A 64,012-nucleotide genomic window follows, 5' to 3' on the forward strand; every position below is an offset into this window, starting at 1 on the left:
CTCTAAAAAGTGGTAGTGCAGCCAAAGGGAGGCTGTGAAGTATTTGCCAAGATGTAACTCTGTAAGAACAATTAAAGTTGAGACAACCTGGTAATTGTTATTTCTGAAAACGTTTGATGGATGGCTTTCTAGTCATACACCATTGGCATCCTAAAGAACACCACTGATATGACCCTAAGAAATGTCAGGCATTTAGCAAAATATTTGATACAGACTTTAAAAAGTATTTCCAACAAATGACAGGACACAGAAAAGCATAGCAACCATATATAATCAAAGCAGTAGGTAGTACCTAAAGTCTGATCTTTATCATAGATGTGCTAGAAATGCAAAATGTAGGAAATGCCAGAGGAAAGGTCATTTTTCAGTTGTGTGCCAAACAAAAGGCACTAAGGAGGAGCATGCAGAACATTTTTCTTAGGGTCTATTACTTGTGTTAGTAGCTGATGAAGCCTGGAAAGTGGACTTCCAGATCCATGGTAAGTATATGAGCTTTAAACAGTTAAAATTAGTTTCTGTTGCCAGAGCTAGTATACAAGGATCTTCATTACTATCCAAGCTAAAATTCACCAGCATTGCCCTAGATAGGTAGGGGGGGAACCAGCCTTGAACAGGCACTTTAGAGGGGACAAGGCACATCCTGTTCATTAGGATCCATCATATGGGAAGGCCACAGGGTAACAATTAGTTGAGCTGCGCCGTCATGACAATACAACTGCTACAGAAGTTCAAAGGGAGCGTGTGTCTTTCAAAACATGAGGCAAGGACAAAATGCTCTAGAGGTATCAATGCTCTGGCAGCTGCAATGCAAAGCACCAGACATTATTTATTGACAATGTCTGGAAGAACTAGCCCAGAGATCCCGGCGTCACAGTAACAGCTCCTGCAGAATGAAGCAACACAGCATACAGGTAGACCAAAGTCAAACTGGCAAAATCCTGGAAGGAATGCAGTGCATTCAGGTAACCACCCTCCCAAAGCCATCATGCAGATAGATATGTTTCCCCAAGATACGGTATCACAAGTGGACTTGGGTAGGCCTTCCTGCTTGCAAATTCTCAAAATTATTTTCCTACTTCTCCATTTGGCCAATATTTTAAATTTTGAAGTTAATCTTTGGTACTGGCATTATTTCCCCACTTTTTGGCACAAGAAGCTAATTTGGGAAGTCCTGAGCCCTTTGTACTTCTGTACTGAGTACCAATCTGAAATGCGTGATTAAAGGAGGTCATGAAGGTTTGAGTGTTTCCTTAAGGTTAGTAAGTGCAAAAGTGTTTCCTTGAACAAGGGCCTACATCACCATTACTAATTCAGAGAGAGCAGGAGATAACTGCAAGGGGAGAATATCTTCCGCCTGCAAAAGGAAGTAGCTAGTGCATTTCATGCTGCTCTCCTGTGAAATGAGACCAGATGAAGACACATATTCTACAAATGAATCTCTTGTGAGTTTCACTGTTGTCTACAGCAACCCTGAGGTCATTCTCTGCAGTCAGCTCATCTATATCAAATAGAAAAGGAACACAGAGTGATGGGTCTTTTCCAACACCCTATGAGAGAATGGTGTTTCTGTAACCAAATGCCTTAAAGATATTTCCTGTAAAACAAAAAGTATTCTTGGTGTTGCTCTTTTCCACGTAAGAGTAGAACAGTCCTCTTTTCTTCCTCTTTGATATGAAATCATGTAAAGTTTCCATGACTAGTTCCTTACACAACATTTCCACCAGTAAGCTATTGGAGTAATATACTCCAAAGTCAGGCATGGCATTGTCCTACAAAAAGTGTTCATAATAATGGATATTCCAGCATGTCACCCAGTTACAGAAACAAAAATCTAAATATATTTATTCTGTGGAAGAAAGTAAGGCCACCACAAGGTCAGGGAAATCTACAGGCCATTGTTCTTTGGGAAAGTCAAAACAAACAAAACTACATTTGCCTGACCAAAACCCAATGAAGTAGAGAACAAAATCTCAAAATACCATGCCTTCTTGAACAGTAGTGAGTCACAAATTACAAGGAAAATTTGTATTCCTCTATAGGGTAAGGGTAATCCCTAAAACCTGGAGAGGAAACTGAGAACAGAAGACAGGAAGGCCCTGAGGCTTTTAGAACCTGATGGGAAAAAAAAAAAAAAAAAAAAAAAAAAAAACACCACTATTTCCATAGTAGACTGGAACACGTAAAAAAAATGCCAGAGACTCTCTGAATTCTGACATATGAGTAAGGCGGTACAGAAAGGGTGATTTTCTGATAATGCCAGCTTTGTCTGAGGAAGGCCAGAACAGTGGATGTCAATCATTCTGCACTAGAGAGAGAGAAATAGCCAGTTGGGCTAGAATATTAGCCAAAATACTTATGAACTGTGTGATTGCCAAGTACAACTAAAATGTCACTGGAAAGGTTAAGAGTATGTTTTCTTACTGGGGAATTCCAGAGGAACTATTATAAAAAAAAAAAAGAAAAAAGAAAAAAAAAGAAAAAAAAATGACCATGGTTTATAGGGCAAGGTTTCAAAGCTTTTTTGGCAAGATATAATTTCCACCGCTTTATCACCAGCCTTCAATATCCTCAAGCAAAGGCAGAGACTGGAAGAAATGTGCAGACAAGATGATCCTTCCTTGGCACAGTTACGTACAGATCAGCTCCTGTTATGTCAGCTAAATAAAACAGACTTCACAGGGAAGCACTTGCCTTCTCAGTGATGGACGCTTGAAAAAACTCTCATCTGTCTGTTCATCCATCTATTTGTACAAGACAGAGGTTGTACAGACTATATTATGACAATGTCCAGTTGTCTCGGAACCATTTAGATTTAGATGGGAATTTAAGATGAGGAGCAAAGGTGAACAGTATCTGCAAAATCACATGAAAATTTGTCTCAGCAAAATCATCAGCCTGTTTCCACAGAAAATGCTGAGGTATTATCAGGAGCGTCTGCAATTGCACATTTAAACAGAAACAGCAACATTGCAAGGCCCAAAGATATCTGAAGTCAAAAAATCACATGATTTTCCAACAGAAGGAACCTCTAGTAGTACAAAATGTAAAAATACATGTAATATGTATCTACTTCAGTTGAATGTTTTTATCCCTCACAGCTGCACAATCAAAGGAACCTGTGAAGTATGAACTGGTATGAGATTTCTGCCAATGTTTAAAACATCCTTACAGCAGCTTTAAGCAGTGAAATCAGCTCAGAACACTTATTTGACCAAGCCTGAAAACTATGGACTGACCATTTAAACATTGTCATTGTTTACTACTTCATCATTTACATTCAAAATGTTTCTTGGTTCTGTCCAGATTCCTCCAGAGGCACATTTCTTCTGAGCCAGGGTAAATGCCTTCAGCTTCATTCTGGATCTCTGGAAGATGCTGGTACCAGAGGAGAGAATGTGTGTGTTTCTGTGTGTGTGTATGTATGTTAGCCTACCACACTGAAATTTAGGACATCTGAGGTTAATTCCTGCCTCTTCCTGTATAATCATACAGTTATAACATGCCTTTCAAGAAGTCATTTGTCATGGGTCTATAGTGGCACTTAGTTGGTGTGTTGCCACAGCTGATTTCTGGTACCTCACCCTAACAGCCATCCTACTATCCAGTTTTATTTGTGCAGAGTGTGGGGGTATAAGCAGACATTGGGCTCTTCATTGAGTTAAAGCAGCATCTGACAAGTTATAGATCAATAAGGAGGGATGCTTTACTTATTCATATGCACCTCCCAGCAATTTAGCTGGTGCCTTAATTGTCTCGTTTAAGAAAAGTGAGTTGCCTCTACTTGCCGTATTTCTACCCACTAAGCACTAAGGATCCACCTCATTTTAGCATTGTCAGAGCTACAAAAGGTTTTGCCTCCTTTCTTCCTCCTTTTATTTTCCACAGCAATTGCACCCAGTGCAAGGCTGCCTTCTCATAGTGACCAGTTTAAAAAGAATCAGATTCTCAAGAAGATGGAATTGTAATGTTTGCTTATGTAAAGTAGGTGTGTTAAAAAAATTGCGCTGCAGAGGAACTACCGTCATCCTGTCCTTCTCACTGAAAAGGGGAATATCCCTGAAAACTGCATTGTACCTGAAACTGGAATTTTAGTGAGAGTTCCACGTGAAAACATACAGACAGGCAAGACACTAAAAAATAATATATGATTGAAAGTGAACAAAAAATGAACTCAGCACAATGAAGTTAGTACACTCATGCTTTATTCTTAATGAACAAAGTAGTAAATATTTTATTACAGACTTAAGACTAATAGGTGACTAAGTAAAGGAAATTTTTTTCCAATAATAATGTTGCATGACAACTCCCTTAGCCAGTTCTCACAGGAAGAAAAGGAAAAAATATCCACCTTTGACCTAAATGTATGGACCAGAAAAGCTGTATATGGCTATATCTGATCTTTATCTAGCAGTCATATCCCCATCAAACTGAAGTCCAAACAATTGCACCCAAAGCAAGTTCACCTCCGAGAAGTTAAGCACTCTCAATGCTCAGTTTCTGTAGCATCTCCAAAAATAACCGAGAAATCAGAACCCAACTGCTGACCTTGTGGTACAACAGGCAGATGATGGTCCAGCTCCCTCTTCACAGCTCTTTGTGCTTGACAGTGCTGACAACACTAGAGCTTGTTTTCGTCAATATACTATCCAGATATGACTCAGAAGACATATGGAGAATAGATATGTGTACTAGCAAGATTCAATTTTTAAAGTCACTTTTCTGTTCAGAACCACACTAAAAAAAAAAAAAAAAAAAAAAAAAAGAACACAAAACCAAACAACAAAAATGTGCAAAACTGACAAAAACTGTCACTAATACTGTCTAAATAAGCTGGTCATCTCCTGGCATTTAACTTCAGTGAGGGGTGAGGGTTAGAAAGGGGAAGAGTGCTTAATGTGTGATTCTGGAAAACATCTATTCAGGGAAAACTCTTAGATTAAAAATAATAATAATAAAATAAAATCACTACTTTACAAAAATAAAAAACTGGAAGATTATGACAGTTGAACACGTAACCCAAATGTATTGGTTACCACTAAATAAATAGATAAATAGATAAATAAGTAATTCAGTTTGCTATGGAGACTTTTGCATCACAATACTTCTGGAAAATAATAGGAAAATAATAGCTGCATATACACAGGAGAATATGCTTTCCACTTGTGCAGCACACTTTTGAAGCTGTATGCAAAATGTGGACATGTACTGGGCGATCTATAATACATACTAGAAAGCAACAGTAGATGGCCTACTTTTCACAAAAAGTGAGAGCTAGAGAAAACCACATTGTGCCATAGGGAGGGGAAGCACACGCATAGCCTTCATTATTAATTGGCATACACAGAAAGAGCAAGCAGAAACAAGACTAGTAAAAGAAAGAAGGGAATTCTCCCCGGAAACATATGGGAAGCACAACACAAAAGTAATAAAACATTAAAGAATAGAGATACAAACACCAGTGTGTCCAGAAAGTGCAATCATTAGTAATGAACGTAATGAAAGCACTGGAAGTGTGACTGCAAAACTTAATGGCTTCTCTTACACGTGTGAAAGAGTGCACAGCAAGAGACTAGGGTATCTAAATAAGAAGTGTATGAAAGAGTCTTCCAAGTATCGTTTTCTATATAACTCACCACCCTTCACCGAAGGGAGAAGTAAAGGAAAGCACAGAAAATTCCATTTTGACACCTGTCTTCTAAAGCTGTTTTCATTTTCACAATTTATCTTTGTAGTTCCTGCACAACGGAGCTACAAAAAGCAAACACTTGCAGCAAGTCAGTCCTGCAGTAGACCTGCTTTTCCTTTCACTTATGCCACTGGTTTACTGGAACAACTCTTCAAAATCGGCACTAAGGCTCAAATCCCTAAAGAAAAACAAGCACCCAGCTTCTGTTTAGGTGCTCTCTGTTCAGGAAGCTGAGCATACTGCCTGTTCAATGCTTTTGACTATCCTTTTCCTATCTGGTTGAGCTCTCAAACCACAAGTTTCCGAGTGCTGTCGATGAACACTTACAGGGTACATCAGGAAATATTTTTGCAGGTCCCCAAACCATTTGCAACACTGGAAAACCAGTGCATGTGAATGAATGCAGATGCAATGGTGCTCCCAGTTGGAAAAGTTATTGCTAAAAAGCACTTTGTGAATGTGCTTCGAAGCAGAATACACACAAAGTTTGTTGGCCACGAGTACTCAATAAGAACACAGTGATTGCTTCAGAACAATAGCAATCACCTCTTTAACCACTTCACCTTACTACTAGTTAGGATCCAGCACTTCTTTCAGAACTAATGGTGTGATGCAGGAGAAGTTTAATTGAATGAAATGGAAGCAGTTACGGGCACAAGGAAGTCAGGAAGGAGCACGGTGCTATTTGGATACACAGTGTTACTGCAAACATAATTTGACTAGCTCTTAAACAGCAGTGGGTAACAAGGGTTGCGAGGTATAAAATGGAGGTAATTAATTTCGCCTTGACCTGAAATGATTACTTTTCTTGCCAATCTTTTGGCACCTCCTACTGACTAATACAGAAAGGAGTGACATTGGGCCTGAGGATGTAAAACAAACACAGTGCGAAAGGAGAAGCTTTACCATGCAGCCTACATTAGGCTACCACAGCAACAGGGCAAGTGTGAAGGAAAATTAAAAGAAAAAAAAAAGGGGGGGGGGGGTTGTTTGATTCTACTTCATGATACCCAGTTAGTGCAACGCTGACAGAAAGGTTGAGAGAGGGAAGGGTATAAGCATCTAAAATACTGGATTTTTATAAGAGGATAATGGACTAAGTGGAAAACAGGGTTTCGTAAGTGTCCATGACAGTTCTACAAGACGGGGTTAGTAACGAGTCAGCCTATTAAAGAAAACCTCTAAGAAAACACACCAACCAGTGAGTTAGGACCATAGGAGACACATCTCCTTTACGTATCTTCCAGTACAAATTTTTTTGATTTTATGATTTTGTTTTTACTGGACTTTATAGCCAATGGGCCTGACAAGACAAGAGGCAGTCCACACTGTTATTTAAACCAGTGTAAATGCAACGTATTTCCTTACAATGTATCACAGTCAATAGGACAAGATGATAAAAAGACTGCTGCTGTAAGGGGAGGATCATGCCTTCCACGCCAGTGGTGTGACATGGAAACCTTAAGCAGTGGGCGTCTGAGACATTGCTGAGTTCTGCATTGCACAAGTGGCTAAACTTATTTGCACGTGCTTACCTTCAGCAGCACTATTATGGTTTACAGATTAAGCTTGGCTTTCAGTTACAGCAGGGCAAGACTAGAGTACCTCAAAAAAACATCAGAGGAGTCAATTTACATTTACAAGAGCAAAATTGAGAGAAAAGCAGCAGGCTGGATCCTCTGTTAAAGCAGTGCAAAGGTACACTTCAGAGGACACATTTAAAAGCAGCTACAGAACAAAAGCCACTCTCCTTGCCAGCCGGGCATACATTATAGTAACCACACCCTTCTAGGTAAACTGTACATAGAGCAAATCACTTCTTTTGTGAATAGGGTTTACTTTATCATTTTGAAAGGCATATTGCTATTTCTTGACATATTAGAATGCTTAAATGAATCACTTAAGAAAATAAACTTATTTGCCTATGTTTACATTTATTTGTCCTACCCTCTATTATTCACCAAATTTGTCTAATATTTTTATCACATCTTGTTTTAAATAAATAAATAAATAAACACTGCAGTTGCCTTTGCAATACTTGTTGCTAGCAGTAAAATAAAGGCAAGAATACACATAGTCTCCTGTGTGGCAAGAGTAGGTGGAAAGGATGTATTGCTCCGGGTGCGCTGATAACATTCAATGTCAGCACCCCACCACATTGTTAATTTTCTATTGCTTTGAATGTTAGTGACCCGCTAGAGGTTAAAAAAAGATGGAGCTGTAGGTGCAACAAGTGCTTCTTCGTGTTAGCGCTGTGTTTTGACAAGAAAAAAACTAATGAAATCGTTCTGTGTGGTACGTTTCCACACAGCGGGCTGCCCTCGCAGCACCACCAGGCCCGCCCTGCTCGGGCAGCCTGCTCCGCGCGCGGTTCTGCTGATGCCTAAGGAACTGGTGCCACTTGCCCCGAGCCTCGTTTTGCACCTACTATACTGTGCCGTTTCAGAACAAATGAAATAACAGCTTCTGTACAACATATGTTCAGTTCCTATAGTACTCTATTTTTGCAGTTGGAAGGCCTCAGGCATTGCTCTCCTTCCAAGCCGTACACAAACAAAGAGGGTTTACCACAAAAAAAGAACCTCTGCTGAAGTGTGGAAGGTTTACCTTCACTCCCTCACTCAAGATCCTAATTTCACCAAGTTGTGTCCCTTCCTTTCACTCTGGTACTGTGCAGCTTGAACCTACAGTTGTCTTCCAGCAGCAGGTCCATCTTGTTTTCCCCTTACCTTTTAAACCAACATGATCACCCAAGACTTAGCCATCAGGAGAACATAGATCTTATACCTGAAAGAGAACAGTGCTCCTATTCTGTTGGGAGTCCTTTTCATACAAAATTTCAGTTGATTCAGTCTAACCTTATCACTGAATACTTACTGCTACCTGACCTGGGCTAAGGCCAATGTTCACTTTAAAAATGAATGAAGAAATAAGGCAGTTGGCTGGGATCAGCCTACATCGTTGCTCTCTTATTCTAGTTCTGTATGAGAATGCAAGGCAGATTTGCAGTGTAGGTGCTCTGGTATAACCTGTGGCTCACGCAGTGGTGTAGCAGGCTCTAAAAATGCATGTGCTGAAACCATGTGTGAATGTTAAAGATCTAGGCTATGCCATCCACACAGCTGGAGCATGAGAGTCAGCAGAGCTCCTCCTTTCTCTGAAGACAAGGACATGCTGCAAAGTGTGATGGGGAACAGAAGCCCAGTACTGCAGGAGAGATCGTGGCCCCAGGCTCTGCACAGACAGCATTTTCCAGCTGCTGATCTGGTGGCATGGAGATGGCCACATCTCCTGAGGCCCGTCAGTTCACCACACATTTTGGCCCTGATCCGGCCTGCACAACGTCAGCCTCCAGCCATTCCCACTGAGGTGCTTGCTGCCCTCAGGGTCCCCATGGACACACAAATCAGTGCGGTGACACCTCCAGCTGCCTTTGAGGTAGGAACCCTCCATGACACCAGGGGAGCCAGGCATGTGCTCACAACCAAAACATTTTACTGGAAGGAAGATGTTAATGAACATTGTTGGATATAATCATCTGTGAGTAAGGGAACCTGGCTACACAGACACCTTTAAGTGATTGGGTGCTTGACACAACCAGCATTAAACTGGTGTTAAACCAGAGTAAATCCCCTGCCTCTCTCCCCAGAGTTTTTAATCTACCCTCATCTTATTTTAAGAGCCACTGTGTTAGGAAGTCTACATTAAGGGGAAACACACTTCTAAAATTTTGCTTCAAATGTGTTAACAATAATTATTGAAAATATTTCTGGCCAGAATATCAGAAAAAAAATGATTTTCAATGATAAAAATACCACAACTGCATTTGAAACTTTACAGTAACTACAGTCTAAAAGTGAAACTAAAAAAAAAGTGAAAGTTGCTTATTGTTTTTCGCTGCACAATCTGAGAGAAATGCAGAAAGTAAACAAAAAGTAGATATTAACATGCATTTATAAAAATGCTTCTGGCACTCCAAGATGCCTTCGGACCAGACGGAAAGAAAGGTGAGCATTTCTAACACTCCTGGTAGAAAGAAATGTTTGTGTGATCACATAAATTGTTAGACACTGATTTCGCAATATTCCTTTCAGATTCTTTGACAAACATAGAAAAATTAGGAATAACACATAGGTAGAGATAGCTGTTGGGATTTTCCAAAGTCTGAAAGAGTTTTTGCAGCTACCTCTGATCCATCTGGAAAATCCCAGTGTAGTGGCTTACTACTCTTCTTCTCCCAGAAAAACTTCCTTTAAAGTTCCTTTTCTATTTGGCTATGCCTAGTTAGCGTTGGCAATACTCAGCCCAGGTCATGCCAGCTAAACAGCAGATCACTACAGGAAGATACTAAGGATGAACACAACACATTGTGGGTTTGATGTTTAACTAGGATTCTCTAAATTTTCTTAACATGCTTTCAACTCCACTTTGAGGTTTTTGTTTGCAGCGGAGGTGCTGGAAATCAGGTAATTCAATGTGTATTTACCATTTATATAATTACTTTTATTAAATTACTTGTATAATTTGTGTAAGTAAAAGATCACCAGAACACACAGTTATACTGTTTACAATTGCTCCGTCAGTTGATGCAATTACTATAAATAGGCTCAGAGACATCACTAATTAATGAAGTTGGAAGGGTAATGTAAGAAGCCTACTACTGCACATCTAGGGCATATGATCTTTAAGTTCAGATGCAGAAGGGTGATTTCTTTTTCTTCAGGGCTTTGGCGAGGATTTACTAAAAAGAACCCTCACACCCCAAATTGCCTCGGGATACGCATGCTCAGGAAAGAAAATAAAATAGTAGAGTCATGGCTCATTTTTAGCTAAACTTTAGAAATTAAAAATGAAGCAACATCAGTGAAGTGTATGTACATGCCTTACTGATTTTAGTGGTTTTTATATATGCTGACTTGGAGAAGACTGATCTTTAAACCTGGAGTGATGTTGTTATTTCCCTCTTTATTTTGAACACAATAAAAATATGTTTTATTTGCAATTTTAAGTATTTTTATAAACCAAATGTATTTTTTTTTAATCTGGGAAGAAAAAAAAAGTATTTATTCATAGTCACTGGAGAAAAAAATGTCGTCTTACAGAAAACCTTCAGAAGAAAATTGTGCATATTAACAGCTCTCTTGAGAGCAATAATAGACATTCTTTGCATTTATTCAGCAAATTTACATCCAAATCGGGAAGATGTTGGATTTGTCTCAGCTCACATTGAAATATTGCAAAAATCAACAGGGGAAAATGCTTCCCACAGAAGCAGGAAGAAATAAGCTTGCACAGTTCAGTTTGTACCTCTGTGGGAAACTGTAGGCAACATGACCACACCATTTCACTGAAATGCACATTTTCAGACACAGAATAAATAGTACCTACTAACTGCAGATCTAATGCATCCTGCTACAGCCTTGTAGCTGTACTGACTACAGGCCTAGTATCAGGCCTCCTATGTACGTAAGCAATACACCCCTGCAGAGCTGCACTCAGAAGTCTCTCTTTAAATAGCTGTCTGTGAAGGATTCGGGATTAGATCCTAGCAGAGCTGTAGAAGTGTCATCCCCATTAACTATAATGAAAGCAACATTTTGCACACCAAAAATATATATACTCTTGTGGATTATTATCGGCTTTGATTCTGTATCATTTACTTTTTTTTTTTTTTTTTTTTTTTCCCCCAGTGGAACGAAAGACAATATTCCCAACACTCAGCTATGGTGTGGACACTGAGGTGTCTTTTTGAAGGAGCCCATATAGCTTTTATATTTTCTCTCTGATTTCCTCCATCCCCAAATAATTTACCCAATACTCCCCAAATCTTTAACCCCAAACCACCTCCAAAATAGAGGGATCTGAGTGCCCAACTTCTCTGCTGATACCAGTACACACTTTACAAAGTTATCTGAGTCACAGAGTCATGGAATATCCCAAGTGGGAAGGGACCCACAGGGATCATCGAGCCCAACTCCTGAATCTGGGTTCAAAACAGAGCTGAATTAGTTTCCCAGGTCTCCCGGTGCCATTGGCGTTAAAGCACCCGCTTCCTGGCAGAGAAACGCTGTGCAAAGACGGAGCGATTTCACCGCACGGAGCACCTTCCCCCCGCACTGAGTCCCCTGGCGCAGCAGACCCATTTCACAGCTAGGCAAATGGAGGCCGGCAGGGCGGGCAGCTCCCGTCGGAGGTGTGAGCAGGGCGAAGCAGGGACGACGCGCACATCCCTCGGGACAACCGGCGATCCCGTGAAGGCAGCTCGGGGAGACGGGCGGGCAGGGCAAAGCCCTCCCGCTGCAGGACGACACGGGGAGCCCGCAGTGACCCGACGGGGCGGTCGCCGCCCCCGGCCACCCCCCGGGGCTCGCCCGCGGTCCCGCGGCGGGAGGCGCGGCCCCGCCCCGGCCCGGCCCGGCCCGGCTCGGCTCGGCCCGGCCCCCCCCCGGCGGCGGCTCATTGATGAGCCGCGAGCCTTTGAGGAAAGGGCGAGAGCGCCCAAAGCAGCGCTGCAGAGCCCCGATTTTTCAAAGTGCAGCGGAGCCTGGGAACTTTGCATGTTTCGCCATTTTTCGCCTCCTGACTCATTTCTGTATCAAAAAAATGTGCTCTTTGGAGCTCGGCGGACACCCACCGCCTCTCCCGAGCGGCGGCGGCACATCCACGGCGCCTGGCAGCGGCGAGGGGAACTAGAGCAAAAATCCCCCGCGGCACGGGCAGCACCCCCCTGTCCCCTCTCCTCCCCCCCCTTGCATTTCACACTTTCCGTCGGGGGGCGAGGGCTGCCGCGGGCAGCGCAGCAGGTGCACCCGAAAAGCGCCCCTAGGACCGGCGGGGAGGCACCGAGACCCCAATGCGGGTCACCAAGCCCCCCCCCGGGAGCGGCGTGGGGATCCCCGCTGCCCCACGCCAGGCGGGGGTCCCCGTGTTTGTCCACCCCCCCCCCCGACGTGCCCCCCAGCGCAAGCCCTCCATGCGCGGGGGCTGCGGCCGCACCGTCGAGGGGGTTGCGGGCGGGCAGCGGCGGGAGGAAGGGCGGGAGGCGGCGGGAGCCGGGGGGGGAGGAACGGGGGGGCCCCGCCGGGCGCAGCGCCCCGAGCCGCCCGCCCCGCGCCCCGCCGCCGCGGTTCGGGGCCGCCGCTCGGCGCCAGGCGCCTGCGCACTGCAGGGGCGCCAGATTTGGCGGGAGGGGGAGTGTCCAAAAGGCCTTTGTTTGATGGCATCTCTGTTTACAGAGTTTACTCTTTAATCTCAACCTGTTTCCTCCTCCTCCTCCCGCGGCTCCTCGGCACTCCGGTGCGCGGCGGCGGAGCGCCTGGGCGCAGCCCGGCAGCAGGGCGCGGGCTCCCCCCGTCCTCCTCCCCCAGCGGCCGGTGCGAGGATGGCCCGGAGACCCCGGCACAGGTAACGCGCCTGTCACTCGGCGCCGCGGACACCCCGGAGCGGGGGGCAGCGGCTCGGCAGACCCCCGACCCCCGCCCGGCACCGGGGCACCCCGCGGCACGGCAGCGCCCGGCGCCCCCCGCCCCGAAAGCGCCGGCAAAGCGGCGGCCCCCGGACGGGGCGGGCGGCCCCGAGCCCCCCACGCGTGCCGGGGGGACCGGGGCTGGGTGCCCACGGCACGGCGGGGCTCTGCGCCCCGCAGCTGCCCACCGGGAAGATGTCGGGCGCAGGTAGCGCGTCCCGTCCCGTCCTGTCCCGTCCCGTCCCGTCCCATTCATTCATTCAGTGCCGGCGGGGTGGGACGGCAGGTGGGCGGCGGGCGCGGGGTTGGACTCTTTTTTTTTTTTTTCCCCTTTTTTTTTTTTTTTCTTCTTCTTCTTGACTTGATTTTGCAGCCGCGGTCCCTTTGCCGTCAGGAGCGCCGGTGCGGTTGCGCCCCGCCAGGTTTGGCTTCTCCCCGCACACGCCGCTCGCCACATGCCGGGGCGCGGCGGCGCGGGCGGGCGGCTGCGGGAGCTGCGGCTCCGACGGGGCGCTCGGCGGGAGCTGTCACCCGCGGCTCTTCCCCGGGACGAGGGCGATCCCGGCCGCTCCGTGCCGTGCCGTGCCGTGCCATGCCGTGCCGAGCCATGCCGTGCCGTGCCGTGCCGTGCCGTGCCCGGGGCCGGGGGCAGCGGCGCCCCGGGGGCTGCGGGCTGGGCTGGATGGGACGGGACGGGACGGGATATGGATGGATGGGGTGGCCGCGTCCCCCGCTGCGGGGCGGGCGCGCAGTGCGGGCTTGTTGTCTAATTAGCCGGGGACGGCGGGTCGGACACGTGGAGGCTTTTTTCTCTTTCTCTTTGCAGCCCGGCATCCTCCCCGCTTCCCCTCCCCTCCCGCCGGGCTGCGTGTGACAGGGGAGAAAGTGGCGCTCCCGCCTTTCCCTGCCCGTCTGCGGGCGGCATTCGGGACCTCGGGGCGCGTCCCTAAGGGAAAAGGGGGCTCGCGGTGCGGGAGCGGGCGCAGGGCCGCCGGGCGAGCGCCGGGCCGTACTTTCGGTGCTGGCGGGGGGGTGCCGCCGGGGCCGGCTATGAATCAGCCGGGCTGTCTCTCCCGACAGCGAGGGGCAGCCGCCGCCTGCCTCGCGGGCGCCTCCCGCAGGGCCCCGCCGGGTGCGGGCTCGGCCGCCGGCCCCGGGGGGAGCGGGGGCGGCGGGGCCGGGGCCGGGGCTGCGGCAGCCCCGCGGGGCGCGGAGCGGAGCGGGGCCGGCGGCGGGAGCGGGCGCGGGCTCTGCCCCGCGGGGCCGCTGCCCGAATTCCTTCAATCACGGGAGCAGCGGCGAGTCATTTCCTCTCCGCCCCCCCCCCTTTTCTCCTTTTTTTAATTTTTTTTTTCCATTTCTTTCTTTCTTTCTTTCTTTCTTTTTTTTTTTTTAATTTTCATTCTTTCCCCCTTTCCTCCTTTTTCCACTTTTTTCCTTTCCCTTCTTTTTTCTTTTCATTCATTTTCTTTTCTTTCCTTTTTTATTTTTTTTTCCTTTCCTTTCCTTCTCCCTCCCCCGTACCGTTGCCCCCTTCACCCCCTGCCGCGGCCAGCCGCGGGCGGGGGGCAGAGGCGCAAAGCGACGCTCTCCCAGCGCCCGGTGCTCCTCTGAAGGTGCCGGGCGTCCCTAAACCCTATGGCCCCTCTCTCCTGCTGGAGAGCACAGGTAGCACGGCGGGGCTCGCTGCGTGCCGCGGCTGTGCCCGCCAGGCCCCGGTTATTTAAATAACCCGGCTGCCTCGCTGGCATCGCGGCGGGATGGCCGTGCCCCGCTGCGGGACGCGTCCCGGGTGCTTTTACCGCCTGCGAAACTCGTTTTCAAACCGATACTTGGAAACGGAGCCGCAGAGCTTCCTTTGGCATCCGGGCAGTCGCCCAGCTGTCTCCGCGTGTCGCTCCGAAAAGCGAACCCGCCGTCTGTGCGGGCCCCACGGGGCTGCCTTGGCTGTGGGGCCATGCAGGCTGTGGGGCTGTGGCACCGGGGCGTGAGGCAGGGGCACCCCGCAGAGGCAAGGGGGGAGGCCGCTGGCGTCAGAGCGGGCTCCGGAAAGCATCCTGCCACACGCAAGGTTTGTGGCACATGCCGCAGGCCTGAGGGCTGAGGGCGTGATTAGCCCCGCGTAGTTTCGGAGAGTCTACGCTCAGCAGCTTGTGTCTGGGGAGGTGTTGGCGTCTTGGCTGAACAGTCCGTGCCTCGACTTAAAACGTGATCTCCTGACAACGGGATAACAGGAGAAACAATGCCCGGTGGTTACCTGGCGGAGGGTACAGTGGATTGTTTTATTACAAAACGACTTGATTTGAATGTCTCAGTCACACCTAAGCATGCTGCACCGTACCCCACTGTCAGCTACATCATAGATAGCATAGCATCGTCCCTTTTCTAGCACTGTGGTTTCCATTGCTCAGCTAAAGTGTCAAAACTGCTGTTCATATCTTAGAAACTGGAAATAAAATATTTCCCACCAGAGAGGCAGCTCTTGTTGCAAAACGCTCCTTTAGTTAACTGAGGTAGAGCAAGAGCTGTTTGTGAAAGCAGTAATAGAGTCCTTTCTGCCCATGGATAGCCTCTGGGGAAATCCCTTAGTCATGAATTAGGTGAGTAGCAGAGTATTTCAAAAACACTACGAGGTATTTAGAAATGGAGTAGAGGTAATAAAGTTTTAAGTTAGCAAACTGGGTAGTATAAGATGGCTCAGTCATTCATCTGTTGGTTCCAGGATATTAAATATCCTCGTCCTCGGCCCTTGTCTGTCTAGACCCATAAATGGCAGGCACGTCTTACATTAGTTTATTACATGTTAATGCTACCACTTACTGGCTTTACTTAATTAGAGAAACCTCTGGCTTCACAGATAGGGTCCATAAAGATAATCTCAGACAATGTTATTACTGGTCAGCTTTTTGTATTTGCACACAGTCTATCTTATTTGGGAACAGTAGCGCTATCTGTTCTATTAAACATAAAAACCCCCTAATATTTTTCAGAACGTGTGGCATGAGTTAGATTTTGAGCATGCACTTGTGTAATGGACACAGCCTCTAGTTCTCTTTATTGTCCCAAACATTGTATTTTAATTTGAAACCTCCATTGGTTGAAAGTTTGCCAAATGTGTAATTCACCACTGATCTAACAGTATGAGCAGGTCTAAACATGCACAGTAATAAGAAGGTTGCCAGCCCTTTGCTTGTATCTGTGGATACCAAAAACAGCAGAACCAGTTCGGAATACTAGAACAACAGAATGCAGAACAAAATCTTGTTGTGCAAGTTTTAAAACTTTTATCTGTGTAACCTTTGTAAAGATTGTAGTGTTTTTTGTGTGCTTTGTAATTAAGCAGCTCAAGTCCTCATGTTCCGCTCTGTGTCTCCCTGTGTTTCCTTCTGCAGTATATACAGTAGCGATGATGATGAAGAAGATGTCGAGATGTACGATCATGATTATGATGGTCTGCTTCCTAAGACTGGAAAACGTCACCTAGGAAAAACCAGGTGGACCCGTGAAGAGGTACATATGAGTTCATTCATCTCCAGTGTGTGAAAAGCCGGAGAGGGAGCACGGATCACGTTCTTCTCTGAGTACTTATTTGCATGCCAACTTCAATGACAATGCCAAGCACATGAACAAGGATGTTTTCCACCTATTAGTTACATTCAGTGCTTTACTTAGCTTTGAGGACCACTGTTTTCTTTTAAATAAAATCTGTAAGCACCATTTTTTTTTAAATGTCCACCAAGGTCTATGTTACAGGTATTTGAGTCAGTGCAATCCCTGTTGGAGAAACAGCTCAGGAGTCACCTGCAGCACTGCTGGGTTGTTAGCGCTGCCTCTTTTTGTTTGAGAATGGTTGCCATGTGAGGATTGACGTGTTCTCAGTGTCCCACAGCAGCAAACAACTGTGGCAGACACTGCTGCAGTCCTTTTGTGCCACTTGAAATTTGCACTTTAATTGCAGTGTTATGATTCTGAGTGGAAATAAATTAAAAGCTGGAAGAAAGAAACCCAGCGGTACCAAAATTGAGCATTCAGAATGTGTTTGGCTTCTGAAGGTCAGAATGCGTCTTAGTCACAGTACCCTTGTGCTGACTTTCCAGATAAATTCTGGTATCAAACTCCTTCGCCAGGTGGAAGTCCTGTGGCCATTTAACTGGTTTGAGCTTATTGTGAAATACATTAATACAGTTATTAAGTTATGTTTTGACTTTCTTCTCTCTGACAACCTATATTGATATATAAACAGTGGCAGGTCACCTCTTGTAAGCGTTTTTTATTTTTTTAAATCATAGCCTGCTCTTGCAGGGATGGATGTGGTCTTGATACAGTGTGGGAGGAAAGGATGGCAGTGTAGTCCAATGGCCACTTTCCTGTCACATGAACTGGGAACAGACTGAGAGGCACTAATGGGGGAAAGGGAGGGTCGCTGCCCTCCTCTTATCTCTTGGGGCACTTCTCTCTTGTGTTGCACGACTTCGATCTTTCCCAGGACACGGCATTGCTTTCCTTTGTCTTCAGGGTCTATATTTCTGGCCTTACTATTAAAAATACTGGGACAAATTTCTTGCTGTTGCAAGTATGCAAAACTCCCTCACAACGATCAGGAGCAAAAAGGAGCCATTAATTTTATTGCGCATTCATTGTACGCGGACCAGCAATGAGCAAATTACTGGAACTCCCATTACTTGCAAGACATTTAAAGCTTGAGGCTGTGATTTTCAGAGGTCTCCAGACAGCTGGGTGCCTGAGTGTTACTGAATTTCATTGTTTTTCTGATGCTTGGCATCTAAACATCCATGCGCTCCTGTAAATCCAGTACTAGAGTAACAGTTACATTGCTTTGAGCAGTAAAATGGGAATGTACAATGCACGTCAAACAAGAGCACAGAAAAAGTCAGTCTTTCTCCTAGAAAAGAGTAAAGAGCCCACCAAAATCAATTTCTCCTGATCTAGGTAATTAAAAATATGAGAAGAGTACAGACCACCTCTCCTTATTCTCAGGACACGAACAAACAAAAGAAATAGATGCATAAAGAGCTAAAAAGGGGACACTTTTTTGAATACATTTCATTTGCATTGTAAGAGATTGCAATATTAATTATATTTGTTTGTTTGTTTGTTTTGTTTTTTAATGATTCAGGATGAGAAACTGAAGAAGCTTGTGGAGCAGAACGGCACAGAAGACTGGAAAGTCATAGCCAATTTCCTTCCTGTAGGTGGACATTGGTTTCTGTTTCCAGTTCTAGTGACAACTCTTTATCAGAGGGTTCCAAGTAAGGGAAGGGGGAGTGGCTTTTCATAGTTCATTTTTTTTTGCAGAAGATATAAAACCTCTGCATCTGGGGACCTCAGAAGTTTGGTTAGAATATTGTGGAAACCCATACCTTCATTTTCCTTGCATTTCTCAGAAAGGGTTGGGAAACATAAAACAGGCTACAGTGGGGGGTAGGGAGATGTTGCACAGTAGATGGTCAATATAACACTGAAACAAAATGTCTTAGCACAAAGGAAAAGTAGCTTTGGTGAATTATAAGTGAGTGGTTTAGAAAATAATTGTTTTGTGAACGCTTCAGCTCCTGTAGAAATACTACATGTGAAAACTACATGTAGTATTATTACATGTAGTATCAGCTCCTGTAGAAATACTACATGTGAAAACAGCTATTGTACCAGATGGTGAAGATTCAGCTTGTGTAGTTGTGGCAATACAGTCATAACTGCAGAAACTATGGAAATATTATCAAATTCAGTGAGCAAGCTGATAGTTCAGCATCTTCTCAGACTTCCCAAGTCTTAAATGTTTAGTACAGTACAGACCTACTGTACTGCTCACATGTCTTTAGTTCAATTACAAAACTCCCACGTGTTTAGTCATTGTAGTTGGCAGTGGAATATGTCGGGCACAAGTGTACCTAGATAAGAATATTATCAGTCTATGTTCATCTTTTTCAAAGAATGATCTACTTTGCATGTTTTACATTTCACTAGAATCGGACAGATGTTCAGTGCCAGCACCGATGGCAGAAAGTACTAAACCCAGAACTTATCAAAGGTCCATGGACTAAAGAGGAGGATCAAAGGGTAATCAGTTTTCCTTTCCATCTGATTAATACCTTAATAATGGATTTTGTGTTTTGGGGCAAAACTCCTAGAGACTTCAGTGGTCTCAGCTGTAATGTGGTCTGAGGCAGGACTGATCCTTTAGTATCAATGTTGAGTATTTGTTTGCATAGTGCTTTCTGAATTTTCTACACAAATTAACTAATGTTGCTTTACAGCACTGTCACATAGAAATGCAATCTAGAAATGTCTTAATTATTGCCAGATTTTTTTTCCTTTTGGGTAAACGTGTAAATGGGAAATGGGGAACCTTAATCATGTGTTAGTTTTACCTTGGCAATTTTGAGAAATGTTGTTGAAACTGTTACCCCACCACAGAAAAAAAAATAATTCATTGATTCATTATGCATCATTAAATACAGGCAGTTTTTATGTCCTTCTTTGAAGGTAATAGAACTCGTGCAGAAATACGGTCCAAAGCGCTGGTCTGTCATTGCTAAGCATTTGAAGGGAAGGATTGGAAAGCAGTGCAGGGAGAGGTGGCACAACCATTTGAATCCAGAAGTGAAGAAAACCTCCTGGACAGAAGAGGAAGATAGAATTATTTACCAGGCACACAAGAGACTGGGAAACAGATGGGCAGAAATTGCAAAGTTGCTGCCTGGACGGTAATGATATATACCTTCAGCTTTTAAATAGGAAAAAAGGGAAAAGCTGCAGGTCTGAGCAGGCTGTTTCAATTGCCTCGGCCTGCACATTATACATCAAAAATTTTGGAATCAGAACGTGGCAAGCCAATGACATCAATGTGTGTTTGTCTCGGTGGGGAACTGTACTATTTGGTCAGTACAAGGAACAGTTCGATATTTTTATGTGCTTTTAATGTTTGCCATAGTCAAAAAAGCAGTAAGTAGAGCAAGACCACAACAGTTTCCTAAATGTATGTGCAGTCTTATTTTGTGCTTTCAATTAATCGACAAGATTTCAATTGGTTTAGCAGTGAAGGATCAGACTCTGCAAGTGGAACTTTACATTCAGCTAAGGGTATACCTGCAAAGTGACATCCCGTCTGTTTATTCAGAATGGTTTAAGAGAAGGCTGCTTCAGCATTTGTAATTGCTCATGAATCATCCAGTTTTCACCTGGTAAAAATCCATGTATAACATAGGAGAAAATGACTTTCTCACACTAGAGTCATAGACATACTTGTCTCATTGAAAATATATGCACAAGCTGTGTGCAATTTCAGAGAATCAGTGTCTTACACACTCTGTAGTAAAAGTGACTCAACATCAAGTGTAGTCAAGCAAATAATGTAACAAAAGAGGGTTTTCCCTTTCCATTTTTATTCCCATTTTATTCCTGGCAAAACATCTTCAAGATGTAACTGTAATGCCTGAGATCCTTTTAAATGGGCATTCCATAAGTTTTTTTTTGCCTTCATGAAGAAAACAAGAAAACAGTTGCCACTTGGCAAGTTTTTCTGTAGCCTTCACACATCACAGATACTAATGTCAACAGTATCGTGTGGTGGTGATTTTTTTCAAGTAGAGGACCTGTTGCTAAGTGTATTCTTACAGCCTCACAGAATTTAAGTTTGCTTTTTCTGATTCATGTATTTGAGAATTTGAATCTCAGTTTCCCTGCAGCTAAGAAAAATCACAACAGCTTTGTTTACTGGATTTGCGTACATAGGACAATGTTGTCATTGTCTAGGTGGCCAATTGGAAAGTTGTTTGGGAGTTAGTCTAGCTGTGCTCCATAGTTTTTCTTTCCAGCAATGGAACACAATAAAACAGTAAGACTTACAAAGATGCTGTTGGCAGTCTTCAGGACAGTCTCAAAGGGTTGTTGGCCTTCTCTGTCACCTCACCTCATGAGAAAGAGGTGAAGTTGAAGTTGTTAATGTCTCATAGTTTGAGTACTTCAGGCTTAGAGATTACTTCAAAAAGTGTATAAACAACATTACCCCATATGTATTTTTCCCTGCCTTTTGTGAGAGGCTGAGAATGGCGTCTGTAAAGGTCAGGGCTGGAGGAAGGTCAGGGAAGGGCTGAAGGTTTAAACAGAAATGCTAACAGCAGTTTCCTGCCCGTTCACCTCAGTCTGAATTGGAAGCACTTGCTTTTAACACCCCTCACTTTTAACATTGGTGTTTCTGTTGCAGGACTGATAACGCTATCAAAAACCACTGGAATTCCACCATGCGTCGCAAGGTTGAGCAGGAGGGCTACCTGCAGGAGTCCTCCAAAGCTGGCCACGCCTCGGCAGCCACCGGCTTTCAGAAGAGCAACCACTTGATGGCCTTTGCTCACAACCCGCCTTCTGCCCAGCTCCCAGTGGCCAGCCAGCCCCCGCTGGGCAGTGACTACCCCTACTACCACATCACTGAGACACAGAATGTAAGCTCCCAAGAAACATTTTTGTTTTGCTGTGTTTAACGGGTGGGTGCAATTTGGCTGTATCTAATTCCAGAAAGAGCGAAGGGTTTTTTCCTGGTCTCTGAGGACGTGTTTGAGGTCAGGCAGGGATGGCTTTGACTTAAGCACTGATGGGTCTACGTACACTTTAAATTGACTGCTGGTGTTCAGGTGGTGGAATCAGGTTTAGCGTTTTTAGTGTATTGTAAGCAATGGGAATGTTTTGAGTACTGTTTCTTACAGTGGTGAATATATATGCATTTTGAAAATCAGTTGAATCTGGTTAATTCTGTCTTGTATGTCAAAATCTCCCACGTTCACTTCAGTCATATTCTGTTTATGGGTTGCCTGTCAGAACCAAGTAAACAAGTATTGTTTTTAATCTGATTCCTTTCCTATTAGTGATTAATAATGAAACAGCCCACTGCTTTAAACACTCACATTGTAGAGTTTTAGACGATAATAAATTGCATCTTTTGCATTTTCACTTCAATTTAGAAAAATCTTACAAATGCGTCTATAAATTATTCATCTTTTCTCATTCAGGAAGGGTACATACTTCACATATGAATTTTCTTTCTTCCTCTGTAATGCTCACTGTCATGTTCCTAAAAGCTGTTTATTTTGCTTGTAAATATTTTTGGATTTTTTTGCTATTTTGTCTCCATATCTTATAAATTTTAAAGGCAAATTTTTGTTTAACACAAATTCACAGTGCCGGCAGATAACAGTGTCTTTTGTTTTTTTGGCCTAGGTCCCTGGTCAGATCCCATATCCAGTAGCACTGCATGTAAATATTGTCAATGTTCCTCAGCCAGCTGCTGCAGCTATTCAGGTAGATAATTTGAACATCATTTTGAGAGTCAATTTGTTAAACATTTGCTAAGTCAAAATGCAAACATCTTACATTAAGGAAACATTTTAATGTAATATGTGTGGAGAGAAAATGGGGAAGGTGGGGGAGTTCTGACAAGGCTAATAATTGCTTTTTCTGAAGTGAATTTAACACACAATAGTTGTCTTCTGGTTTGGTAGCTTTCACTTTCTCCATTTCAAATGTCTGTACTGAAATTCAGCAGGGACTTTGATAGTGGAAAACACAATTGACATTTGTTGCATCTTTGAGTCTAATTTGGCTATTATAACCACAGGACGGCAAGCCATAAGCATTTTAGTTGCTACATCCTATCAGACCTTTATCTTTTCTTTTCCCTTAACTCTTAATTTCAGAGACACTATAATGATGAAGACCCTGAGAAAGAAAAACGAATAAAGGAATTAGAGTTGCTACTAATGTCGACTGAGAATGAACTGAAAGGGCAGCAGGCATTACCAGTAAGATTGTCACTGTGTGCTTGGATGGAGGGATAGCAGCATTACCCCAGTGCTTGTCTTTTTAACTTTTTATTCCCCCTTTGCCTTCGATACTAATCAAGGCTCTATATTTCCGTTTTAAAAGGATGAAACATAGCACATGTATACTCTGTATCTGCCTTGTAAATTCTTCGATAAAAAAAATCAATTTGCGGGTATTTTACTTTGCAAAGTGGGAGCAGGGCTGGGCTCTGTAATATTACATAATATTGGAACCATGATGATCATACTAAAATGAAAAATCCCACAGATCTTAAATCAATAGGATCTGCATTTCTGAAAGTGTGCAATGGTTCATGTGATGAAAATGTAGTGCCTGTACATTAGATTTTTCTTCTCTGTTGTATTCTTCTCTTCAGCTATGTTTTATACTTTGTAAGCTTCAGACCTGGTGCATGTTTGACAGTTCGTTTTACTTCTCCGAATAGTGTTAGATCCTTTATAACTGCATGTGTGGAACAAATGCTGGCTATTACTGAATTCTAACACTTTGTTGTATATGCCATTGGATGTTAATATGTGAAAAACCTTACTTAGTCATTTAACACCATCACCAAAGCCAAGAATCTCCCCAAATCGTTTTTGAAGATAGGTGATAGCCAGCAGTTTCTTTTATATATATTTTTTTCTATTTTTGGGTAATATTTAAATTAATAGTAAAACAACTGCATGCATGATACGTTAGTTTGGCCACTTTTTAACTTTAGTTAATATTTTGCAATTTCTTCTGTTGCATGATCACACTGGAAAGAAACTTCTGTTAATTTGTTCTTCTGCTTTCCTAACCACGTTGATTTGACAGCCTCTTCATTGCATTGGTGTAAGCTGTAGCGTTAGACAGGGATAGAAGAAGAAAAGGAGATAAGCAAACAAAAGCAACTCTAACTCTAAACCCTTTAGCCTTTTACAGTGCTGAGTGCTCACTAGGGAAATCCTGCCGTTTCTTGCTTCTCACAGAAAATGACTTGCAGACAGCTTTTGAACTGTTTGGAGTTAATGCAGTATGAATTGATAACATGTTAGTCATGATCCATGCTCATAATCCTGGAAGTAAATTATGAGGTAACTTTGGGATAACAAATAAGATGCTGATATTACTTAAAACAAGATCTTGCACTGATGAAAGGAAACATCTTGACAATTGTTTCATAGGCATAAGTTTTTAGATGATGATGCAACTACTTTTATCTTTCCTCCAGTAGCATCTGACACCTTGTGCAATTTCATTGCTAAGTTCCTTCTGCCTTTCCCCCCCCCACTTTCTCTTTTTTTTTCCTTCTTCTTTTAGACACAGAACCACACATCCAACTACCCCGGCTGGCACAGCACCACGGTTGCTGACAATACCAGGACCAGTGGTGACAATGCACCTGTTTCCTGTTTGGGGGAACACCACCACTGTACTCCATCTCCACCGGTGGATCATGGTTGCTTACCTGAGGAAAGTGCATCCCCCGCACGGTGCATGATTGTTCACCAGAGCAACATCCTGGATAATGTTAAGAATCTCTTAGAATTTGCAGAAACACTCCAGTTAATAGACTCCGTAAGTAGAACTGCCTCCTCAGGTGAATTTGTGTGTGGTCAAGGAGTAAGGGGAGAGGAACTGGGACCATCCTAAAAGTGTTTTTTTTTAATTTGTTTTTGTTTTTCGTTTTTCTGAGTAACTTCTAACTGCTGTGAGATCTGAAGCTTAGCTTCTGTATAACAACACATGGTTGCTCATAAATGAAGCCCCCAGCTGTGAAAACGTGTGCTTTTTGTGGGTGTCACCCTTTCCTGCTGCATCTTGGTATGGGGAGTGTGATTGTTAGCAAATACACAATAGGAGTTTGAAACAGACTCTTACTATATTACATCTCCTTAAACTAAAATCAGAGACACTGTGGAAGATTTTAAGCACTGAAACAAAACTTTTTGATATTTGAAATGACACATTTTGTAGGTTTATGTGTGGCTGCTGATGTATCTGCATCCTTTTCTAAAACTTTTTGTTGTAGCATCAATAGCTGCTTCTCAGGGCTTAAGGAGCTTGTCCTGGCATATGTGAAGAAAACATGGATTTTAACTTATAGGTAGCTGAGTGACATTGACACGGCTTTTTCTCATTATGGTCTCCAAGAAACCGTGTGTGTGCGTTGAAATAGGTTTGTTGGTGGCACCTTGCTTCGGCTGCAGAGATGGCTGCTTCACGCAGTGCCATGTCCCATTCCCCATGTCCAGAGCAGTCATGCTGGTTTAGAGACCAGTCCTGGTTTAGAGTCCAAGGTGCTCATTTCTCTGTAATGATTTTCTGTCTTTGTACCCTGCAGAAAATGCTGGACAAGCAGATAGCAAGGACCTCATTTGACTCATTGTTTCTTTAGAAGCTCAGTTGCCAGCAACACTGTTAGGGTGATAGCTCGATATGCTTGAGGTATCAACTGAAAACACACAAAAGCCATCAGATTATTACTACTCAAATAAACAGGGTCAAGTGGAAATGAATTGGGAAAGACTTTGCTGGTGGTGGTTACTGGTATATCCTAGCGCTGTATTTTCATGAGGTGGCACTATACACTGTCTTATAGCTCCGTGCCTCCCACGTTGTTTCAGGATCCTTCATCATGGGGTGATCTCAGCAGTTTTGAATTCTTTGAAGACACAGACACTTCGGCTAGCAAAGCTCCCTCAGGCAGAGCCGCACAGCTTTAGCACAGAGCGGCCAGTGCATGTAGACCTCCAGGACACCCCACCACAAACCTGAGCAAAATCTTGTCGAGTCAGGGCCCTCCTGGCTCACCAAAGTCCTTGTCTGCCTCACAGGGCAGCCCGGCTCCGTGGGTGCTTCTTCGCAAAAGGAGAGGGCACTCCAGCCCCTTAGCCAGTGGCCACAGTAGCGCCTTGGTCCTGGCTGACGGCAGCAGCTCAACTCCTAAGCGCTCCCCTGTCAAAAGCCTGCCCTTCTCTCCCTCGCAGGTAGATCAAGACTTCTGCACAGATGTTACTAACTCTCAAAAGTCACCGCAGTGTTAACAATTTAGAAACTAATCCCTTGGAACAAATGACTAATTGCCGTTGTGCTTGTTGATTTCACTCTGTGTTTGAATCTTCTCACTGCTCCTAGTCTTCACCACTGGGTTCAGATCACCAGCAAGCTAACTGTTGATTCTCTTTTAAATTCATCTGTGGGGCTTGGGTTTTTTTGTTTGTTTGTTTGTTTGCTTGATTTGGATCATTTTTGTAGGAGAGTACAATTGCTTGCTTTGCTTTTGCTGTTAACTCCTTCAACTACCAGAGTTTAACATTTCTGATCATTTGTAATACTTTCCATCTCTGTCCACTTACAGTATGATTCACATTGACATAGAAAACCCCAAGCTGCATTTAAATAGCATTCAGGTTGTGAGACAAACTGACAACAACCAGAAAATTCAAATCGTGGCTCGCCATCCTCAATACCAGCCATGTGGGGTGGAGTAGGAATGAGGAGAAAATTGGCCTCTTAAAATTGCCTGGTGTGCACTTTGAAATTCCTGTCCATTGTTGCTTTGTTTCACAGCTGTGGCACTATTTAAAAGTGTTGTGTTTTGGTTTTGTTTGTCTGTTTCTGTTGTGTTTGCCTTGGTTTGGTGTTAGTCCTTACAGTCAGAGAAACACTATTGCATGAAGGTTACCAGAAGATTGCAAGTAATGACTTCCCACTATATCTCCAGTTATGCATTAGGTATCTTAATCATAAATCATTTGCCCAGTGAAATGATACCACGACACTCACAGATTTGTAGACACTAGAAATGGAAGCCACATTTTAGGTTACTAAGTAGAACTCGTGCAAAAGCAATTTTCTCCAGACTGTTACCACTGCCTCCTTTTCAGTCAGCTGTCTCCATTCCAAAACACTCCATGCAGCCATCACAGGCAGCAGTTTTCATTTTATACTGTGACAGTGGAGCACTTTGTTTTGAGAGAGAGAGATAATAGGAAATTTTGCTTACTGGCATAACTGCTTTATTTACTACTTCAAAAATTCCTCGATTCCCCTAATAAATCTTTGTGGAGTTTAGCCCCATCTCCTGTGAGTTTCTTTTTGAAACATCCCCTACTCCTTTTCACTTGGTTCTTACCTCAAGCAAGAGGTAAGACTTACCTTACTGCTCTTAATATTAATTACAGGATATGTGCAGAAAATCCAAAGCAGGTTTTTAAGATTTTTCTCTTGAAGTGATGGAGAAATCAACTCTGACTGGGACATGTCATTTTGTTTGTAATTTCCCACTCCGGAAATGCTAGTTTTTGCTTCATGAGTACTCCGACCCGAGTACAGTTTTGTCACATAGTCTGGTACCCCACATGCACCTACCCATATTGTAGAGACAGGAGATTTACTTGCAGCAGTGAGAGAGAAATGGTTTCTTTTTCTTCTGTTCAATAAAGTCAACTTAAGAAGTCAGCCTTGCAATCTAGATGGTCTTGCTGATTTTTCCTTTTCCTGCCTACAGTTCTTAAACACCTCATCCAATCATGAAAATCTGAACCTGGACAACCCTGCGCTAACTTCCACACCAGTGTGTGGCCATAAGATGGCTGTTTCCACCCCATTCCACAGGGACCAGACATTCAAAACTCAGAAGGAAAATCATGTGTAAGTCTGTAATCACATTTTGTTGTCAGATTCACTAGGGTTAACTTTTTCAGGTTTGCACACAACCAAAGTTCTGGGTAACTGTATGCTTCCTGTGGAGATGTGCTCTAATACATTAAGATTTTTCTTAGTTTGGAGTAAAACTTTCACTGAATAACTTCAGAGATGGGTTATTGTCATTCACATAGACTCAAGTTTTTTTTTAAACAAAGCCATTCTGCCTTGCCACAGTTAAATAGATGTTCTTCCAGAAAAGCAAAATGGAGTATATGATTGCTGGAAAATAGTTTTCAGAGTCTTATCGCTGTCGTTGCCTGTATGCATGTATTTTTGTAAGGAGCTAATATTTCTAAGCATGTTCCTTTAAAGTTTTTCTCCCTCTTTCTAAAGTTTCAGAACTCCCGCAATCAAGAGGTCGATATTGGAGAGCTCTCCGAGAACACCCACTCCATTCAAAAACGCACTTGCAGCTCAGGAAATCAAATACGGTCCTTTGAAGATGCTGGTAAGAAGGAAACAATGATAAAAGTTGCTTTGATATTAGTGCAGAGGGATGTTCTGGGACTTGCATGTAACGTTTCTTCCTTTCAGCCTCAAACTCCGACTCATCTTGTAGAAGATCTGCAGGACGTTATCAAGCAGGAGTCGGAGGAATCTGCAATAGTGGCTGGGCTACATGAAAGTGGACCCCCTTTGCTGAAGAAAATCAAACAAGAGGTAAATCGCAAACTTACCTGAGGCAATTTAATTCAGCCCTCTTTACTGAGAAACTTAGACCAATACCATTTTCTGTTAAATAGCTGTGTCTGTTTTTCTTTCATGTGAGCCCCAAGATCTTAGTGTCGGTTCTATATAGTGTACTAGGCATGCCTAATTCATCTCCCATTGATTTCCATAGAAGTCTTTCTGCTGTTTTCAGCAGGGGTTTGCTTGGGCTGTTCTAATGCAGTTTTCATTTGAAACTTAAAAAGAAAAAAAATTAGACAGGAATTTGGATTGAATCTTTCTAATATTGGTGAAAACTATAGAAGAACCCCACAGGGACCAAGCTACATGGAGTGACTTAGAAACCTGAACATTTGAGGACGTTGCATTATATTACTTTGTCACTAAAATTCTAAAAATACATATATTCTCAATCCTTTTTAGGGGATTAAACTCTTGAATACTGACAGCGCTGAGTGCAAGTATTCAAAGTTTTATTAGGAGGGGATTTTTTTGAGAACCTTGAACATCTTTTTCAACAAAGAGCAAGGTTGCTGTAAAAGAAAGTACTGTAAATGCGTTGTGCACAGCTGTGAAGAATATTTGTTCGATTTGTTAAACAACTGACAGATATATCTCCTTCTGGTCAGTTAGATACTGTTATTTTCATGGTTCCTTTCCTGCTTTTAGGTGGAGTCTCCAACAGATAAAGCTGGAAATTTTTTTTGCTCGAATCACTGGGAAGGGGAAAACCTGAACACTCAGCTCTTTACACATGCACCTACTATGGAAGATATGCCAGTAAGTGCGAGCTTTCACACCACTAAATGATTTTTTTTTTTCTGTTTTGCACCCCTTTCAGTTCTTAAAAGGAAAAGAATTTTTATGGTTGACCTTCCTCATGAGTAGGCATTACTAATTACATCCATATTGTTTTCCTATATTAAGCACATAAGAAGCAAAATTGTGCTCTTAATTAGATCACTGTGATGTGTATAGAAGGCCACAGAAGTTGCAGTCTCTGAAAAAGCCCTTAGTCTTTATAAAAAGCGTGCACGTGGAGGGCATCTGTGCCTGTGTATAGAAATGAGTGGGTCACAGAGTTAAAACTGTGAAAAGAAGAAGACACTCTGTTTTGTTTTGTGCAGAGGAGACCTGGCATGTTCATGGTTTCCTTTGTCCCACCAGACTGCTTGGTGCTGCTGTTGTTCTTGCACTCAGGAGTTCCAGGCTGAGCTGTGCTCCCAGGCTGAGCATGCGTTTGTGGCGGTGCACAGCACTGCTTGCTTCACAGTCAGGCCAGGTTTGCTTTTAATACGTTCAAATTCAGGTTGTTTTCTTGAGTTCCTGACAACATTTTTTTTTTTTTTCCCTGTTCAGAATCTTCTTACCAGCTCCATTTTAAAAATGCCAGTGTCGGAAGAGGATGGTAGTTTTCATAAAACATTTGCCATGCCTAGGAACAGGCCACTAGCTAGTCCACTGCAGGTAACAAAAAATACCCTTATATGTCTATATATAAATGTCCTTTATGTATGTGTATATGTATACATACCTAATGCTTTCTGATAGACTGAGTTTAGGCTTTTGGATAAGGGAGAATGTTCAGGTGAACATGGTTGAGGATTGCGCCATGCCTGTGGATGCAAGGAGATGGTGCTCAGAGCAGTGCTGGGTTGCTGAGTGTGGCAAAGCCTTTCACGTGGGGTGCTGCATCTCAGCAGGCTCTGGTGTTGCAGGGGTGGGATAGTCCCTGGCTGGCTTTCACACCACGCCAACCATTACTCACCAAAGCAATTCCCAGGCACGGTGCGGGAGCTAACATGGGCCGGAGGCTCTTTCCTGCAGACTTGTTGGACGCGGTTGTGCTGTTTTGGAGAGCAGGAGGGTTTGATAGTAGGGCGCTGGCCAGAACTTGTCAGCCAGCCTGGGGCAGGAGGAGGGACTCCAGCAGCCCTGGTGCACAGGTTTGGTGCAGCCGGGGCTCCTTCTGCACTAGCTCCGGCAGCACACCGGAGATGCAGGAGACTCCTAAATGCTCCTTGTACATCATGAGGCCTCTGAGATGAATTAAATGTGCGACACTTTTAATGAGAGACAGGTGTCAGGCTGGATTAGGGGCAGGTAGGCTTCTTCCAAGTGTTAGCAGTTGTATACATTTGCTATGCTTTTGAATAAATAAATCACTATTATATAGGGCCTGATCCAAAGCCCACCAAAGTCATTAGCAGCCTTTTTGTCAATTTGTGTAGACTTCAGATCAGGCCCTCCAACCTCTTTCAGAGAACAAAATGCAGTGTAGATAATGATTAATTGTACTTCCACTACAACCCTTATTTTTGAGGTGGATGAGTAAGTGATTTTACATCCCTTCTCCACATGGGTGAGTTGAGGGAGAGCGTGTCATTCCCCAGAGTGAGTCACTGTCAGAAAGGAAATTATAACTCCACCGTTCCTGACTTTCAGAAAGACAGTCCACATGGCTAAACCTTTATTTCCCCTCTCTCTCTAAAATTTACAGTAGGGGTTATTTGCAGTAAAAAAGAATGAATGAAACCTGGTTCAGATTAAGCCTTTCTAGCCTGGCATTATAAAGATATTAAAATTTCACACATGTCCCCGTTTTTGCATTTCAAGCATCAGTAATGTATGCTGATGGCAGTAACAGACCTGTGTGAGAACTGGATTTTTATTTTGTAGGAATTCCATGATTTCATCACCTATTTTCCCTTTGAAATGTGAATGAAATATCCTGAAATTTAAACAAAGCAAACCACTTCTGGATGGATGAAACATTACACTTTACTGTGGAGCAGGTTTACATTTTGCATTGTAGAGTCTTTTGGTGAAAACAGCTTCAGGGAGCAGGGTCAGTGTCTCCCCTCTGCAGGGGGGTGTCCACAGTGGCAAAAACTCACCCTCACACTTCCTGATTTGCTCTTTGCTCATGAACTGCACCACGGGAGGGGGGGGGCAGAGGAAGGTTTGAAGACTTGCCCTCTCTCTGCAACCTGAATTTAAGGCAGTCGTTTGAGGCCTGACCTTGAACCATCTCGTGGTGGAGCAACCCAGGGCTCCCACTCTGTGGGTACAAGTGCCTGGGTTCTCTGGTGCCTGGCCATGTCTAGCAGCCGGACCCCAGGCTCCTCAGTAGACTTAGGGCAAAATTTTCAGGTAGCTAAACAGAATTATGGCGTAGGTTGTCCTGTTATGTGGTGGTTGCCTGCGCTCTGCCTGTAATAAAAATGAAGCATCTGAGGTGCCTGTAGAGTAGGATCTTTTGATCTTGGGTATAACAATGTTATGTTTCCTGCTATCTAAAAATAATTTCTTTACAAGCTGCTATAAACGAAAGGTCTTGTTTAACCTACTCTTCTAACTCATGCTGATTTTGGCCCAGGAAGTTTATACAAATAAGGTTGTGGCCTATTCTGGATCCCATTCTTTAGTCCTTGGTCAGGAAAAACCTTTAGTTTTGCATGCTAAAAGTCAGGTATTCTCATTGTTTGGATAAAGAGGACTTTTGCTTAGGTAGAACTGAGTTAAAAAGGATTTCCCAACTCATCTCAGTGTTTAAGAAGTGTTGAACTGAAAGAAAAAGCAGCTGTAAAAAGCCCCCAAATTAATACTTAGTTGCAGCTTCTTTGTGTACCACTATGAAGGTAAAATTATTCTATTTGACAATGAAGAAACACTGAGTGTTTCAACTGAAATGTAACCTAAACAAAAAAAAATGAGGTTAGAGGCATATGAGTCTGCAGCATAGACAGGTTTTTCAGAATGAAATACAGTCATTTCAGGACAATGCTGTCTTGGGTGTCCACTGCTGCACAGTCTTAATGCCACAGCTGCGAGGGGGAATCTTTTTCCCCAACAAAGCTTGCTTGGCCCCAAGAGGGGAATTTGGTGTCATACAGCACCAAAAGAGCTGTGGTCTGGATCTGATTCATGCCAGAACGGGTGTGCTGCTGCTGTGTCCCTGTGCTCCCCATCCGTCACAGGGCAGCCGTGTGCCTATCTTGAGTACACAGCCTGTCTAAAGGGTGCAAAGGTGCAAAGCAATTGAAAATGCTGGTATTTGCGCTTCATTTTTGACTTGTAGCGTTTTGTACGTGATCAGATTTTAATGTGTTACTGTTCCATGCTTTCCAGCTTTTTGTTGTGTTGCCCATGTACACGTATTCACACGCACACACATGGATGTACACACACTGAACTAAATCCATCGATTCCATGCAGGTAGAAATGAAACACCAGGGAACTCATCGGGGTGAAATTTAATTGTGTCTGCATATGTTTACATTGCTGCTGTTAATACTTTGGGACTGATCCAACAATTCTTACTGAGGCAAATTCTCGTTGACTTCAGTCCAAGCACAAATTATAGCACTCTTTCCACACTGGGACGTGTGCATGGAGAGGGAAGAGAGAAAGAACACTACACTTTTTTTTCCCCCAATACTCTTTTAATACACTTTGTTCCTAAAAATCCATTTTGTTTTAAATTTCAACTTACTTAAGAAGGAAGCAGTGTATTTACCAGCCTGCAACATTTTTCATTGCTTTAGTAACTTGCACTGCATTTACTTAAAGAAAAAGATTCTTGGCTAACCATAAGCTCACCAAAGTGTTTGATTACTTACAAACATTCAAAACAAACTCTTAAAGATACTTTTTACTGCATTTTGGATGCACAACTGATCATATGCAACTGGGTAAATGATAGCTGATGACCGTATCAGTTGGCATGATGTGATTCACCATCACTTGAGAGGAACAGCATGTGACATCATTTGGCAGGCGAGGGCAGGATATAACGGCACTGGGAATGTGGCAGTATCAGTATTACATGCCAGAACAAGGGGAGAAAATGTCCTTAAATCAAAGGAGTTTGGGCTTCATCCTCATTTGGTCCCTTCTCTGTAAAATGCTGGGAGTAAAAGCACTGTGTGTAGGACCTTTCTAGTAAGGTGTGAAGATTCAGCCTGCATTTTTGTCCTGCAGGGCAAATCTTATGGTTGTGCATTGGATATTCTCTTTCTGGCAGGAACAGGAGATGTCTTGCCATCCCCATGTGTTGCCTAAGCATGGAATTAGTCTTACACTGCATTGCACGGGTCCCAAATATTTTTGCTTCATATTGGCAGTTAGTTACAACCGGTGTTCTATATTTTTGTCACTCGTACCATGCTCAGTTTCACTGCAGGGAGATCTTGGCCTCACTAGGAATTTTTTCAAGGGTTAAGATTTTGGGGTAGCGTATGAGGCAGACTGATGATCTATACAGAGCATTTGCTTGAATTGCACCAAATAAGTGGTTACATAAAAACTATGTTTCTGGCTGTTCCTGTCTAAAAGTTATGTTTTATTTCTCATTATGTTCTGTAGCCAGTCAAACAAGTAGCAGTACATAATTCAAACTATCCTAACATAGACATTTTAACAGTTAGAAAAGTAGGCTAAATTGTAGGCCATCCACCTAACCCTGCAGGCTATCAAAAGACACCATGAAATGGAGCCTTTTAAGAAAATAGCGCTGCTTTGATATCTTCTTCCCCCAGTTACAAAGGAAACAACACAAGGTAAAAGCCCTGCAAGCTAAAGAGAATGTTCTTAAACCCATAGCTCCTGTCACTTTCCATTTTTTAACCACAGACTGACACGTTTCAGCTCGAATTTCCTGACTTTCAGCGGTTTATGTAACCCTTTTCTTTAAAGAGTAAGTTTAAAGGATTTTAAAACAGTTACTTAGTTAACCTTTTCAAGAGCGTGAGCTGTCATTAGCCTTAATTTTCTCCATTTTAAAAGCAAGTTGTGGAATTTCATTTACAGCTAGTTGGAAGACAAAGCTTATAGGCGAGGCAGCAGGCTCTCCTGCAGCAGCAGACCTCAAGAGGAGCCTTTCTCTGGCTTTCCTCCATGCCTCTTTCAGGCAAGAAGATCTCAAAGTCTCATACTCTGCTTTGTTTAATCTAGGGAAAGGGGAAAACATGCTGTGTTCAAGTCCTGGGAGTTTCAAGATTTACATAGCAAAGAAAAGTAGCTGTGAAGTTCTCCCGCACCAACGTTATCTGTTCTCTCCTGATCTGTGCAGGAGCTGTGCTTTGTTCAGGTGAGGAAAGCAAAGGGAGGTTGGAAGGTACAGGTCGGTCATTGCATGTTTTCTTCCCAGAGCAGCAGAATTTAGGGTGTGAACAGTTCAGGAGTTGTAGCTGCGCCGAGCAGGTGATGGTCTCTCAGCTTTCAGAAGCTGTGGAGCAGTTGCAGAAAAGGGAAGGCTTGGCAGTCAGCCATTTGCAGCCGTGTGTTCTCATCTGTGAATACAAATAAAATTACTTAAGGTCCAAACTAGAAAGGTACCAAAGATCCTAATGTGAGTTGCAGGTGCTCAGATCATTTCCATCTCTCCCCCGTTAATCTTACTTAGAGAGCTCATAGTTCTCAAACAGGAGTTTTGTCTGAGTGAGGGCTTCAGGGTTAAGCTCTTAAAAGCACCATCAAATAGCTCTGCCTAGCACTGGTATCAGGCTTTTAATAAAAGCTGAAGAGTTTGGCTGTTTTTTTCTTGCACATGTAGCAAGCTGTATTTCTGAACAACTGCAGAAACCACAAAGTTTGGGGAAAGGCTGTCCCACGCCCCAGAGAAAAACTAGCAGAAATAGTGCTCTACCTTAGGAAATGGAGTGGAGTAGTAGAGTTCTTAGCTGGTCTGTGCTGTCTGTTCATGATCAGTAGAAGAGCTTCCTTTGCTTCTGCATTCTTACAGAATGGAAAACCAAACAGTTATACATTAAATCCATCACATCACATCCTGCTATGAAAAGCCTTTGTTTAGGGCACTGTCATTGATTGTTTCAGTGCTTAGGAAGGAATACTGAGTTTCTGTTGCAAGCCTTCTCTTCTGTGGCATGTTCTGCAGATTTGGCTAATGTGACGCAAACGTATGTAACACCAGCAACTTTGCTGAAGACATCAGTCAGCACAGCGGGGATTTAAAATCTGTCTTTTAAAATATTTCTTTGCCACTCGTACAGCACTTCCAGCAGTTGGCCAGCTCTGCAGGGTGCTGCTGCAGCGGTGTTTGGTTTTGCTGTCCCCTCTCAGGCAAGGTGTTGTGATGCAGGAACTCTCTTACAGCACATGAAGAGGCAGGCTTGAGTGCAGAGAGTTTAAAGAGCACCTTTCCAGAGGCTTTTCTTTCCTTACTCTTGTCTGTTTTCTCTAGATGGTCCAAGTTTTTATTTAAAGTGCTTTAACTGGATATCCCAGTTACAGCTCTGACAGCTTGTTTACTGTTCACATCTGCCCAAGGGCAGTTGAAGGCACATTACAGGATAAGTGAGGTAGTCCTGCTGCCAGGAGAAGGATGTGCTGGTAGGATTACTGAGGTTAAAAAAAAAAAAAAAAAAAAAAAAAGAAAAAAAGAACCAGGGTGAACAACAGAGCTGGAACTGTACCATGGGTCTGTAATTTTATGCTATGGGAACTCACAGTAGCATACCTTCTTCTTCCCTTACTCCCAGTTTTAATTTTAAAAACTGCTGTGCATGGAAGAGAAAAATGCAGCTATGGAAATGCTGGCAGACAAGGCTTAAATTCTTTTAATTAACAGCAAAATTAAGAGTAGTGTCCTGCTCTTTGAGCCAATAAAAGACATATTTGGAATGAATCATACTGCGGAAATCCCTTTCTTTCCCCACTGGCTAGGGATTTAGGTGCCAAAAGGAACACCTCACTCTTAGACGGCTGAATTTAAGTGGAATGAATCCCCTGATCTGATGAAAACATGCACATCAGTTTCAGTGGGTTTGGGGTCAGGCCTTTTGGCTTCTAATTACAAAGCTTCTGCATTTCCATCCATTGATCTGCAGAGTTGTACCTTTAAAAGTGATAGGGGAGATAAAATGAGCTTTCTCCAAAGGGAGTGTTTTAACTCTGTTTCTGTGCTGTTTTCCTGCATGCCCCTAGTTTTTTGCCCGGTTCTCTTCTCTTCTGATGAGTCTGGGAAGCACTGCTGTCTGCAGGGCACCGATACTTTCTGGTAGCAGAGCCATGTCAATACTCGCTGAGACGCTAACATGGAAGGAGACAACGTGTTTCTCAGTCTCCAATTTTGCTTCCCCTTTTTACTCAGTGATCCCTAAGCTGCGGGTGTTCAGCCCCGGAACCTGGGTCGTGAGACCCAGCGCTCCCTGCCAAGAGTGGAAGCGGAGTTTCTTGCGTTCAGATGACTTTCACACATGCCTCCGGCACTGCGCTGCAGGGCTGGCAAGGCAGAGGCATTGTGCTTTGTTATGTGCTTGCTGCTCAGAGCCAAGACTTCACACAGAATATGTTTATTAAAAATGCCTACTGTAAATGTTACGTGAGTTCCCCGGGATGAAATTGAAAATTCTCAGTAAGTAGGCTGCTTTAGTAAATACACCACTTTGGGTCAAATTCTGCATTCGCCATCTTCAGTGAGACTGGAAAGTTAGTTTCTTTTTATATATTGCCCTAGGAGGAAAAAAAAAAAAAGTGTAATGTGTTTCTGGGAAAATATTATCAAGGTTGAAACTCAGTGAGGCAGCCTGTCCCACACTGTCTCTCCAGCAGAATTTTGTGCAGGCAGGAGTTGGGGATCCAACTGATCCTCCCGTCGCTTCCCATGCCAGCTGCACCCTGATTCCTCGGGATGCTGGGACACCCTGGGACACCCTGGGAGAGGGCAAGGGGTTACAGCCCATGCAGCTTCTGCTGCTCCTCTGACATCAGGCTAAATGAAGACCAGGCTTTAGGTGGAATGAGTGACATGTAGCAGCCTGCTGAGATGCTGGAGATACCAGGATACAGATTTTTTTTTCTTTCTTTTCTAAACACATGGCTGTTAATACAAAGAGCTCAGTGTAGATACTAACAATTAAGCCTAATTTATGAAATCGGGACACTACTTGCCTGAAGTTACTTCCAATTTTTAAAAATTGGGCTTTTCCTGATATGTTTTCAGTTATTTAGGGGACTGCTGATCTAACCTCTTTAGACCAGTGCTTTGAAGTTTTGGAAGATCACAGAGAAACATTAGCTGGACACATATTTCTGTCCTTCAAAATTATGGATATTTTGGAACTGCCAATTGCTTTTGAGGTGCACAGACCAAATCTGACTTCTGTGCAAGACTGATGGCATTGCACCAGCCCTAATGATATCAAGCATTAGCCTTGATGCAAATGTCTCTGAGATAATATGGGAAAGTGTATAAGTCCCACTGAGGAGCTGTAGGAGGTTGCAGGTTCCCAGCTGATGTAGGCACCTTTGTAAAAGTTACCCTGGAAACTGTTTAAGCAAAACATAAGAGAAACTGTGGCATGTCCCATGCATGTCTGCAGCACACAAAAAGTGTGTCACACCTGGTTTTGGCTGTGGTGTGTACCCGAGGCTGAGCCACTGCACAAAGTATACAGCCCACTCAGGCTGAACAACACCAGAAAGAGGTGTATCATGTTTGTTCACTTCACAGGGGTGGCTTTCACACAAAAAGCTGCAGAAACTAATGATTTGAGGTTGGACCTTGTTCTCCTTCACATGGAGAACTCCTACTGAAACTTGGCAGGAGTTTTGCCTACAAAAAGTCATCAGGAACAGAGGCAACATTTGAAACATCTACAGAGAAGAGAAAGCCATGTCTAGGGAATCGCAGAGGACTAGCATGCTTGTCCCCATCTTGGTTGTGCTTGCTCTTTGGTTTTGTCCCTTTTGAGCCTGTAAGCCCTCCAAAACAGGGAACCTCCATCCTTGTGTCTGTACCAGTGCCATAATTAGGGCATGTAATGAAATCTATCTCCATTTTGTATGTTGCAGAGCCTTTTGACTATACATACGCCCCAGATAACACTGTTTACAGTCTGAAGAGCATTCTTTGAGAGCGTAGTTTAAGGATCCTCTTGCACAGCTAGCAACTAGAAGGAGCATCATAAAGAGCAATGGGCTTGTCAGGACACTTCTGCTCTTAGCAGACAGTTTGCAGTCCACTAATGCTTCACCCAGTGTCCTAGTTTTTGGGAGGGCTTTGGCTATCTTGTTGAGTGATGTAGATCTTGAAATGCAAAGCTGACCCTTTTGTAAAAAAACGAAAACAGTTTTGTCTCCTGATTTGTCTTTGTTGGCGGATCTTTGGGCTTAGACCTTCTTAACCTTGAAGAGTATTTTGACCCCCTTGTTGGCAGGCAACCTTCAGCTGAGGACAGCCGTGTACTTTTTTGGAATGCAGGGCGTTCATACAACTGCTTCTATATAACAATCTAGTTTTTATTTAGGGCTTAATGAATACCTCACTGTGGAAAAACAGATAGACTGAGTAAGTGAAAGAGTTCAAGAAATAAAACAAAACATGTGTATAAGTGTGTGTGTGTTATACTGGTAAATTCCAGGAGCTTTGAAATTTCTTTACTGTTTATAGCTCAAGGCAATGAGAAACATCTCACATGGGTAGTGAGTAAATAAACATACTGCACACAGCCTTCTGTGCAGATATGTTTATCTCACTTCAACATTATACTAAATGGTGTCTCTAACCTCCATAAATACCACAAGAAGTAAAATGGCTTACTCGATAATTAAAATGCTGTTTCTGCCAAGGGTCCCCCCACGTCTCTTCTCTTTTGCCAGAGGAGCTCTGCTAATGGGCACGTGCTAATCGCTGCGCACAGGTGAAAGCAGCTTTGAGTGCGGGCCTGTTTGTTAGCTGTGGTCAGGCCATCGGGATCATCAGGGTGGTTCAGGGAGTGCAGAGGCATTGCAGCTGCATCGCTAGAATGAGGGCTCAGCAGTCATTTTTCTGTGGTTACTGCACCAAGCATAACTGAAGGTTTTAACCTGCCTGTGCCCTGTTGACTGTAAAGTCCACCTGCAAATAAAGTGTCTGTTTAGACCTTAAATGGAGGGGAAAGATGAAAGCCGAGGCTGTAAATGTGGACTTGTAGAGAAGAAACCCAGTGGGAACTTGAGAGGTTTTGAATCCTGGCTTTGCTGGGTGGTGTGGTCTGCCTGCCCCTCAAGTCTCAAGCTGGGAAGCAAGGACAACACGTTTTTGGCTCTTGTGTTGAGGCGTCACTTTCTGTGGATACGGTACAACATCCTGCTGTAGCTTCACGCAACTCTTAAATAAACCAGTTCACGTGATGTTCACCCCAAATCTCCCCACTGTTTCCTTCCAACTCAGCATCTGAACAATGCTTGGGAGTCAGCGTCCTGCGGGAAGATTGAGGACCAGATGGCCCTGACCGACCAGGCGCGCAAGTACATGGCCGCGTTCCCAACCCGGACTCTGGTGATGTGAAAGGGCCGACGGACTTCTCCGGAGAAGCATTATGGTTGTCAAACACTCCACGTTCGCTGGGAAGTTCCTGTTCCTCTGCGTGAAGACTTTCATTGAATGGGAGACAAGCCTATCTTTGTTGTGGTACAACAGTTGGGAGCAGCACGAAGTGCATTTAGTCACTGAGCATATATATTCTTGTTGGATTTCACCCAACTTAAGAGGATTTTTTTTTTTTTGAGTAAGCGATACTTGCCTAAATTATTAGGTATTAAGTTTTAATCAGTAATTAATGATCTTAAGTGCAGACTTATAATACAGGTAATTTTTTTTTTTTGTACTTTCTGAGATCAAGCAGACCTAATGCACCAGTATTGTTATTTCAGTGATGTGCTATCCAGGGGTGGGGTTTTGTTTGTTTCTTTTTTATTTTTTTTATAATAAAGAGCAGGTACTCAGATTTATTTTAAATCACTGAACAAAATGCATTGGTGTAAAATACCGAAGTGAAAAGCATTACTACACACGCTAGTCTGTGCAAAGGGGGAAAACTGATCCAAGATTGTGAATGCTCAGACATCCATGCCTCTTGAAATACTCTTTCATCCTGTTTATGGTTCTAGACCATTATACATTGTGTGTTTCTGTTGGGGGGGGTTAATTAGCTTGCTTTAAAAAAAATATTACTGTATGAAACATAGATTTATGAAAAAAATTATATTTTTATTCAGTAATTTAATTTTGTAAATGCCAAATGAATACTGTGTTTTGCTGCTACAGACCTTAGCGTGTAGACATGCTGCTAGTGTAAAAGGAGCAGTAGAGCTTTATATGGAAAGAAAACAGATGTTGATGTTAGCTAATTGACTATGCACTAGCATTTCAGACCTTTTTATTTTAAATTTTTTTTTACATCATTTATATTTTCCCCTTTTTTTTTATAAGCAATATTTTTGAACACTGTTCCTGGGAGATTTTTTTGTCTGGATGTGTTGTTTTGTTTCTCATTGGTTTATAACAGCATGTATTGCACCTTCACATGTTTGGGAGAACACTGTCTTGTTCATGTTGTCTGTTTTGTTCCATGTCTAGCTAATTGTTCCCTAACTTGGGTCTTGTGTACTGAATCAGGTTCTTAGAAATACATGGTTCTTTGTACTGCCATACCAAACCTTTATCGATATGGCAAAACACTGATTTTATTTTATTTTTTTATTTTTTATTTTTTTTTAATAACAGCCTTTGACTTTGCTGCCTTAATAGCATTTGGTGCAGCTTCATCTGCACTTAATTTTTTATACGACAATGTACTGCCTTGTAGATAAATAAAGTGTGTTCTTTTTTACTTAAACCCACATGGTCTCCTAATCTTGTTTGTCTTTAATGTTTTGGCAGTGTTGTTATAGGCAACAATCAAGCCGTGAAGGTTTTTTTCCAGCACACTTAGATAAGTGGGGAAGAGAGTTTTGCACACCATAGGTAGCCTCAACATCCTCAATTCTCATTGACTGTTAACAAAGTTGAAGGAGCACAGCACAAAACAGTAGTTGGCAGGTTCTGGGCTCAAGGTGCATCTTGTAGGGACACCAAGGTCCAGGTCAGCTTCAGCTCATGGGAGGGTACCTGCAGCTTGTACGCAAAACTGCCATTCTACCAAAATATTGGCTAATCTGTTCCTTCATTTAAGACCATCATATCACGAATTAACTGAATAAGAATGAAATATTCTGGAGCTCCAATACTGTGGAACAAACTTTTTCACACCTGTCTTTCTTAAGAAACCAGAGGTGAGAATGTACTTCAAAACCCCAGTGCATTATGCTCCACAGCAAGTTACTGGGCAGACCTGAGGACATTCAGCTCCAGAAAAGCTAGAAAATACAAACAATTGGCTTCCTAAAATAATAAAAAGAAAGAAGCATGCAACTTGCAAGGAAGAATTTTCTTTTTATTTAGGAGCCTGAAAATGCATCCTTTGCTGAAGTTTCTGCAAGTGCTCCAAAGTCATTCCTGAGAGCAGACTACAGCTCTGTGAAGGAATCAATTGAGGTCAGTACCAAAAGCTCTCTGAAGGCTGTTGGCGAGGGCTAGGGCACATCAAAGCCCCATGGCTGTTTAGGGGAGAGTTGTCCCAGTAGGGACATGTAGGAGTATTCTTTGTGGCTCTGCTGCTGTCGTGCTCATTCAGAGCATCCCAGGGAACATCACACTAATTTTAGAAAGAGGAACCTGAGCTTTCCAGGACTGGGAGGTTGGCAGGAGGAGTGGAGGGGGGTAGATGGAGAGAAGAAGAACCAGTTTCCAAGCCTATGTAGTGGAGGGACCCAGGCAGAGGCAGCTCCTAGGTAGTTTAGGAGCAGTTACTGCAGGCAGGCCCCCAGAGCAGGGTATGGATTACAGAGGAGAGGAAGTCTGCGGGAGCGCTTGCGTTTGTGAAGGCTGTGGGCTCAAGCCATAGAAACGCTTGTGCAAGATGCACAAGGGGACTGCAGGGCTTCATGGGGTGCAACTTGGGAAGAGGGAAAGGTCTGTCTTTGAGGCATGCCACAGCTTAAGCAACGTGTTGCAGCTTAAAGGAAAAAAAAAAAAAAAAAAGGAAAAAGAAACACCAAGCTTACAACAGGTCTTAGAGGCAAAGCTCTTGCTTTGTGAGGCTCCAGCTGTAACTGCACCAGGCATGGCAGAGTTTAAACAGGTCATTATCCAGCTCCCTGTGCAGAGCAGTGCTGGGAAGCATGGAGGTTCACTCTGCAGGTGCCCACATGAGGATTTTCATTTTCCTATGCCTACAGCTGATTTAAAACACATTTTTAATATGCAAAGTCATCGCAATAATTTTCTTGTTTATGGGCACGCTTACCTCTAATATGGAGGAAAATGTTTCTTTTTCTCCTCTCTCATTTCACTGAAAATGTAAACCACTTGCTAGATTAAGGGTGATTTGCATATGATTCTGCATTCATGTAGCACTCAGCATGTGCGAAGGAAAAGGCTTTGTTTGAATGCTGTAGCCCAGGAACCTGATTACTTTTCCTCCACCAATACTCAGTAAATTTCCTTTGCAACAAAAGTGCCACCTCCTACATGTATTTCTCACACGAGTATCCCCACCATGTGACTGTGTTCTGTTTACAGTCAAAACACACGTCTTTCTTTCAGAGGTCCAAGAGGTATCCTACATGTCTGTTAAATTCTGTCTTGAGTATTGACAGGCAGGCAAGATTTATCCTGAGATCCTGTAAACGGTCTTGGTGATAGTTATTTGGCCTTGCAGTGGCCCTTTGTGCAGGTGTATAGCCATCCCAGACTCATTTAAAGCTAGAGTAACCTACCAAAATGAAGGGAAAACAGGTTCAGTCAAGTTCTCATTTAATGGAGGGTAGATATTTAGCTCAAATTCCTATTAACCTTTCTCTTCACTGTAATTATAACTTAATAATGTTGTAAGTGGGAATTCTTTTGATTTCTGAAAAGAATGTAAATTATCATTTCAGCATGTGCCATTAATTAAAAATGAAGAGGCAAAGGAGCCAGGGCAAAAATGAAGGAAAATACCAGACTGTGAGGTGTTTCCCAGCTAGACTATATAATTCTTTAGCTTTCCTCAGCACATTGTTCCTCAGTAGAATATACTCTATGCAGAGTCCCAGGGGTTCAAGTCCTACAGGTCCTACCAAAGTGAAAGCTGTCAGCCTAAACTGGAAAAGTGCCAGAGCTTGGAATGTTTGGGGAAAAAAATAAAAACAACAAACACATACACATACACACACACACACACACAAAAAAAAAAAAATCACTACAGCTTGAATGAATGAGACAGACATTGTCCTTAGGAGCCAAAACAACAAGTCTGCTGAGGGTAAAGCACAGAGTGCAGCACTAAATATTCTGTAGCAGAGTGTGATCTTCCAAAAAAGCCAGAAAAAGTTTTTTTCTCGGTATTTGCAATCTTGATCCTCATCCACACCACCTAAGTCAATGGCCACCAACACTCCCTCAAGCCTACACAGCCAGTCATGTAGACAGAGGGTGTTTTGTAGAGTTAAAAGGTTATATATGTTGATGACGTATGCTATCATAATAGTCTTCACTTCCTCTTATTCCTGCCACATTCAATTGCATTTCAGCCTTAGACCTGATTTGGGACAGGGATGATGACAAAGGACAGAAAGAAAATCTGTTCATAGAAATTTGTTTAAAAAACCCTACCCCCCAGAGTGGAAAAGAGAATGTTAAAATACTCAGTTTGGGAAAGAAGGAATGATTCTGAGGCACTTTTCTGCATCTTTCTCGTTTCCTTTTTTCTGGCTTGGGTGGAGTCAGTCAATAGCCCAGATGCTACTCAGGCTCAGCTGGGTGGCATTTTGCCTGAGCAGCCAAGGAAAGACATTGGGTACATCTTCCAGTTACTGGGATAATGTCGTTCAAACAGAAGCTGCTGTTCCTGACCAAATGTGCTTTTTCCCTTTGTTTGATTCTTTTCTTTGAACTTGACTTGGATATTTCAGACATTTTCACTGAAGACCCCTGGTACCATTGTAAACTCGTCTATGCTTTCTTTGCTCTTAGTGACTCATGCCAGTAAGACAATGAAGACAAATCATAAAGGTCTAACTTCTGCCTTCAGACATGCTTGCAAGCTGACACTGGATATACAGCTCATTGTTAAAGACTGCAAAATGCAGCCACTCCATCATTATTTTTCCATAAATTATTTGTGATAATTTTACTTTTCACAATCCTTCTTGACACCTAACATTTCTAGAAGGCATCTTTCCAATTCACTTGGGTATCACAACAACTGTTGATGTTATTTTATTTTTTAATGAGTGTCTGCTTCTCAGGCTGCATGGATTCCCGTTTATGGGCTCATTTGACTTACACCTGAGGAAATTTCACTCCATGGGGAGAGAGCTTTCCCTACCTGATCAAGTTACTGCTCATCACTACAGATGCAACAGGCACTCTTCACACACATCTGTCAGAGAAGTGTTCACCAACAGTGAAGAAGAAAGTTTCAGGAAGCTCTCCCCAAGCAGGTTTCTACCCTAACCATTGAGACCACCTCTGTATCTCCCAGTTCCTGCCAGCCCAGCTGCAAGCCCGCCGTGGCTGTCCCGATAAAGTCAGCGATGTGAGAGTCTTGAAAGGGTGCATGCAGGTGTGCTTTCCTGCAAGCCCTATCTCCGGTCGCTGCCTCTAATGTTTCATTAACTCTCTCATCAGTGTGCATCAATACAGGAGTTATCTGAACTTGGAGGGAGGCTGTCGCTATTTAAGCAATGGGTTTTCAGCATCTGGGTTCCTATTAGCTCTAGGCGGAGACCTCAGAGGCACAGGCTCAGCCTTCCTGTGCAGATAAAGGTGCGCACTGCGCTGCTTGCATCTGCTACCTGTGGGGAGATGGAAACCTTCACAGGATTTTCAGCTTGTACCTGACCAACCAGTGCTCACTGCACATCACAATAAAATAGAGAAATGGCCATGGTTTGCTTCAGTCAGAGGCCTAAAAATAGCAAAAAATAGCTGGTTTCCATGACCTCAGTGAGCTCAATCCCACACTTCGTGTGGGTGGAGAATATGGATTACTCCCTCCTCACAGCTGACAGGCCCCAGCCACCCTTCACTCAGGACAGGCCCCATATGCTTAGGCCTGTAGTTCTGGTAGCCCCAGGGTAAGGCATTGCCCTCACTGAACAGCAAGCTCAGGTTATAACTCCAGTACTGCCTTCTGGTCAAGCCCCATCTGTGCACCTTGGCCTTTCACCGGGGTAACTACCCCAGGCCTGGAGGACAGGCTGCCTGCCTCTCTTGGTAGGATCTCCTCGTCACCTTCTCAGCAGAGCCAGGACAGGGACAATGCCTCCCACAGCCCAGTGAAGGTCCTGGGGAGACCTCCTGAGTTAACACTGATTAAGGCACTCCCTTAACTTTTTCTGATCAAAGAGGTTAGAGTAATCCTTTCTTCGCCAACCTCTGATTTGTGGCCACATCCTCTAACAGAAAACACATAACAAATGCCATTCATATGGCGATAAGCTACAAAGCCAACGTGACAGTCAGCCCGCCATCACAGCTCTAAAAAACACCTCTTTTTAGCTCGGATTTTCATTGCACCTGTGGCACAGCTACTTCAGATCTCACAAAAAGCCCCCCAGTTACAAGGGAGGAGTGAGCCTGACACACACCTGCCCCACAATTTTGCCACAGGCATCATAAAGCAGCAAACTCACTTACATGATGATTAAAATAAGCTTCCAGATTTTTTTTTTCCTATTGTTAAGTTGTCACTTCTAAGGCTTGCTACACGGTCTGACATACAAAAAAATAGCTGTTACCATCCTCTCTGGCACTGGATCAATGGAACCACCAGGTTTTTATATGACAGCTTGAATGGATAGAGTGTGAAATTTAAATGATACCTCGGTTTGCCTTCCTAACTGTCAGAGGGGTACAAGTTCTTCTTCCTTCCTCTTTAACACCAGTAACTGACTTTTTTTTTTTTTTTTTTTTTTTTTTTTTTTTTTTTTTCCCCTGAAGGATTTTCAATAGCAGAAATTGGTCTATTCTTTAAATGACAGGAAGTTTTCCAGAAGGCCTTAAGAGCCCATGGGCTCTTAAAGCTGACACTGAAGGTGTTATAACTTCAGCCTTGCTATGCCAAAGCAGATTTTTACACCATAATCCAAACTTCCAACTAGATCTGAGGTATGGGAAAGCAGGAAAGCCTGGTGGGTACCCACATAGGTTTGGTTTTACTAGTTTTCTATTAGCTGTGCATGTAAGTTAGCAAAGGGCAGGTTACCCTAGTTCTGGAGCAATGCTCCAGAAAGATATTACAGTGATGGAGACGTTATGAGAAGCTGCATGTCACAAAACAATGCAACACAACATTTTGGCCTTGCATTTTCTAAGTCCCTGAATCTCCTGAAGAAGTTTTCATTCAGATGAAAACTGCTGTAAGTCAGCAAAGGAGAAGCATTGACTTCCCCCAGGATGTGATCTTTTTCTGTTGTGTTTACTCATGGTAAGTGCATGCAAATACAATCATCTCTCTATATATATGCAGTTATCTGACTAAAAACTGTAAAGAAATTTTACTGAGGAGGCCCAAATCATTACTAGCAGGTTGAATGTATAGGTCTTATATCACGTGCTTTGGTAATGGAGACTCTTGGCCACCAGAACAGAAATCGCAGAGGATAGAATTCAGACAAACATCAGACTCATAAAAAGAGAAAACGATCCAAACAAGAGGTTGCTGTGAGAACATCTTCTGCGATGAGAACTGAAACTGCAAGTCACTGGTTTTCATTGAAAGCAATGCAACCAAGAGTCTGAAATCAGTCATGTCCCCCAACTGATGAGTCGTCTGAAATCTGTCACCTTCCAGAATACATGGATCTTGAGATCTCTCATCTTGCTCATTTATGATCACAGATTTCTGTAAAAGGGTATTTCTTGTTTAAAAACGAATAAAAATAAAGATTCCAGGGGGAAAAAATAATGGTGGAAGTTGTCCAAGACATTTTATTTCACCCAGTGAATAATAGATTAATTTTTAAATTTATGTTACAAGTGATTTCACACAAGTCCGTTTACAGAGGTTTGTCCAGATACACTGCAGCTTAGAGTGGACTGGACTTAATTTCACAATCATGTTTTAACCTAATTCATGCATGCCTGATGCAAGCATTTCAACTAGAGTCAATGGGAGTAATCATGTGAATAACACATGAAGGATTCGGCCTGAAAATCCCTACTACCATCATTTGTGGGTCAAGGTTGGTCTGCTTGAGGAAAAGCACAATGCAGTGACAACAGTGAATGGCCTTTACATGGTCCATTTCCGAGAGATACAATGATACCACCAAACCACCAGGACTGTAGGCACATAATGAAAAGTGACAATGCAGTCATTTGTGAAGGATATAAGACAGCCACAGTAGTTAGGGCAACATTTGCATAATCACATTAACTTTAAGGACCTACTTTAAAATTGACCTAACAATGGTTGTCATTGTTTAAGGCCACAGCTGTCCATGCTGATCTGACAATATGCTTGGCCAACTTGTGTCGCAGCCATCTTCTTCAGGAGGATTGAGAAAGTTTGACTGAAAAAATCATGGGCTCCAGGACATCCTGTGAACGCTTGGCCTCCCATCATGGTTCTGGGAACTGAAGGGTTTCAAAAGTGTACTTTTTTCAAGCTGTTTTGTTTTCATTGGGACTGAAGTAATATATTGACACGGCTTTCCTTATTTTTCAGTATCGATCATAAAGGTTGTGTAAAAAAACACACGCAGACCAGTTGGTAACTAAGAGTATATAACTTCAGTAAGAGTAAGTTGGTAGCTAAGAGTATTACAAAACATGGATGGTCTAAGCCTTGGTTATTTGAGGCATGTGCGAGTTACAGCTAAGATTTGAAAAGGTCAGAATGTTTTACTCACGGCATGACGTTTCAGCCACATGGTCTTTGTACACATAGAAAAGAGTGGACTATTTCTGTCTTCATATGTGCCTTGCACAGTCATTTTCCCCTGCAAAATTGCTGGTATTTAACCATAAATGTACCTGGGAAGGGTTCAGTAGAAAAATATTTACTTAAATTATCAATGCGGCCATATGCAAAGTTCTGATGAAAAAGCAGATTCTTACTACCTAAGATTTCTTTTCTTTGTTCTCATTAGAAATGCAGCCTTGGTCCACCTTGAAAAACATGTTTATTTTAAGTATTTTCAGGATTCTCAATTAAGCAAGGTGGTACTGGATTAGCTGCAGGGAACTTCAAGTTTCAGTTAGAGTGTGTCTTCTTTGAATAACGCTAACCACAGGTAAGAGAATGACTAGAACACATACTCTAGAATGGAAAACAAATAAAGAGAAATGTCGAAGAAAAAAAAATGTTGTAGCAGAAACGGTTCAGCCCTTTCTGAGAATGAGGTTGAGGAAAACTAGTTTTTCCTTGCCCAGTTATGCCTAGTTAGCATAGCCCAGCATAAGCTCATGAACTTTAACTGACTTTTTGTTTTGCATTGCATATATCTGTGATTAAAAATCCATTTAGACTCCACACTCTCACTTGGTCTTAAACCATGATGCCAAGTTGAAATTATTTTTATATCACTTAAAAGGGAGAAGCTCTCCTGCCTCCACGCTGTGGATCTAGGACTTGAAATTTTACAAGAGCATATTGTTTGTGATCCCATTCCCATGCAGATCCACACAAATTTGAGCAAGTCATGACCTCTGAAGATTTAGTTTGGCACACGAGTGGCAGAGACTCACTACAGCTTGACAGCTTACCTCCTTGTGGAGCCCCTGGGCAACGTGCACCAGTCATTGGAGGCTGCAGCTGGCCATCTGTGACCGTGCTCCTCACCCTCTGGGGCTGCTGCAGCATCACACAGCAGCTCAGCTCAGCTCAGCTCAGCTCCCTCCATCTCCCAAGTGGTCTCCTGCTGCCCCTCGCTGAGGGTAACAGGGAAGGATGTTACCTGACACAAGTGCAGAGGGATATAGAGCAAAGCAGGTACAAAGACAAGTTGGAAGCAATGGGAACTACTAGCTAGGATCCATATGTAAATGTGTGTATGAGTGTGTGCGCACACATAAATGTGACTGTGTAATGAAGATTAGTATTATCCTGCACATAGAGAAAAGTGGGGAGTGAGAGGAGGGTGAATTAATTGCACAGAGAACCTCAATTCTGACTCCCCTAACTTTGAAGTACCACACTCCCAAGCCTTAATGGTCTTTTAATTTATACTTTAAATGATAATTTTTGTTTTGATTATTCAAAAGATGGGCAACATTTTACACTAACACTTTACATTCAAGCAAAGAAAAGTAATTGAAAAGATGCAAATGCCTATAATGAAAAGATATGCAGAATGCACTTCTGTGTTAAGCACAGGTAAACTGAATAAGCATATTAATATAGGCAAAGCTTCATTAACCACAGTGTTATTTAAATTTCAGGCACTTAGTACATCATGAGGATCAGCATTCTTTCCTCATACTCATATCTGAACATATTAAGTATACTGGAATACTTCAATATCATTATGTGAGAACTGCAGATACAGCAAAGATAGGGATGAAATCTATGAAACTTCTTCGGAAACACCTATACCATTTCAGCACTTTTATCCTGTTTCAATACTTCAGAAAAAAAAATACTTTGGGTCTGAAAGGAAATACAGATTTATATCATTTAGACTCACAAACATTCATTTTCCCACACCAAGGAAAGCCTCAGAGGTGAATACTGCTGAAAAAGAACATGCAATGGTTGTGCAGTACTCTCTTCTGACAGTCAAAATCAGCCTTTGGCAGGTTAAATGATGTAACACCTTCATTTGATCTTATTTTAGGTATCCCCTATAGCAGTCCCTTTATCTTAAGTTAATATCAGGATTCATTATGTAATTTTTACTTTTGGAGATCAGCAGTGTGCTACTTATACAGTCCCATGGATTTGGTTATTACCAAATGCAGTTCTATTGCAATGAGTTAACCACATATTTAATTATGCAAAAAGTCTTGCATATGTTCATGCAAATCAAATAATAGAGATTGAGGACTGAACAGATATTTTTCAGTATGACAAGAATGACATGAATAGCCCTGGGATTTCTGTCTAGTGGCACTCTTAGTATTTCACAGGAAAGACTAAAATGTGTAGAGCACATTGGTATGAAGAACTTGGGAATCCATCAACATGTTGAGTAAGTGGAGTACCTAACACCTTCCCATCATTAGACATGCCTGGGACCACATGTCTATCAAGAATATTTATGCATTCACACAACAAAACACAAGGAAAAATGCCATTCCAGCACACCGTCACATACAAACCCATACATACAACACGGTTAAAACCTGCCTTAAAACAAAACTTTACCAAGCGAAAGGCTAACAACAAAACAGCATAGCTTTTAACTCAGACCTTCTCCACTAACTTGGTTCATTCAAAGTTTGTACATCCAAAGAGGAAGTTCTCTTCAGAAAATCACACATGCCTTTTGGGCTTGGTCCATTTGAGGTAAAAACCTTTTCATTTGTATAAGTGATCTGCATTCATGTAGTTCAGTTACTACTATTTGCTGACAGATTAGAGTATTTCAGGTTTCAGCTCCACCACTTTTACACAGACTATGCCACTTCCACAAAATCTGTGTGTGCATTTGGAGAGCAATTTGAAATGATGTCAAATAAGAGCTCACAACAACAGAAAATCGCCTATTTACAGATAGCACCTATGGAAAAAAGTACAGACAATAAATGTCACAGTAAATTCAACCTGTCTGTAAGATGAGAAATAACTTATGCATCTGGACATAATATGAGGCATAGCAATAGCATTGTAACTGCTTTATGTAATTCCCCAAATAAAAGAGATATAATGAGTCATTTATCTAAATGGCATCAATATTCCGCCAAACATAAGATAACACTGAAGAGTGTGGATAGAAAGTTCGGAAACCCATTCAGATATGATGCAACATAGGATCATGTAAGTGCTCATCAGCTATCATTAAATGTGACTCATTTACAACACAGTAAGACAAAGTTTATAGGGAGAGCAATATTTTTTATTAGACTACTTGATACAGCTTCTTAGACCAATAGTTGAACCAATGCAAATATACCACAGACTTTGTTTTTCTCTGTAGCAGATAGCAGAATCTCATCTATGTCCTTAAACAACCACAGCAACAAAAGCATTCATAAATTACATGAGACACATGGGACAAAGTGGTGTCCCATGACTACATGTGAAACTAGCATTGCAAATTGAGTATTGACCAGACACCCTCCTACACAAAGTTATATGTGTCCTTAACACCACAGGTGAGAAAGTCCAGATATCATAGAACACATAGGAGCACGCTGCCTAATAAACCTGATAAGATCCTTGGTTCAACTATTATTACATCTTTCCTTGCACTGCAGATGGTGGTAACTTCCCTTGCACTGCAGATGGTGGTACCTGCTGTGGTACAGACAGGTGAGATGGTGAGATCCATCTACAAACCAGCTCAGTACGCAGGGTACTACGGGTCTTGACATGTGAGATTTTCCTCATCTTTCTTAATACCAAATGTTATTCTGTAGCCACCTACCCGTGCTATGTACGTAAAAATACACTGCTTAAAGGAAGATGAGCATGAGAAGGTCATTGTCAGCTCAAAATGAAATTAAAAAAATAAAAATAACAACAAACCAACTAGGGCCCTCACATGTTTAATTGCAATATGCATGTGGGTTATTTTCAGCTGCTGTAACTTGCTGATCTCCATTTAGCAACTTCTGTATTTCTTTCCTCTTTTTAAGGCACTTTGAAGGCGTGGGGCTATATAGCAGTGATGTAAAACAGCTATCTTAGAAAACAACCTACATTAAACATCTGTTTGTATCATTGAATAAAAAGGGCAAAAAATCAGATGGCTTTTGTTTCTAATAGTATTTCCAAAGCCCACACAAACAGTACATTGCCCTCTTACTTTTCCATTGGATATCTTTTTTCCCCCGCTAAAGGTCCTTTCACAGAAACTGTTATCCTAGCAAGCATTACGCTTTCCTCACATAAACACCTTCACTCGTACTATGGCTGTTAAATTATTGTTTATTTCTATCATGAGCAATTAAAATATCAAGGAGAGCCTTATTGTAGGACACAGTGTAACACATCCCCAGAAAATTCCCATTGTGCAAAGCAGAATTTGCTGTTACCAGATTTATTTAAGAGTATTATATTGTCAGGAGAATAGATCCAACACCTACGAAAGGTCTGTGTGTTGTCTGCTGCTCTACTACTGGCAATGAAGGTAGATGAGACTATTTATTTTCATCCTACACCAGCACATTATGACATAAACCTTTAGAGTCTCTGTGAGAACTTCTTTTGTGAGCACACATCAAGCCATACAGTTAGTTCCCCCATGCAATCCTTTGCTTTGTATTGGATTATTGGAATACAACAGCACTTCTGTCAAGGAAATGCACTGATACAGCATGGCATGTATTATAAAGTGGCTGCTTGTCCCTTCTGCGTAATGTCGCTCAGTTTGGGATTTCTTTGGGGATTGTGTCTTTTAAAATAAAGAAGGGAAGGGAAGGGAAGGGAAGGGAAGGGAAGGGAAGGGAAGGGAAGGGAAGGGAAGGGAAGGGAAGGGAAGGGAAGGGAAGGGAAGGGAAGGGAAGGGAAGGGAAGGGAAGGGAAGGGAAGGGAAGGGAAGGGAAGGGAAGAATGAAATGAAAAATGAAAATAAATAAAAAAAAAAAGAAAAGAGAACAATGAAATAAAAAGTAAAAAGAAAAAGGAAAAAGAGAAGAGGGAGGGAAAATTCTCAAGCTATTTCTTCTGAGTTGAGAACTCCATGCTGTGGCTAGGCACACAGAGCCTGCTGCCTGCTGTGTGCTTTGCCATGCTATGTGGCAATGCAATAACTTTGATCCCTGGGGAGGTGAAGCGGAAGTTGGTCTTCACCATTAAATTTTTTTATAGATAGCAAAGTCCATCCTTCCACCTGCATCCAAAGCACTGAGGCAGCTGGCAGAACAAAGCACTAGAGAAAAATAGTTGACCAGAATCTATCTGAAATTGCCAGCATACAGGTGCAGTCTTGTTTTTCATCTCAGTCACAGCAGTCCCTAGTGACTGTCAATATTTTACTGAGACTAATTAACCCTTTTTTACCTAGGGGGAACCAACTTAAAAACCAACACCAAAACAAAACAAAACAAAAAACCACTACCCAAGCTTAAAATTATATGAGTAAAGAAAGCATATCTAGTCCTAAACAGTGCCACAAACTAAAAGGTTGCTACAAGAGTGAAAAAGAAACAGCCAATGTATGAGGAAAACTTTGCATCTTGGGAACACTGAGGCTGTTCCAAGCACTAGCATGTTGCTTCTCACACCTGAATGAGGTGGTAAAGATAAACAGAGAAATCACCCACAGCTGAAGCACAGCCAATGCTTGAGTGTAAAGGAGGAGTTGTAAGAAAGGAATAGTAAAACTAAACAATAAACTTGGATAAGTACTGTAGACAGGAAGTTGGGAAATGTAAACAACTGAGAATAAAGATAAGAATTTGAGGATAGATAAGAATTCCCAAAGCTTTAGCTTGGCTGAGACGTCAATATTAAACATTCCTTTGGATCTTCAAGAAGAAGTGGCCAAGGAGCTTTCCAATCTTTAACCTTCTTGCTCAGAGAAGCCAGGAGAAATACAAATGACCTGTGAAAAAGACAAGACCTTGTGATGCAGTTTCTTGTGCTCCTTCTAGGCCCGGTTGTTCAGGTCCTAAACTATGGGCTTGTATTACTCCCCCAGGGAGATTATTCCACAATCCCAATGTTAGGATTTTTCCATTTACATATAGCCTAAGTGACGCTTCTCATTTTCATCTCATTCCTGCTGCTTATAACTCCCCCCTGAAAACAAAATGTCTGTCATTACTTTCTACAAGTTTCAAATATGTACTTCATTTTCATTCACTGAAATCATAATTTCACTCATTTCACTCCCGGTGTTGTCTGAGCTCTGGTTTGAGTCCCTCCAGCCATCCACTGCAGCCACAAGGAGGAGAGGTTCTCGCCTCCTGCCACTATCACCTGCCACCGCAGTGCAGTCATCTTGGCATGGACTGGTCTATTTTTCCTCTTCTAATCACACAGTGAGCATGTCTGACTTCACTACCAGAGAACTTTTGTCCCTTGTGGGAAGTATATTTGGTCCAGATAACTTTTTCCCCCAACACGAGTTTTTCCACTTCAGCGTTATTTATAACCCAATCACACTTTTGATTTGTCACAAATAGCAATAAACTGACAGCTTCCCATCCACCACCAAATGAGCTAGACCACGACAGAAAGGCTGAACAGGTTAGCAGCCTCTGGGCTTGCTTTCACCTTCTTCCTTTGGTATGATCACATTAGGAGGAGAGGGAGGCAAATGCAGGAAAAATAAGGGAGATGTTTGCTGCCTTGCTCTGTTTTTCTGCCAAGTTTTCATGATTTCTGTGCCTCAGTTTCCAGTGTGGTGAGTACAGAAGAGTGCTCTGCAGCTGCCAAAGTCTCTGTAGCCATAAATAAGGCAAATTTGGTAAACAGAGTAAAGCATAGAGCTGGGACTAAAAGGACAAAGCCTGGAAGGCAGGGCCATGATGCAATTGCTTGGCCACCTTTGGCTGGGCAGCACTCAGAAGTCTGCTGCTGCACCCCTTGTGTCTTCCATACCCCTCACTTTGAGGGTGCCATGCACAGACTCTATGAAAGGAAAATCATTTTCCTTGCCAAAAACACTTCAACAGCAAGTGTTGGGCATTGTATTGGTGACAAAAATAGAAAATACAGTTGGAAGGCATCTCGAGAGGTCACTATGTTCATCTTCATGCTGATAGGCAGCATGAAGCCTAAGAGACATTTCTACAATAGATTTGTTTAACTTCCTCTTACATGTCTTCAGTGGTGGAGATGCCACAAGTTTCTTTAGGCTTCTTTGTTCTTAACAAAGTGTTTTATTCTGAAAGTCTTACCTGCATCTTCCTTGCTGCAGTTCAGGCCCATTCCTTTTTTTTAAATTGGAAAAAAACATAGAGAATAGTTTCTTATTTTCTTCCTTGCAGCAATGTTAGCAGTTAGAATTAACCAATGATCATCCTCTAACGCAATGGAGTGCAATTTGGAAATATTAGTCTTTGGGAGCCTCCAGCTGGACTACCATGCAGCTGCGTAACACAGTATAACAGGACTTGTTCCCTGCCTGCAACGGGCTCGGGACCTGACTGGATTCACTGTTAGGCTGAAATTCCTCAGCAAGTGGAATTCTGAGCTCGCAGAACGACTTCCTCCCATTCATAAATCATATCATTTTGCATATATTTGAATGGTCAAACCTCTATTTAGTCCCTGGAATGATTTGTTCTTTCATTAATGGAGACTAGATGAAAGCCGCAGATAACGGCTCATGGTGATTGAACATGAAGCACAACTACTTTATTGTACAGGATCTGCAGCCTGAGCACCATGGCAATAATCTAATGATGCCAAAACTTGGATGCCCTTCAAATGCTTTGGAACAATAGGTGCTGTCAGCATGACCTACACGAGGTACCAGCAACCGAGCAGCCGGAGCCTGAGGTTACCCGTTTCTTCTTTCCTTGTGGACGGTGGGTGAGCACAGCACCTCCGGGGGCACCCCGAAAACTAGCATCACCCAGACCCAGTGCATTTGGGCTCCTCATTCTTACCCAGACCCCCTAAAACCTGTCTGCCGTTGGCACCATGGCTAAAACTCATGCAGAGGTGAATCATGTCCTTGCAGAGCAGTTGTGCCAAGCAACTCCCACTGGCTTCAGTGGGACTTGCCCGGCAATGAAGCGTGTAAATATTTACGCTTTCCGAACCTCCACATTTTAAAGTCAACCCAGGATCAGCCAGGGTAAGGGCTGCGGGGTGGAAGTTAATACCTAAAGCTGTTCCACTTTAAAGTAGATGGTGGAGGAACCTTTTCAGGTCTACGTGCACCACTCACTACAGACAATAAAATACATCGATTGAATGCATTCAGCTGTGCATCAGTCCCTGTAGAAGAAATGTCCAGCTTCCATTGCTTGCCACCAAACCCCAAGTTATTTTAATGGCTGGTGGGATTACTCAACATAAATGCTATAAAATCCATATGTACTCTGTTTAACATAAAATTAAATATGTTCATCTGGATTGAATACATTTTGCTTGCAGGTAAAAAGTGATTTCTCAGCCTAATACTTGGAGTAAATTTGGCACTTTCAGGGCATTTGTGGGAATTGGAAAGGGTGGGGAAAATAACCCAACCTAAACATGGCGTAGTTAATTTCCTGACTATTATTTCCCTCTTTTCCGCTAAATGGTTGCATTCACTGACTACATTATTTCCTGAATAGAAATAGTGTTAATTCTGAGCTGTGGAGAAAGAGTCCTCCATTGAGAAAAAATGTGAGATCATTACAAACCACTCACTGACTGAAATCACAAAAGAAGAAAAATGGAATTGAAAAAAGGCCCAGTTCTATAACAATGAATCATTTCCAATTGGACTGTGGTATTTATTTTAGTTTAAACATATTGCTCAGTGAATTACTGAACTGGAGGTGCATAGGTCAGAACCCACCAGGAATCCCCTCCTTTCCTATCACAGTAGTAGGCTGTTTATTTTCCAAAAGCCTAAGTGGTTGCAGCCCGTATCAGTCCAGCTTCAACCTGAAGATACTCACACTCCTTAATGAGGATGTGCTTACCATTGGGATGAACACTGGAATTGCAGCATGACCCTCTGATCTTTTGACGCTGCATTATTATTTCACATATCATAAAACAGGCACTGTCTCCTCACTTACTTGTTAACATACTTGTGTTTTGTTACCAAATCAGCACACCATCCTGTATGCTAGGTGTGCATTCCTGTTTATGGGGGACAGCAACTTGTGTCCTTTCCTTGCCAGCTTATCCAGCATTTATCTTCTCTGTCTGTTTTGATGGTAATTATCTCTTATGAATGCAAGAAACCCGAGGGTAAAAGAACCTCTCTTTCCTTGCCATGGAACATACTTCAAGGCTTTGAGTTTTTCTGGCCAGACTCCCACCCCAGATTTTTGGAGCTCCAGTAGGGTTTGCTCTGCAGTATCTGATAGCTGCCAGGGGAGAGTGTGTTGTCGTAAGTTACGGTCGCCAAGTGCAGCTGAACAATCCTCCTTTACAAAGACAGGCCTTTTCCAGAGCTTTTTCATCTCATGTCTGCTATTGCCAGCCCCCAAAATAAGATCAATACAATTGCCTATCCAAGCCGTAAGACTGAAAATCATGAGTTTACAAAACTATGTAAAAAAATCCTCAAAACTTAGTCCCATCATAAGTATGGACTCTTTGCCAACAACTTACTGAGTCATACAAGTGCGTGACAGCTGAACCTTTGAGATTCTGCTAGACAAGGGCCTGAGGACTGTACATTGTCAAGGCATCCTTATACAGATTAGCTCTCAGGCTGTCTTCAGGAGAAATGTTAGTATCTTCAGCTAAAGGCAGGGAAATTGAGGTTGAGGTTCAATTTACCCAAGGCCATGTCATAAATCACCAGAACAGCACGATTAAAACTGAATAGCCATGGGCTCATGGGTTCTGTAGAGAGATTCAGGGTCAGGATTTTTGCTCCAGTTAGAGATTTATGACAGAGGAGGTAATGAATAAAACACTTTCACCGTCATTTTTTCTCAAAGAGCAGTTAAGCACCAGCTCTGATCTAGCGGGTCTTACAGATGATATTTTAGAGGACGAAAAAGGCAACTAATAATAGTACATGTAACACAGAGAAGAAAGGAAATATATGACCATCTAATTTAAATGTTCCCAGAAATACTTCTTGCTCTGTCAGACCGCTGTCAGATAAAACTAAGATAGTCCACAACAGAGAAAGAAATAATAATAGCCATGCTATGTAAAAAAAAAATAAAAAATAAATCACATAGCCATATATAATACCAAACAGAGGGGGCTGCCTAACTTGTTGCTTTCTATAAAAAGCTACACACATTTAAGCATCGCTGTCATGCTCCCACTGCTGGGCCCGATTTGTCTACAGGTTTCAATACGTGTTGCCCCAAACTAGAGCAAAGTATTCCTGCTGATGCTTCACCAGCATAACTTGGAAAGAAAAAAGCAGCTGATCTTACACATCTTATTCTTGCTAATATCAACACCCAGATGGCTTTCTTTAAAAAAAAGGCATAGGGTATTGTTGATTGACTTACTTTGTTTGAGATTACTGCCCCTAACATTTTCTGTAATAAAATCAAAATACATTTCATATATTTACCTTTGGTTCCTTCTTCCTGTACTCTGCACAGACCTTACTGACTGTTATTTTAGTGATTTGCATCATTTGTTCCATTTTCCAAAATCATTTTTAATTATGATCACGCCCTACAGACAGCTTGCAAACTCCTGGTGTCACACATAAGTTTTATAAATACTACTGCATCATCCAACTCATTAATGGAAATAGTGAATAGAAGTGACAGAGAACTGACCTCAGGGACCTCCCATGCAATATCTCCCTGGTATGATAACTAAACTTGGGTAAGTCTTTTTTGAATACAGCTTTTCTTTTTTAATTAGTTATGCATCAACTCCTCATGATAGTTTCATCTAGACCATATTTCTCTTCTTTGTTTACTAAAAATATAATATGAGACAGTATCAAAAATCTTACCGAAATCAAAATTTTTCAGTCTTATTCACTTAGTTATATTACTGAAAAAGCAAATTCATTGCCAGTGTTTTTCATACAGAGATTTTTTTCTAAAAATGATCTTTAAATAAGTGCAAAAGTTCTTTCTGAAAATCTTTCAAGACCTTTAAAATTTCCTGTGTCACTGTAATTACTATTTTTTTTAAATTATTGTAAAATTGCTGCTGATATTTTTATTAAGAGCTGATAAAACATAACTTAGGATAATACAATAGGTCACTGAATATTTAGACAGCAGTTAAGGATTAATCTGATTTAAGTTAAAAATATTATGAAATAAAGTAATGAAAACAGATGCAAATTAAATCCAACAAAATGGAAACAAATAATCATTTCAACGTCTTCTGTGAAATCATTTGCTTGGTTTTCAGGTAGCACTAAGATCGCAACAGCTTTAAACTCAGTTTAGCCTAGTACTTTTCACCCTACAGCAGACACTTCAGCAGGTTAGGATGGAGGCAGTAAAAACCAGTTCCATTCACACCTTTCCAGTCAGAGAAAGTTACGACGATAGAGGCAAACAACCAGCCAACCAACCTAAACAAGAAACCCTAGCTTCAAAAAGGCCGGTAGAAAATAAGGCAGCTCTATCAATATTTGCCCACATTTGCCCAGGAGTGAAAAAGTTCTTTGAGCTACACGAGGCACGAGCGCTTGAAGAAGTGAGTCACCCTGCGGATGGATGGCGGGGTGTCCATCAGAGGGCTGTGCCGTGCTCCGTGCCCGGGCGGCTGGCACGCTGCCACCCCTCCCGTTTCTCCATTTCAGCTGGAATGTTACAGAGGTGGCGGCAGGCCAGCAGGGAGCAGAGAGCAGCTGCGAGGGAGAGTGGGAGCAGCACCGTGAAGCCCACGTCCTGCCCAGAGCCCTTCATCTTGCGTCAAGTCACAGTGGAAGCTCCAAGTCCCAATGGAAGTGAGGTTAGCCACCGCTCAGTGGATGTTTCGGGTACAAATATATTCTTCAAATTCGGAATCTGTGCCAGCCCATTGTCAGGCCCTAAGAAAGGTCCTAAACTTGCCTGAGTTTAGGTTTAGGAACAGATGGCAATGCTCCAGAAAAAGATACCAAGAGTTCAAACAAATTAGAAACAGGTTTCTTGGATGATGCAAATATAAGTTTCCAATATGCCTTATCAAACATTCAGAAAAGGAACAACAACAAAAAAATCAAACATTCACAGATGTTATGGTGCTACTTTCAGCATGGGAACCTGGCAGAGTTCAGATGACTCAGTGAAGCAACCTCAGCCTACAAAAAGACTGAATCTTGGCAGTGTCTGACCTGTGTGTCAACCCCAGTGCACTACACCACTCACTCTTTCCTCTCCAAGCAAAACTCGTTCCTAGAATTAGCAACCTGAGCTAGACATTAGGTTTATCATGTGTGGTGACAGGCCCAGTCTAAACGCACTTAATGGTTAGGCTGGAAGGGATTTTAGTTTTACATAATTTTCCTCCAAAGCTCACAGTTTTTCATAGCCTAGAAGGAATTTTAATTGTTAGTGGTATGACCATCAGCATTACTGGTCCTGTATTGCATCCTGTTTTACTGGTGTGAAAAAATACCAGTGAATGAACGCTAAGTATTGTTGTCCACCCCCCACTCCCCCCTCAGAAAGCTCCCCCAATAAACCAAACTGAATCAAGCTGTTGCTTGACAGTCAGAGCCAATCTGGTGGGTGTTGGGAGGTGGATCTCAGCAACAGGTAGAGCAGGAGGCAGGAAACCTTAGACTATGTCTACATGGGTCTCTGCCCTTCAACATAGCATTTGAACAACAATTAGAACCCCAGCATTATCAGAATTCTTTTTCCCCCATGAATTCAGGCTATTCACTGACCTAATTTTGGGCACCAAGTCTGTGTCTCTTGGCACACAAACCTAATGTCAAAAAACTGCCTCAAGTGATTCTCAGCAAACACCAGGTGCTCAAGTTTCCAAATGTGACCTGAAAACTTATGCTATTTTGTTGCCAAAGAGTACAAAGAGCTAAACTCCAGCAATGCTGAACAACTGAGGCAGGTTGGGGTCCCAGGCAGGAGTTTCCTCCAGCAAATAGGCCATGCCCTTTCCTGCACAGCAGGGCAGTGGAGGGCGACGTGCAGCTCCACACCTTCTGCCAGCCTTTACAAGTCAGTGCTGCATCATCAAAGAAAGCCACCCCGAAATATTTGTTGTGCCAGAGTACTCTGCCTCCATTAACTGAAAGACATTTTTAGTCTGTAACCTGGGCTCGATCAGTGCCGGCCATGTTGCTGGTTCAACAGGAGGGGTGGTGGGAGCCCTGCCAGTGCCCTTGGCCACAATGCAGAGGGAGCGCATTGACTGCCCCTTCTGCCCTTTTCCTGATGTCACTTTCTCATTATGACATTATACCAAACCACAATAGGGATTAACCACCCCCCTATAAGCTTATTATAGGCTTATGCAGGCTGTTAAGAGCTTGGCTTTACATGGCATTTCTTTTAATGAGCCCGGGGATGATGTCACTCCTACAGCCATGACTGCATATCCCCATTAAGCACTAAAATTAATGCAGAACATAAAATTGAGTTGCTTTATACAGTGTCCACATAAAAGTGTCAAAAACACTGATGAAATGCAGAGAAAAAAAAAAAAAAAAAAAAAAAAAAAAAAAAAAAAAAGCTGATGATGCAATGGCAATATAAAAACTTAGAAGTGGAACTAAAGGAACATTTCCAGTCCATGAAAAATAACCACTGCCAAGTGAGTAACACGTGGCGATGACAACCAATTGCATTTACTACGCACCTCTCACCTGCAGCAGCGGATAAACCGACAAAGGCTTAATTTGTGCACATTAAAACAAGAAGTGCAAGCAAGGAAGCAAAACTACCTATTCTACTTACCAAAATTTAGGAAGGGAAAAAGAGGAATTTTCTTCTAATTATACAGATGTGCAGTGCATGGAGGTCTTATTCGAATCACCGTAAGAATGAAAATTTGATTTGTGAGAAATTTGTACTCATTCTCTTCTGAACTAACAGCATTTCACTGCAACCTTCTTACTATTATTAAACTAAACAGAATGTCTTTAGCATGGGCAAAGAAACAACGATAAAGAGCGATTGAAAAATAGTTGAACCAGCACTGAGTGTTTCAGCTCCAACACTGAATTTCATCACCAGAAAACATGGCTAGGGCCTGCACTGACTCACAAAGTATGTGAAAAAGAGGTTCCTTAGCTGAACATGCCCACAGAACATCATTAACTGCCTTTCTGACTCCCAGAAGAGTAGGATCTAAGCCAATATATTCTGCAATGATTTCCTTTCCAGCTAGTACCTCTGCCTGCACTGACTCTGCCATGGCCACTCCATGGTGTTAGTGAATGTGGCTCTGGGAAATATTTCTAAATTCAGAAAAATCATGGTAATATTTTGTGCTCTGATGCTTTTTTATTACTATTATTATATATTTTTAATTTTCCTTTCCAGCTATACCTGCATTTTATGTGACTACAGGGTTTTCAAACAGCTATATCATAACAGTCTGTCGCAAGTGTATTGGGTGTTTCAGTTTGCCAGACCTGTCATAATAAATTAATTACAGGATGTTGCAGAAATGGCTCAGTTCCAGCAGCATCTTGCACAGTTTAATATAGCCCTATTTCCCCATTTCGATGTATTTGTGGTTAGATAAATCCTCAGAAAATTTACAGCTGCTACACACTAGTTTATTATACTCCCTGCCTGTGCAGGCGATATAAGTGCAACAAGAATTTGATGTCTTCTCAGTGCATAGATTTTACTGATACTGCTTTACCGGTGTGGAAACATTTTTCCGCTAAAAGTGGCATCTGCAGTTTCTTCTGAGTATTAGACAGACCTTGTAAATTGTTTGCCCCAACCAAACACAGTGCAAATTCATTGGCCTGACAAAGTCCTCACACACACACACGCACACCAAAGCCATCAAACAGGCAGCTGGAGTTTTAGATGGAAACTCCATAGTAGAGATATTTTCATTTATGAGTACAAGCTATTTTTGCAGTCATCCAAGTTAGTGTATGTTCATTGACAAACTACAGCCATGATGGGGCTACTGAAAGCCTTGCCAGCTTTGCTGAAACTTTGAGAAGAGGGGTTTATTTACCCTGAGCAGCTTGCAGGACTGGAACTCCCAACATACGTGTCACCGCTGGAGAACAGACCATCCTGAAGGGGAAGGCAGCAACCAAACCAGCACAGAACAGAGAGCATGAAGGATAAAACACTGTGAGTAAGGCACATCTATACATATGAAAAGGATTATATATTTAACGTTCAAACCAGCAGCTACATGGTTGGTGTGAACATCTCATCGCTGGTCTAGCTATTCTAAAGCAGATGGAGAGTCTGGAGGGGAATGGATCAAGGCAGAGGTGCGCACTGCAACAGGCAATAACTAGAAAGGTGCCCTCTGAAGAGCTGTGCCAGAAGCAGAATTAGGGAACCAAAGCCTCAGCTACCCCAGCATGAGCTGGGGTATGAGCCAGATACATGGCGCTTTCTTGACTGTAGCTCAGAGATAAGACAGTGCCAAGTTACAAATTGTTGGGAAACCAAAGGAGAATATTCTTCATGCGTTCTAAGAGTCCACTTAAAAAGCTCCTGTAAATAGCACAACACTTAAATGTATTAAAAGGTGAAGTGGTTAAATATCTTAATTTCTAAAGCCCAAAAAACATGACTGAAGCCACCAAAGCTCTGCTATAACACGCCTTCCCGCTATCTTCTGTTCCTTCTTCTAAAGTTCCAATTTCTAATTGCCACACTCTTGCAAGTCTCCCCCACAGAGTAGTTTTCTTCTTAAGTTGGTTATTTCCCTCTCTCAGACCTCCACTTGTTTCTATTCCTTACATGCAGCAGTTTTGCTCCTAATGCACATATTTATACTTCAAGCAGTAAAAGTCCTTGAACTGATGCAATATGTTTTTACAAGTGCAGGTGTACATCCATAAATTAGTTTGTCCAAAACACTCTGGGCAGCCATTGGACAGAACGCTAAGGAAAAACACCTCAGTACAAGCCTGTACGTGAACCTTTCCAGCCTGCCTTTACTATTCAGAAAATACTCCTATCT

At 42.6% G+C, this 64,012-nt stretch overlaps 1 protein-coding gene across 5 annotated transcripts; it reads left to right on the forward strand.

The window, feature by feature from the left end:
* Positions 1-13,052: 13,052 nt before the first annotated feature.
* MYB (MYB proto-oncogene, transcription factor) lies at positions 13,053-39,645 on the forward strand. Of its 5 annotated transcripts, none has more exons than XM_032185175.1 (15): positions 13,053-13,090; positions 16,544-16,661; positions 18,289-18,360; positions 19,137-19,229; positions 19,656-19,876; positions 21,376-21,610; positions 22,383-22,463; positions 22,859-22,963; positions 24,291-24,548; positions 27,484-27,626; positions 28,017-28,131; positions 28,218-28,343; positions 29,022-29,132; positions 29,712-29,819; positions 39,529-39,645. In XM_032185175.1, the coding sequence occupies exons 1-15, from the start codon at positions 13,068-13,070 to the stop codon at positions 39,643-39,645; spliced, it is 1,926 nt and encodes a 641-aa protein (XP_032041066.1). In that variant the 5' UTR covers positions 13,053-13,067. The 5 variants fall into 5 exon arrangements, with proteins under 5 accessions (XP_032041066.1, XP_032041062.1, XP_032041064.1 ...); XM_032185171.1 differs by having other exon boundaries at positions 13,068-13,090; positions 22,859-22,954; XM_032185173.1 differs by lacking the exon at positions 29,022-29,132 and having other exon boundaries at positions 13,068-13,090.
* Positions 39,646-64,012: the final 24,367 nt, after the last annotated feature.

The sequence above is a fragment of the Aythya fuligula genome, chromosome 3 (assembly GCF_009819795.1).
Source record: "Aythya fuligula isolate bAytFul2 chromosome 3, bAytFul2.pri, whole genome shotgun sequence".
Lineage (NCBI taxonomy): Eukaryota > Metazoa > Chordata > Aves > Anseriformes > Anatidae > Aythya > Aythya fuligula.

Coding starts and splice junctions, on each gene's coding strand:
- MYB (XM_032185175.1), top strand. CDS start 13,068: ATGGCCCGGAGACCCCGGCACAG. Junction 27,627..28,016: donor ACTCAGAAGGAAAATCATGT/GTAAGTCTGTAA, acceptor CTCTTTCTAAAG/TTTCAGAACTCCCGCAATCA. Junction 29,820..39,528: donor CACTAGCTAGTCCACTGCAG/GTAACAAAAAAT, acceptor CTTCCAACTCAG/CATCTGAACAATGCTTGGGA.